General features: G+C 34.8%; 2 protein-coding genes across 2 annotated transcripts; both read right to left on the bottom strand.

Annotated features, from left to right (window-relative positions):
• Positions 1-22,170: 22,170 nt before the first annotated feature.
• Positions 22,171-69,448, bottom strand: LOC131043478 (cytochrome P450 81Q32). The gene is made up of 4 exons (XM_057976678.2): positions 69,279-69,448; positions 64,784-64,902; positions 23,231-24,220; positions 22,171-23,011 (listed from the first exon to the last, which is right to left on the bottom strand). The coding sequence occupies exons 3-4, from the start codon at positions 24,146-24,148 to the stop codon at positions 22,382-22,384; spliced, it is 1,548 nt and encodes a 515-aa protein (XP_057832661.2). The 5' UTR covers positions 24,149-24,220; positions 64,784-64,902; positions 69,279-69,448; the 3' UTR covers positions 22,171-22,381.
• Positions 36,588-51,488, bottom strand: LOC131043477 (cytochrome P450 750A1). The gene is made up of 4 exons (XM_057976677.2): positions 50,959-51,488; positions 38,634-38,700; positions 36,829-37,188; positions 36,588-36,611 (listed from the first exon to the last, which is right to left on the bottom strand). Exons 1-4 carry the CDS (start codon positions 51,486-51,488, stop codon positions 36,588-36,590), a joined length of 981 nt encoding a protein of 326 aa, XP_057832660.2.
• Positions 69,449-72,089: the final 2,641 nt, after the last annotated feature.

The following is a 72,089-nucleotide window of genomic DNA, read 5'->3' as shown; positions in this document are numbered from 1 at the left end:
AAATTTGTTGGAGGGTCCTCCCCACTAGAATTTATACTTTGCAAACTAATCTAGGGGTGTTGGCAATATGTGTTGTCATTAATGTCAACATGATGTTTGAAAATACATGTTTTGTCATTGAGGAGATGAATGTAATATATGTTGTGGTCATTAGTGAATTTCATGATGTGCGTTGGGCATATGTGAGAGAAGTTGTGCCAATTACGATTGTTCAGAGATATATAATACATTTTAGAAGTTTATCAAGTATATTCATGGTAGTATATCAGTTCAGATATAGGGTATCCATTGATACACGTGATTTATGATTTTATTATAATATGTAGTCACTTTGATTGGTATCTATATCTTTAAGTAGTTGGTTGATAGTTAAGACAAGTTTCATACTTGGTTGATTTGTCTAAGTATTGAATAGTATGCTTCCCTATGTTTGTGGAGAATTAATCCACCCTTCATCTTGCTACATTGCATGCTTTTGGTGTGCAGTTCAAGAGTTTAGCTAAGATGTTTATAAGGTTTCCTCCTAATAGTTTTCATGAAATTCACATTTGTATTAAAAAAAATGCAAGGGCCTATCCTTCGAATCAGAGCTTGTTAGTGTATTGTATCTCTATTGGCTCACTACAACGCTCTACATTTTTTCATAGTGATTGGTATAATTGTATAGTTTTGATGATCTTTTAAGGATGATATTTTGGATTAGTGATGTCAGTTCCAGAAACCAAATCAATAATACTCTCACAAAGCAATTTTGTAGTCATTCATCCTATGTCCAAATTGATTACAATAGAAGCAATGACCAACACAATATGAGTTAAATTTGAAAGGAGACTTTTTACCAAAAAATGGTGAATTTTTTAGTATGTCCATTTAACCTCTTGCATGCATATTTGAAACTATCCTTTTGAAAGGGGATTTCTTATTAGACTTTGAAGAATTTTTAGAAGTTTTGGTGTCCTTTGCTTGAACATTCAAATCCGCACCTTTTCTTTTATATTTGAATATGTCATGCAGTGATTTATCATCACAAGCATTGGAACTCTACCCAACTTCAAAACCTAGACCAGTACCATTATGAGATTTTCTTTGTTTGCTCAGTATGTCTTCTAATCTAGTGTTTTCATATTTTTCAAGTTTCTTTCCAAGCTTCACAATTTCAGCCTCCAATCTTTAATATTCTTCTGGTCCTTGGATGTCAAATCAAACTCTGTTACTTCCGCCATTTTCTTTTTCTCTTTCAATTGTAGCTTCAAATAAAAAATCAACTGTTCCATAGTTTTGGTTTTGTTAATCAAGCTTTCCATCTCTTTCAAGGCTAGGTCTTTTTGAATATTTGCCTTCTTCTTTAATCTCTTAATCTCCTTGAGTGCATAGAGCAATTCACCCTCAAGATCAATATCCACCATATCTGATTCACCACCCATTCCATATACAACATCTTGATCCACATTAGTACAAGTTTCGATTGCCATAAACAAAACCTCACCTTCCTCACTTGCACAATATTCAGAGTCACTATCAAAAACATCTACAAACAAACTCTTTATTTTTGGAGAAAAAGTTTCTTCGATTGTTAAATATTTTCTTTTTACCTTGTTTTATCATTGGTGTGTTCATCATCATTGGAATCACCATAAGCGAATTTTTCTGCAAAGTGTCCAATCCTTCCACAATTGAAACATTTGAAAGGAATTTTACCCAAAGTGTCCAATCCTTCCATAGTTGAAACATTTGAAAGGAATTTTACCCTTATACTTTCCTGAACCCTTCTTTAGTTTTCTTGCAAGATGAGATTATATGACTTCAAAATATGAAGGTACCTTACTGTATTTATCAGCTTTGAATGATGTCTCTCTACTTGAGGATTCTTCTTTGCATGTCCTCATTTCATATGTTGTAAGTGCTCCATGCAGATCATCTATGGAATACTTATCTATGTCTCTTGCTTTTTCTATGGCTGATATTGTAGAGTCAAATATGGTTGGCAAAGATCTTAACACCTTCTTTACAACAACCTTGTCTTCCATTTCTTCTCCAAGCCCACAAATAGCATTTACTGTTTCATCAATTCTAAGATAATCTATAACTTTTTCTTCTTCACTCGTCTTTAATTCCTCAAACTTTCCTCTAAGAGTTTAAATTTTGGCTTGCTTTACCCTATCATTTCCATGATAAATTCTATTTAATTTGTCCTATACTTCTTTGGAGGATTTACAATGCATAACTTTCACAAAAATATCTTTTGACAGTCCACATAGAATGGCATATTTTTCTCTTGCATCAGTTTCATATTGTCTTTTACCATCAATATCAGTAGGAATAATATCTGGAACATTGTAACTATTTATAACAGAACACTAGACATCTACAACTAGGAAGACCAAATAGGCTTGCATTCTCACTTTCCAAAAGGCACAATTATTTCCATCAAAAGAGGGGGCGTTAGCAACTGAGGACCCTTCTTGTGCAATAACAACCTAAATTCCACTATTAGGACCAACCTTGTCTATTAAACCTCTACAAGAAAACTATGCTCTGATACCACTTGTTGGAATACTAGGGTCACTGAGATGGGGGGATGAATCAATGATCAATAAAATAAAAACTCTTAACCAATAAAACTTTAATACAATGATATTAAAATTTGCAACAGATCATAGGACAATATTAATAACATTTAATAAAATGATCAAGAGATTCAAAACAGATATTTAGCACCATGACACCAATATTTGAGTGGAAAACCTCTAAGGGTGAAAAACCACTATGAACAAGTTTTATATTAGGCCTCACTTGCAAAAAATTCAAAGAACTTCAAAGAACTGACTCTAGGAACACCAACCCCTTAGAAGTTTTAGGAGCACCCACTTCAAGGAACACTGATCCCTTACCAAAAAAAAAAAAAATTTAGAACAATACAAATTTAGAGGGTTAGTCTTTTTCAATAGAAAGCAAATTGATACACCGCTTCTCTTCCAACGAGCCACCCTTCAAGAAATATTTCACAGTCACTCTTATGTTACAAAATTCCTCTTCAAGAATAATTCTTCAATCAATCCAATAACAATTGGATATGCAATGCCTGACTGTTACAAAAAAACTTTGGCACAAGTTATTATTATCAAAACCCTCACTGTCAAAACCCTCACTATCAAACCCTCACTGTATCGAAAAACAAACCAAAAATATCATGGATAATTTTAGATTGAACAAATTAATGCACTTCTGATTGTATTCACTGATTAAACATCTTCTTATTCTCTTTTAAATCCTTTGAGTTTCACCATCAATGTCTGCAACAATTTAGAAATCACTTTTTGTTTTATTTTAAAATTGTTATTGTTTCATTCTTCATATCATATGCACACACATCCACCATATTTCTTCCTTTTTTCAGCTTCTTCTATCTGCACCTATAATCTTCAAAACCATCTTATTTTGCTATTGGTATTATAAGGAACAATTACAAAACCTATCTACAAGAAAAGCACGAACTCATTAATTATTTTAAATTGTCTCTATAAAACAGATGCTTAAGCATTCGATTATAAAAATGGTCTTCATGTATTTTTTATAATAAATTATTGTTATTCGTTAAGAGACGAAACATCTACAATAACATTGATATAGTTTTGTCATTTATTTTGTTGTCAAGTATCTTTGTTCCTTCTATTGCTGATCTCAGTTTATCCTGTCGCCCATTCTATAGGAGATAAAATCTTCAATATATCTGTACAAAAACCTCAGTTTAAAAAATATGATGCACATGATAACTATCCATTTACCACTCTCAACACCTCAGTCTATAAGATTAGGGTCAAAAATTGATTGTGGATTCAAGTTCCTATCATGATAAGTGTAAAATATAACACTGTTATTGCAAATTTGAAACAACATGCATAGACTAGTCTGCATGCCTGTGTGCTTTACAAATAATTGAGCATTGGACCTGTCTCAATATGATAACCAATAGATGATAACCACAATACACTTCACTATCTAAAACACAACCACAACTTACACTGTCATGCCCAAACTTTTGGGCACAAGCGGAATAATTTTTTTTTTTAAATACATAACTTAGGACGGCTTACTTAATTAAAATAATGCAAATCTAGTTGGGACTTAACTATATTTTGTGTGAATCAAATAATTAATTTAATTTGGCGATAATTAATCTAAGTTATAAGCGAGCTAATACTTCCCCAAAATAATTTTCACTGATCTTCCATTAATAAATAATTACACTTTCTAGCAATTGATCTCAACTTAATATATAATTTCTAAAATCATTTGGCTAATAATCTCTTATAGTTCTTTATTTGCCTGGGGTCTAAATAAGTTGTCCTAGTTATTAAATTTGACAATCCTATTAAATAAAATCTCCATAAATTTAAAATGCCTTAAAATTTAGAGAGGGACCAATTCGTCCCTACATACCCCATCTTACTTCCCAAGGGTTTAGCCTTCCAAGGAGTTGAAAATCTTCTTATTAAAATTTTATATCTAATTTTAGTTCTAAGATTTATACTTCCAAGAGTCCAAAATCTTCTTATTGAAATACTTTTTAACCCATTTAATAAATAAAAGAACATTGCTAAATTTACAATTAACTATTGGGTTTCGAATAAATATGAAATTTAATCTCATATATATATATATATATATATATATATACATTTCCCATGAAAGAGGAATAGTTTTCCTTTCTTTAATCTATAAATATATTTTATTTTTTTTAAAAAGGAAATTCTAAAAGTTCACAAATAACCCTAACCTGTCCAACATACCCCCACACACACATCTTCTATTTTAAAAACTGAGCAAGCATGCCCTAACCCGAAATTAGGGTTAGGGAAAATATACTAACATCTATTACCCTTTTTTTTGTTGAGAGCTGTGTGTGTGAGAGAGGCTTTTTATTTTATTTTATTTTTGTGTGTGTGTGTGCAGGTGGAGGAGAGGGCGGCGGCCATGATTTTGAAACACGGTGGCGCACAGGGCCGAACCGGACTGTGCCATGGTGGAGGAAGGGAGACCGAGCAGAGGGTTTACCTTTCCTCACGGGGGAGGAAGGAGGCGGTGCGGGAGTGCCGCGGCTACGGACAGCGCCGCCCACCGTCTGCGGCACCCGCAGGCTACGGACAGCACCGCCCACATTCTGCGGTTCCTGCAGTCTGTGGACGTCACCGCCCACAGCTGCGGGTTTCGCAGCCTGTGGACGACGTCGCCCACAGCTGCGGGCTCGCGCAGACTGTGGGCGTCGTCGCCCAAGGCTGCGGTCCCCCCACATGCAATCCAAATTTTTTTTTTTTGTTAAGAGTAAAATGCATAAATTTTTTTTATTTATATTTACATATATATATATATATATATATATATATATAAAGGTAAGGCCATAAATATAGTTTTAATTTGAAATATACAGATTTCACAAATAATGAATGATATATATATATATATATATATACATATATATATATATATATACATATATATATATATACATATATATATATATATATATATATATATGTAAATATATATGTAAATATATATATATATATATATATATATATATTAATGAATGATATATATATAAAGGTAAGTCCATAAATATAGTTTTAATTTGAAATATACAGATTTCACAAATAATGAATGATATATATATATATATATATATATATATATATATATATATATATATATATATATATTTATATATATTTATATATATATATATATATATATATATTTATATATATGTAAATATATATATATATATATATTAATGAATGATATATATATATATATATATTTGAATGGATTGATAAATAAGCTTATTAGTTTTCTCCTCTTTCTTTTTTATGAACATGTTTTCAGAATGCCATTTAAAGGATATATATATATATATATATATATATATATATAGCTACATTTTTAAACTATAAGTCATTTAGGCCTTCTTTTGAGTTTGTTATTTTTATATTTCCCTAAAATGCATGCAAGGATTTCTTAATGTGATTTGCAGATTGAATAATGAGGAAAATATATATTCTTTTTATAGGCAAAATAAGCTAAGACTAAATGCTAATCTTTTTGAAAAGAAATAGACTACTATAATAAGTTTCATTTTCTGCATTAAATGGGAAAATAAATGACTGTTTTATTTATTTGCAGCAGCATTAATATAGCTAAATGAACATGTAGAAACAGAAATAAATTTTCATTTGCCAAATAAACATAAATGCAACAACATTTTTTTTTAAGATTTAAATACAAACTAATTCATTTCCTCTTCTTTTTTGCAAAATTAGCCAAGTAGGAGAAATATTTATATTTCTTTAGCAAGTGTAAATACAAAGTATATTTGAAATACAAATGGGTTTGAAAGTAAAAAAACCATCTTTTCCTTCCATGGTAATATGAATACATTATATGCACTTCTCTTTTTTTTTAAATAAATACAACAAAACACTTCTTTTTTTTTTTCAAGCTAATATTGAATACATATTTTTCTTCAAACTTTTCTGCAACACAAAAACAGCAACTAGGCTCTTTATTCTTTCTTTTCCCATCCCAAGTAACCTGCAATAAAACACAACTTTGACCATGGAGAGCTCACCTCCCAGCCTAGGCTTACTAGAAGCCACCCCCAAGCTTGGAGAACCAAGCACTAGACGGGTTACAAACAAGCAAACACCACAACAAATAAAGGAAAACATTCAACATACACCTTCCCATCCCAAGCTACACTTTCACCACACTTTGTAATGTTCATTCCACGGGTGGAAGTGGACCAAGTACCATTGGGGAGATTGCAAGCCAAATTTACAATTCAAGCCACGTCATGGCAATACAAAATACAACAAGAGATACATCCCCATACCTTATGCCCCCCAAAGGCTCAAAGGCCATATTTTCTCCCCTTATGACCCCCCAAATGCATACACAAGGCTATGCAACAAGGGTCACAAGGGACACCCTTGAGATCACTCTCCATAAGGAGAGCCTCTCACCCAAGGCTGTCATACTCCTTCCACCCCAAGACCATCCTACTCCCCCAAGAGTAGGAGATCTTGGACACTCCCAAAAAAAACAAGAACACATAAACAAAACATAGAAATGAAAACTACACATTCTTTTCTCCAACAACAATTTACATAAACACATCCTTTCCACAAGCATTTCTTTCCTTCAACAAAACAACATAAACAAACATAAACAACATAAATAAGAGGAAATAAAACCAACCTTATTCTGCCAATAGGTATGTTAAATTTAGTTGGGGTTGAGCTACCCAAATCCACACAAACTTTCCTCCAATCTTTTTTTCCAAAATCTATTCTACAACTAATTTTCAAAACAAAAGCATAATCTCCAACAATGGAGAGTGGGTGATTACTCACTAAATCTCCAATTCTTGCCTAAGAAGGCCTCTCACACACTTCCCAACCCCTTGGGTGAGGTGAGAGTTCCCATTGGTTGCTCTTCCCAAACTCTTACACATTACTAAAACTGGAAAGGGAAAAGGTGAGAGAAGATGGGGAAGAGAGTTTGACATCAAAAGGGAAGGTTGTCTATCCTAGGAGGAACTTTCTAAGTTGAATTTTCGCTCACCTTGGAAAAACCACTTTTTGAAGTGACTAAGCAGTCACATGGGAGAAGTCACATGTTTCAAAATACCCCTAACCCATAGGTATACCCTTTGGACCTTTGGAAAAGCCCTAAAACTGACCCTAGGAGTCCATTTAACCCCTTAGAAACCCAACTAAAGTTTACCTGCGGGTCAAACCTGAGTTGACCACTCCCAAGACTCCCTACCCAAGGCAAATTTGGGACCATACTCATGTTTTTGAATGGCTTTGGTAGAAACAAAACTCCCTCCAAGAGACAAGTCAAAATCAATGACGCTAATCAGCACATGTGTCAAGTGACACAATAAAAATACAATATAAAAATCACACATGAAATTTGTCTCTTGTAGGATTACACATATACATAAAAATTAATTTTAACACTCAAGCATCATACACTTCACAAATAAAATACATTACAAACGGGGTGTTGTCTCTCCAAATAGATAACCCCTGGCTTAACAAGCGTACATTGGTCTACGTTTGGTTCTCCATATAAATTCCATGGTCACATGGATAATTTTCCTGCGCATCTCAATTAACACATTAGTAATTCCAAATAATCACAATTATTCATAATTAAATACAGGGATTTCATTGCACATCAAACACTCATACATTTGGCAACAATAAATTCAATATCTCATTCATTCAAATCCGATTCCACATAAGCAATTAACATAATTCTCAAAATTGAACCATTCATAAAATAAGCATCATTTTTCTATCATCAAAATGAAGTCCTGCAATTCCAATTATGATATTCACCATTTCAAAATAATTCTATTCTAGCAACATATAAAGTTTCATAATCATCAAGCATAAAATAGAGCATCATCATATGTCAATGTGATCCAAATCATGGAATCATATAGTTTCTAAATCCATAAAGCATAAAATAAGCATCCAAAAAAGTCTCAATATGCAAATAACTGAAAATGTCAAACTGAGTCGGGGTAGGGCCTCACATACACCATCAAATATTATGATCAAGTTGTCATAAATGATTAATAAAATCAAAACTGAACCAAAATGAAGTGTTATGAGCATGTATTCACGTATTTTATTTACCAGCTTGTAATAACAACAACAAACCCATATTACCATGTCTTTAAACTTATCCTGTCACCTACATACCTTGTTTTTCACACACATTTATTGACATCAATGACAAACATGCCAAAGCTAACAAATTCCATCAATGAAGCAAATGTCTATCATCATGACAAAGTTTTTGAGATCAATCACAAGTCCATCAAAACATAGATAAACAAGATAGGTGAGGGCATTACATCCTCCTAATGAGAAAACATCGACGAAGCTAAACATAAATCTAACTTCAATAATTAACTAGGAACACAGAATCGACGTCACCATAGTAATCATAACAAACATATTATGTTCACTTATTATTAAAGAGAGTTTTAATATCAAGAATGAAATAAGAAGCACAAAGCACACAGTATCAAGAACACAAACAAGCCCATAAATATCTAACGCATTCAATAACAAAGGATGGATCAGGGAGGGGCATTACATTATTGCAAAAAGAGAGAGACGAAATTGAAAATATAGAAGATACTAAGGTTGTTGCCACACCAACTAAATATTATAATACATATTTGGTAAAATGCGTGGGTTTTTCTAATTTTAGCAACACATAGATCACAGGAGATCACATAATTTTTTTTTGATTCGATGCTTTTGAATAAAGAGATTCAAAACCTTTCAAAGGTGGAGAAAATAATGTAACCATGGATTAATTATCGGGTCCACTACCTAATTGCTTTGATTTTTCCTTGTTGACTTGTTCCTATTTTTGGCTGAAGTGGCTATCCATTTTGGACAGATTCTAATTTTGGGTTTATTCTTTCATCTTTGAGGAGTGGAGGAATAATTTTGGTGTCATTTTTCAGTTTTTAAGGAAAGCACGCTGTTCTAATTTTGGGATGACAAGGGGATGAGAAGAGTATAATATTTTCACTACAACACAAGAGACTTTATGACATCTATGTCTTGATCCTACACGAGTCTTGTAGAGATGTACTGATATTTAGTGAGGGCATTTATACCTTGACCCAATGGAGGACCTTGTGATAAAATGATACTAGATTCTTCCTTAATGCCTCCTCTCTTTAGTGTTCACATAAACCCCTAACTTGTCTCTCAGGTACTCAAATGGTTCTTTAGGAAAAGGTTACTTAAAATATCTGCAATCTTCTCTTTAGTGTTCACATAAACCAGTCTAACATCATTTTCTTCCACCTTCTTCTTCAAAAAGTTATACTTGATAGATATGTGCTTTGTCTTAGAGTAAAATACTGAATTATTTTATATATCAATAGCAGCAGAGTTATCACAGTGAATAACTATCGGTCCAATGCAATGCACTTTGATATCCTTCAGCATTTGCTTCATCCATATAACCTGTGTATAGTTAGTAGCAGCAACAACATATTCAACTTTAGTAGTAGATAAATAAGTACATGACTATTTCTTATTGATCCATGAAACCAACTTCTTTCCAAGAAAGAAAGCTCCACTGGAAGTAATTTTTTGGTAATCAACATCTCCAGCCCAATCAACATCTATATATGCACATAAAGTAAAGTCGTCGTCCTCTGGGTACCACAAACCATATTCTGATGTACCTTACAAGTATCTAAAAATACTTTTCACTGCACTCTCATGATTTTCTCTATGATCACTCTGAAATCTAGATGCAATACAAACAACATTCATTATGTCAGGCCTAGTCTGAGTCAAATAAAGTAGACCTCCAATCATAGATTTGTATCTTGTAGGATGTATCGGTTCAGAAACATCTTTCCTTGTCAATTTCTCACTTGTAATCATAGGAGTACTTATCGGCTTAGAATCTCCCATACCAAATTTCTTCATTAATTCTCTAGCATACTTAGTTTGATAGATGAAAATACCTTTATTAGTCTGAGTAATCTGCAAACCTAAGAAAAATTTCATTTCCCCAATCATAGACATTTCAAATTCATTCTCCATATTTTTAGAAAATTTTGTGCACAACTTATCTTCACCTCCAAAAATAATGTCATCAACGAATACTTCAATAATCAGTATGTCATCATCAGTGATCTTATAATATAAATTACTATCAGCATTACCCTTAGTAAAAGCAAGCTTCAAAAGATATTTATCCAACCTTGCATACCAATCTCTAGGTGCCTGTTTCAATCCATATAAAGATTTTATTAACCTACAAACCATGTTTGTATCACTTGATAGTGAAAAACCATCAAGTTGCTCAATATAAACTTCCTCATCAAGATCCCCATTCAAAAATTCACACTTAACATCCATCTGATAAACCTTGTAGTTTTTTATGGAAAACATAAGCAAGAAATATTCTTACAGCTTCAATCCTAGCTACAGGTGCAAAAGTCTCACCATAATCAATTCCTTCCTTCTGAGAATATCCTTTACAAACTAATCTAGCATTATTCCTTACAACTTGACCATCCTCATCCAACTTATTCCTAAGCACCCATTTAGTTCCAATAGCATTCTTATTTTTAGGTTGGGGAACCAAAGTCCATGTGTTATTCTTCTCAATCTGATCTAATTCTTCTTTCATAGGTTTCAACCAATATTCATCTTTACATTCCTCAAAGACTGATACTGGTTCAACTTGAGAAATTAAACATACCTCATTATTTTCCAGTCTTCTTCTTATCATTACTCCATTGTTCTTATCTCCAATGATCTGATCTTCTGAATGATTCTCACATACCTTGGAGTCTTCTGACTCTCTGTTCCTCTTCTCAGTTCTTCAGTTACTATAGAATTTTATGATACTGCCAGAGTAACTGGTTCAACACTTTGTTATGGGAAAGATGCTATCGGTCCAGATATAATCATTTCCACTGTTGGTTTCTTCTCATAAACTCTGATTTGACCTTTATTCATCTCATCCACCTCGACATTATCACTCTCCACAATTCTATGAAATGTCTTGTTATAACATCTATATGCCTTTCTTACATTAGAATAACCAATAAATATGCCTTCATCACATCTAGGATCAAAATTTCCAATGATATCATCTCTCCTGATATAACATTTACTACAAAAGATTCTAAATTACTTAACTGTAGGTGTATTACCAAACCATAATTCATAAGGTGTCTTACCAGTTTCTCCTTTGATATGTACTTTATTGAATGTATAAACCATTGTGTTCACTGCTTCTCTCCAGTAGATATGAGGTAGATTAACTTCCATCATCATTGTTCTAGCAACATCTAAGATAGTTCTATTTTTTATTTCCACAACTCCATCCTGCTGAGGTGTTCGGGGAGTAGAAAATTGTCTCCTTCTACCATTCTACTCACAAAATTTATTAAGCTCACCGGATATGAATTCTCCACCATGACCTGACCTCAAATATTTAATCATCAATCCTGTCTCAATTTCCACTTTACCCTTAAAGTTTTAAACTTTTCAAATGCTTCAGATTTATCCCTTAGAAAAGTAACCCACATCATTCTATAATAATCATCAATGATTAGCATGAAATATCTATCACCTTGAAAATTTTTAACTCTAGCAAGGCCACACAAATCAATATGAATAAGATCAAGAACATCATTAGATTTATCTTGTATACTCCTAAAAGAGGTTTTGACCTGTTTACCCATTTGACATTCATTACGTAATCATTTATAGGGCTTCAAAATCTTCGGTATATCTCTAATTGCCTTAGTTGAACTGATCTTCACAATGCTATCAAAATTCAAATGACACAGCCTTTTATGCCATAACCAATTCTCATCAATTTGTGCAATCAAACATGTCTTCTCATCAGAACTAAAATGAAATATATAACCTTTTGTCTGTGTACCGATTTCAATCTCCAAACCAGATTTGTTAATGATTTTGCATTTTCCATCCTTGAACTGTAATTGAAATCCATTATCTACCAATTGTCCTACACTCAAAAGATTATTCCTTAAACCTTCAACATAATAAACATTAGCAGTATTGTTCTTACCATCCAGTGATATAGTTCCTTTTCCTTTGATCATACATGCTTTGTCATCTCCAAATCTAACTAAACCACCATCAAATTCTTGCAAAGATAGAAACTTCCCTTTATCTCTAGTCATATGATGTGAAAAACCACTATCAATTACCCATTCATCCTTGTCTTCAATTTTAGTAGCAAGTGCCTTCTCTTTAGGTACATTCTCTTCCAGTGTCGGAAAATCTTCCTTGATAGCTAGGTACACCCATTCCTTCCCGTTGTCGGAACCACTAGTGGAATCTTCTGTCAGTTCATCATTAGAATCAGTAATGCCTTCCTTATCCACTATGTACCATGATTCGTCTCTATTTTTCCTGTACTTATACTTGTTCTAATATCCAGGGTTAGGCTTAAATGGTCTTATAACTCTTTCTTCAAATCTTGAATTTCTTTCAGGACATCTAGATGCAAAATGACCAATCTTATTACATGCAAAACATTTAAAAGGTGCTTTTCCATCATACTTACTTCCTACCGGTCCTTTAGGTACTCTTCTAGCAAATAGTTCTTCAATTTTCTCAAACTCGTCATCTTCTCTCTTTATATCATCCAATTCCTTTGCATATAAAGCTTTCCAATCTTGCTTACTGGTTGCCGATGCAGATGCACAAAAAGCTCGTTCAGTCTTCACAGCTCTAGAAGGTCCAAATTCTTCAAGCTAAAAAGAAGACAATTGCCCAACCAGGGTATCTCTGTTGATAGATGTATTAGCCATTGTTCTTAACTCATTAATAGAAATAACCTTCATCTTGTAAGTCGATGGTAGGGTTCTCAAAACTTTAGAAACAATTTCATCTTCACTTATAGTTCCACCACAACATTGAATTCCCATAACAATCTCATTTACCCTTTCTATGAATGCAATGATCCTTTCATCTTCTTCCATCTTCAGGTTTTCATATCTCACCCGGTAACCATCAATTTTAGCAATCTTTACTATAGGGTCACCTTAATTAAGAGTCTACAACTTATCCCATATAACCTTTCTAGATGATTTGTCCATCAATCCGATTATTTTTTGATTAGAAAGTGCACATAAGAGGGCTTCTCTTTCTCTACAATCATTCTCAAGCTCCTTATCCAGGTTTGCCAGGAGAGGATTGGTAGATGCCTGATTACGAGGTGTATTACCATTCTGTGTGATCTCCCAAATCTTCTTGCCGAGACATCTCAGATGAGTCTCCATCCAAATCTCAGATATCTCCGGATGAACTTGAATTGTTAGTCGCCATAGGATCTTCCTCAAGTGGTTAAGCTTTCTACAAAGAGGACCAAATCTTTGATACCAATTTTTAGACAATTCAAATAACTAGAAGACAATTGAGAGGGGGGGTGAATCAGTTGTCACAGATTACCAGAACATTTAGAAATTAAAACATTAATACCAAAGCCCCAAACATTAATACTAGAATTCTTAAACCAAATATCGGAATAATAGTTAACCCAATTAAGCATAAAAAATAATCAGAGAATAAATACCATCCACTTGACACCACCTAGTAATGGGAAAAGCCATGGTGGGAAGCCTACCCAAAATCAAATAATACTTTTGCATTAAGTATATGAATTACAATTGAGGGGCTTGCACTTGCAAGAAGGCCAACAACCTACAAAGCACCACTCATCACAAAAGGAGTCTCACTGACTACATAGAAATCCAGACTACAATCCAAAAGAAGGAATGAACTGCAAAGATAGCATCTCTTATGCCTGAGTACAATTCCGGTTAAGCTCAATACCAGAGGACTAAATCCTCTTACATAAACCCAATTCGATCTCCAATGATTGACCAAATCCTCTTCTTGAATGATATTACATTATTCACATATTACATACACATATTCCATTCCTATATCCCGATTATATACCATGATGATCTACAATGAGATCTTACATCATATATATACAAACCCTCGACCATAAACAATCAGGTCGGCCACCAGACAATAAACCAATTACATAATTACAAAACATGTTGTCCTTAGACTAACCAAATAATATCTAACACGTAAGACATCTCGGAAACACATCGAGAGGTCCAATCCACAAGTTACATTAAGTCGATCCATAACCTAGATCAACCAGGACCCAATATAGGTCCAAACGCTAAAGAATCGATCTCCATCCGCCAAGTCTTGAACATGATCACCATCAACATCCTGAATCTCCACCAAAAGATGCACCAAAACAACTTATGCATATCATCATAGATCTTCTTCAAAATTTCTGTTGGTGAAACCCTCGTCGCAACCATGAGCCAAGCTTCTAAGCAAGAAGGATAGCATTCGATCACCTGACCAAAACCAACTAACTCAATATGAACATGAGTATCATGAATAAGCCAATTCCATAACCAAAACATACCAGAGTATACCGGATCATGCCAAATCCAAACCAACCAGAAACCACTCAACCTACTGGGACCAGAACGGTGCGGGTAAAGCATCCAAAATAGCTAGTGTTGACATCAATGACAAAACATCAATGCAACACATAATCAATTCCTCCAAATGGCCAACACATAGAAATCTGAACTCTGATGTCCTCCTTATAACTGTAGAATTCCTCTCTAACTCCTATCACATGAAATGACGCCCCACTATCTATATACCAAACACCTTGTGAGGTTGAGCTAGTTAGACAAGCTATGAGAGAAAACTCATCCTCCATTCTACTAGAAAGTTCATCTACACTTGGTGAAGCTGTCATCTGCTTCTTACCTTTCTTTTTCGTTTTTCTTCCTTTGTGGGCAATCACTAACATAGTGGCCAAAATCGTGACAACCATAACATTTGATCTTAGACAGGTCATGTTTCTTCTTCTCATCTTTTTGACTTGATCCTTTGTTAGACCCCTTCTTCGATTTCCCTTTTCTTGCTAGGGCCACGTTTTCCTATTCCACCTCATTTTTCTAACTTTTACTACTAGTTCCACTGACAAGACTTAGTCTAAGATGCTCCTTAGTGAAATCACTCCAAAGTCAATCCCAACTCGGTAAGGTGTCTCATCCATGGGGATAGTAATTCCTGCTGCCCCACATATGCTTTTTCCGTATAACCGATCAGAGAAGGGATTGCCTTAGAATAGTAGGGGCTCGAATTCTTACAATTCTATAATATCGGAGAGACATCGCCCTGGATAATAACTTGAACAAAAACATCCTACTACTTAGTAAGCCCATATAGGGCTATGCGTACTAGCTCATCATCATTTGGTTTATCTCCAACAAATGCTAACTCATCCTCGACAAGTCTAAGTCTGGTGAGGTAACTTGTAACATCTTCTCCCTTATTCATCTGGGTAATCCTCAACTTCTCCCTGAGAATCAGCTTCTGGTTAGTGGTAGCATTCTGGTACAGATTAAGAATGGCGCCCCCCATTTTCTTCATTGTATCTAACTCTATGATGTGCACAATTATATGATCCTTAACATCATCAAGGATTAGTCTCCTCACCTTGGCTTCGTCCTTCTTGTATGCTGAGAGCTGTGTTGCATCTGAAGGTATAGGTATAACACTGGTCACATATTTCTTGATACCATTCTCTTCCAGCAATAAAGAAATTTTGGCTTTCTAGACACCAAAATTTGAGGCTCTATCCAATCTATCCTAATCTCTTAAACCTGTTGAGGCCATCTCAAAAAGAGTAAAACCCAAAATAATTCAGAAGAGGCTAAACTGGGTTTTATAAACCCTCAATTTTATCTTCTTGTGCCTACACTGAGTTTTTCTTGCCCTCATATTAGCTCTAATACCATGTGAAAAATCTATTGCAATTACTAATTATCAATCTCCTATCTAAATAGATTATTTGACTGCTGAAAAGTTAATTCACAACTAATACTGAAAATAACACAACTACAATTTCACAAATAAAAAACATAGGAACTAAAAAGAAAATCCGCACAACAATAAACACGATATTTTTGGATAAATTGTCTCTAGAAAAACCCTAAAGGGAAAACCAGTTCACAAGGAGAGAAATTATATTAAACTTCAGCAAATCAAGAGATACATATACTGCTTGCCTCTTACTGGTAGAGCTCCGACAATATTTTGTCTTCGGAAATTCTTCCCTGAATTTCTACTGCTGCAATTCCTCTACTGATGTATCCTATGCTCTCACTGCACCTTTGCTATTACTGCAAATATGTTTGCTATCACAACAAATCTGTTTACAAAAACTGTGTTTTCCAAATATCCTTTGATTCCCTTTTATAACCTTCTCATTGTGCAACCAATGGCCACGATTAATCTTAATCAATGGCTAAGATTATTCTAGACTGTAATTAACAACTTTCCAAAAGTCTATAATTAACGACTTTCTAGAAATTTCTAATTAACAACTTTCTGAAAATTCTAATTAAGAACTTTCTAGAAGTCCCTAGGGAAATCAAATTATTTCTAAATCTAGATATAGAAACAAGTGTCCGAGCTACCCAATCTAACAAATACCCCTATCAAGAGCAATGGATTTTTTTTAATGTATGCATATATTAAAAAATTGGAGGATATAAAAGATGCTTTCTTTTTGGTTCTATGGCTTGCTAATCTCTTTTCTCTACTGGTTGGTTTCTTTTAACTATCTTGTTTTTCTTCCATCTATATCATAATTAGCTCTAGGTGCAGGGCTCTACATCTATATTTAATAACACTCTATATTTGAAAGCAAGAAATATAATACACAAACTTCATGTGACATTGCCATTAGGTTGTCATGTGCGTTAGGTTGCATAGTTAGGTTGGTTATGCAGACATTCATCTTTGAACAAATAAATTCAATAGACTTATACAACTACAACAGTGCAAAGGGGAAAGAAATAAGTAACACATTGCACGGGAAAAATGCATAGAATTCTTATATTCATAAAGAGCTATGCACAATGAATCTATCTTCTATTTCCTGGCTACTAAATCATAGCATAGCCCAATTTAATATCCTACTTCTAACGGCAGTCACCGTCTCTTAACTTGACCCAAACTCTCTATTTTCGACAACAACAAAGACGAAGACTCTCTTTCACTATATTTGACTCCTCCACCACTCTCCTCCTTCCAACTTTAGAATCAAGTTCCTCCTGCGCCTTCCACATTACATGGGGATGTCGCAATAACAAAGACAATGCCCACTCTAGGGTTACTAAAGATGTATCAGAGCCTAACATAACATACATAATAACTCCTACCAACATAACATTCTATAAGAGGATGTCGCATTGTGGCAGCTCCTACCAACATAACAGACATAATAGAAGATGATATGTCTGTGAATACTTCCATTGTTTAAACTTCTTTGTTTTCTCAATATTATGTTGCGTATAACTTTATATATTGAATATTGGGCTGGAATTTCTGCCCTACCTCGCAGAAAAGTCAACAATCAGTATTCAAGATGAAAGCTATCAAGAATTCGTCACCAGGCAGTATCGTATTCAAATTAGAATTTTGAGGCCATACGCGTGGCATAGAATACTAATTCAGCATGGTCGACAAAGTAGCAAGTTGATTTTAATTTGCTTTACATTTTGCATCCTATGACATAGGCCGATGACTTCATTTTGCTCAAAACGAAAATTATTGCCTATGAAATGGTTTTTCTTTGTTTCTCTTTTAAAAAAGAGATTCTAGATTGTAAACATTTTGGGCTGTTTTTCTCATATGATCATTTTCAACACAATCAATTTTCTTCACTAGTTGAGGTTTCATTAAATCTCCACTAGTCTATTCACATTATATTTTTCTATTTTTTATTTATTATATCAAATCAAAACATCTTTATGTGAATTATAGTTAAATTAATCAAAATTCTAGAAGTTCTTTCTAATTAATTCGTTATACCAAAACAAAGTAGTTCCACGTGTATTAGGTTTAAATTGGTCAAAAATCTAGAAGCTCTTTTAATTAGATTCACTATACCAATTCAAAACATCTTCACGTGGACTATGTTTAAATTGGTTAACAATCTAGAAGCCCCTTCTAGCTAGATTGAATTGTTTTTTTTTGGGGGGGGGAGGGGGCAGGAAGGGGCGAACTGAGGCAAGACTAGTCCCCTTGGGAGAGAATCCAGAGCCCGCAACCATTCCTCCCTCTTAAATTTGAATAGGAGTCGAACCCGAGACCGATGGGGAGAAAACCCACTGCCCAAGCCAACTCACCTAGCCATACAGGCTCTTCTAATTAGATTCATTACACCAGATCAAAACATCTCCATATTGACTAGATTTAAATTGGCTAAAAATCTAGAAGCATCCTTCAATTAAATATTCAAATTTAATACTATGAATAGGAATGGGTAATGAATTTAAGGGTCTATCTTGTATAAGTTGTTGGTTAAAAACATGAGTTTTGGCTTTAGACTCATATTCATAACTTTTTGTCCTATTTCTTTTCCTTTTTCTTTACTCTTTTTTTTTTTTGGCATGGACCTGGACATCAAAACTTTTAAGAGTTTCTCTGCACCACAATATCTTTATGTAAACCTTTAGACAAATTATTTTAAATTCTTTTGAAGATTTTGATTCTTAGGTACCTTCTCACACAACTTTTCTCCCCTAAAAATTGAATCCTTCATTCTTAGTGTGAATTTCTCCCTCAATATCACTATCCTGTAGAATAATCTCTAGGCTAATTCTAATCTCCAAAAAAATTTGGTCAACTTGCAAACTTAAGATAAGGTTTTCAATCAAGTATGAAAGGAACAAATTCAATGTGACATGTGTTACAAGTTTGAGAGCATTTTTTTTATCTAGGTCCAACAAATGTCAATTGTAAAGGTTTATTATGATCCAATGGACAACTCTTTTGGCCTAGTTAGTAGGTTGTTTCATTGGTGTTGAAGCTTTTTACAGTCTATGTTTTGTTTAGTGAAGTCTCCCCTATAATATTTTTTTGGTCCTCCACTAGTATTACAAGGATGCCACAATGGAGCTGAAAATAATGGAAATTGTAATCATCTTCAAGAATAATGGTCCTCCATTAGTCTTAACTTTTTAAATATTAGTACCATCATTCCATTTAAGTTGTTTCAGGGTCTCTTTGTCCTATATATAGTCTTTGTGCATTTGAATTGCTCTACTTGCCTCCCTAAGAGTAGTTTAAGCCCTCTAGTTGGAAGGAGGAAGATCAAATTCAAAGCTCATAGAGGCCATGATTTTATTTTTCCTTCACATAGGATGTCCATAAAGCTCTCAATCCTTATAGAGGACCAATTCTTAGCAAAACAACCTTGATGTAATGCTAAGGGTTTTCCTTTATTTTCCAAGTTCCACAATATTGACATATATGCATGATGTTTATTGTGATCATCCAATATGCCTTTGTTAAAAACATTGCTTTTCACTAAATCTCAATCCTTCCAAATTATTCTAAAACTACAAGACCCTAGAGGAACAAATGGGAAATTGCTGATTGGAATGTCACAAAATGGAATCATTTCTTAAGACCTATCTTGTTTGGGGATAGTAAGATGCATATTGTTCCTTACCAGGACTTTCCATGTCTCATTTCCATCCAAATATTTAAGGATCCACTTGACAACAAGAGCTATTTCATGTAGCCTCAAATCTTTCAAATCTAATCCCCTTAAATCTTTATCTAGACAAAACCACTACCATTTGACAAAGTGATTCTTCCTAATTAAATCTTTATCTAGACAAAACCACTACCATTTGACAATGTGATTCTTCCTAATTCTTTTTCCATGTGTCTCTTAAAAGTTCCTATTTTTTTGTTTTGAATCTCATTGATTTTAAAGCTATTGAAAAGCTAAAGAAAATAATTTAATATAATGTGTAGGTGTATAAAATTTTCTAGGAAACCTAGATTCTTCTTACCAAGGATACGAATTGGCTATTTCAATCATCTAGTTTACTCTTAATCTTGCTTTTGATCCATAGATGCATGTCTCTCACACAAGTATTGAGTGAAAAAAAGATACCTAGATATCTAACTTGCTTGGAGGTTCCTCCCCACTAGAATTTATACTTTGCAAACTAATGTAGGGGTGTTGGCAATATGTGTTGTCATTGATGTCAACATGATGTTTGACAATATGTGTTGTCATTGAGGAGATGAATGTACTATATGTTGTGGTCATTAGTGAATTTGATAATGTGTGTTGGGCATATGTGAGAGTAGTTGTGCCAATTAAGATTGTGCAAAGATATATAATATATTTCAGAATTTTATCAAGTATATTCATGGTAGTATATCAATCCGGATACATGGTATGCATTGATACACATGATTTATGGTTTTATTATAAGATGTAGTCACTTTGATTGGTATCTATATGTTCAACTAGTTGGTTGATTGTTGAGATCAGTTTCATACTTGACTGATTTGTCTATGTATTGAAGAGTATGTTTCCCTTTGTTTGTGGAGAAGTAATTTTGTCTGCATATTGCCACATTGCATGCTTTGGGTGTTTAGTTCAAGAGTTAAGCTAAAATGTATGTAAGGTTTCTTCCTAATAGTTTTCATGAAATTCACATTTGTATGAAAAAATTTACAAGGGCCTATCCTTCGGATCAGAGCTTGTTAGTATATTGTATCTCTATTGGCTCTCTAAAACGCTCTACATTCTTTCATAATGTTTTATATAAATGTATCGTTTTGGTGATCTTTTAAGGATGATATTTTGGATTAGTGATATGAGCTCTAGAAACCAAATCGACATTTCCTTCTCAAATCAATTTTGTAGTCGTTCATCCTATGTCCAAATTGATAACAATAGAAGCAATGACCAACACAATATGAGTTAAATTTAAAAAAAGACTTTTTACCAACAAATGGTGAAGTTTTCGAGCATGTTTATTTGACCTCTTGCATGCATATTTGAATCTGACCTGTTGAAAGAGGATTTTTTATTTCGGACTATGAAAAAAGCAGCAGCAACACACTTAACCTTCTTGAAATATCTTCTTGTTTTACTCAACTCCTCAAGAGCACTTATGAGCTCACCTTCCAGGTCCACTTCAGCTTGAATGTCTTCATCTTCATTATCTTCATCAACCGGTTCATCTAGTGCCGTAAAGAGATTTGTTTTTCTTTCATCCTCACAGCAATCATTTTCTGAGGCACTTTCTTCATCTTCATCTGAGGCACTTAGCTCGGAACAAATAAATTCAATAGACTTGTACAACTACAATAGTGCAAAGGGGAAAGCAATAAGTAACAACTACAATAGTGCAAAGGGGAAAGCAATAAGTAACACATTGCACGGGGAAAATGCATAGAATTCTTATATATATAAAGAGCTATGCACAATGAATTTATCTTGTTTTTCCTGTCTACTAAATCATAACATAGCCCAATTTAATATCCTACTTCTAACCGGAGTCACCGTCTCTTAACTTGACCCAAACTCTCTGTTTTCGACGAGTACGTAATTGCTGTTTCATAAGAGACTGAGTTGATACCAATCATCACTAAACTTAGTAATTAGTCATGCCTGCTTATTTGGAGAAGTTCGTTTGCCTCATTCTCATTTAAAAATAAATAGAAATTGAACCTCTTTATTCAAAGTTTATTTACATGAACAAACTTTAATAAATTAAAATATTAAAAATCTAAACAACCTAACTATTACAATTTTTTAAAGACGGGAGATTGCTTATTTTATCTTAAGATGCTACTGCATCAAACATCTTAAAAAAGAGTTCCACAATTTAAAGCCAGACCTATTTCTAATATAGATGATGAGAGAGCCGAGGCTTGAGCATAACCTCCAAAGGCACTGCCCTTGGCATTACCAAACTAACCCCTTCATTCATGTCAAGAACTCTTCCATCTGGAACAAACCAATCAAAGCTCTGCAACAAACTTGCAAGAGTTGTTTGCACCATACTCATTGCCAAAGAAGTACCAGGACATCCTCTTCTCCCTGCTCCAAATGGGATCATGTCAAAGTCATTCTCTGTAATTTGGACGTTGCTTATCTCTCTCTCCTTCCCCATAAAACGTTCTGGTTTAAAATCCAATGGTTTGTTCCACACGTTGGGGTCCCTATGAATTTCCCATGCATTTACCATCAGTATTGTTTCCGCAGGAATATGGTAGCCTCCCACTGTGCAAGCCTCTTTAGATTTGTGTGGCAACAACAAAGGCGCTGCTGGATAAAGACGAAGAGTCTCTTTCACTATTGCTTGCAGGTATGTTAGTTGGGGTATATCTGACTCCTCGACCAATCTCCTCCTTCCAACTTTAGAATCAAGTTCCTCCTGCGCCTTCCACATTACATGGGGATGTCGCAATAACAAAGACAATGCCCACTCTAGGGTAACTGAAGATGTATCAGAGCCTGCACTAAACATAATCTGGCAAGAAAAAGAGGTACAATACAATCAAAACTTGCAAAAAGCTATTTTGGTTGCATTATATGGATCATTCAAATGGGGGATGGATGGCTGTTCAGCGGTCAAGATGTACCATGGTATTCATGTCTGAATACTAACTGGATAAAATTGTAAATAAAAAATGTCACGTAAAAAATTGTAAACGAAAATGTGGAAAACTGGCAAAGTAAAAACACTTACAATAGCAGTTGATTTAATAAAAGCATCTTTATCAAGAATTGCTTCACCATTCTTCTCTGCCTGTGAGATCAGCACATCAATGAAGTCGTCCATCTCTTCCTCGTCTTTTAATCCTTTCTCCCTATGCTTCTCCACAATTCTCTGCATATACAAGTCTAGATTCTTATGTACATTCTTCATAGCCTTCTCATATCCTTGCAAATCAAACCACTTCAACCAGGGAATATAATCCCCAATATTAATTACTCCATTAAGCACAAAGAATTCTTCGATCAGGTGGATAATCAAATCCACCGAAATTCCCGATTCCTCTCCGAAGTACTTCTCATCTATAATCATAGTCATCAGAATATTAAAAGTCAATCTTGCCAAAACGCTTCTCATGTTAACAATACTCTGCAATTGTGCCTGCTGAAACAAAGAATTGACTGCTTGATATATTTCTTGCCTTCTCTTGGTTCCGAAATCTTGGATTCTTTTCGGAGTCAGAATCTCAAGTACACAGATTTTTCTAGCATTTCGCCAATAGCGGCCATAAGGAGCCCAACCCATTATATAATTATTGTAACCCAAATACTGACCTTGTGCAAGAGAAGGGCGAGATGCAAAAGACTTGTCATTCACCGTCAAACATTCTTTGGCTAAAGCTGAAGAACTTATCACTAAAACTGGGCGGCTACCGAATTTGAGATGCAGAATAGGTCCATACTCTTGTGAGAGGGAACTTAGAATCTGGTGAAGTGGCCTGGTTTTATCTATGAGAAGATGAAAGTGGCCAATTATAGGAAGAGCTCTGGGGCCTGGAGGGAGATGGATCCTATGGCGTTTCAGTAGAATTGTTGCCACAAGTAGCATTGTGGCAGCTCCTACCAACATAACAGACATAGTAGAAGATGATATGTCTCTGAATACTTCCATTGTTCAAACTTCTTTGTTTTCTTAATATTATGTTGCGTATGACTCTATATATTGAATCTTGGGCTGGAATTCCTACCTTGCAGAAAAGTCAACAATCAGTATTCAAGATGAAAGCTATCAAGAATTCGTCACCAGGCAGTATCGTATTCAAATTAGAATTTTGAGGCCATACGCGTGGCATAGAATACTAATTCAGCATGGTTGACAAAGTAGCAAGTTGATTTTAATTTGCTTTACATTTTGCGTCCTATGACATAGGCCGATGACTTCATTTTGCTCAAAACGAAAATTATTGCCTATGAAATGGTTTTTCTTTGTTTCTCACTAAAAAGATTCTAGATTGTAAACATTTTGCGCTGTTTTTCTCATATGATCATTTTTAACACAATCAATTTTCTTTACTAGTTGAGGTTTCATTAAATTTCCATTAGTGTATTCACATTAGATTTTTCAATTTTTTATTTATTATATCAAATTAAAACATCTTTATGTAAATTACGGTTAAATTAATCAAAATTCTAGAAGTTCTTTCTAATTAAATCTGTTATACTAAAACAAAGCAGTTCCAAGTGTATTTTGTTTAAATTTGTCACTTTATGTGAATTATGGTTAAATTAATCAAAATTCTAGAAGTTCATTCTAATTAAATCTGTTATACCAATTCAAAACATCTTCATGTGGACTATGTTTAAATTGGTGAACAATCTAGAAGCCCCTTCTAGTTAGATCCATTACAATGTATCAAAACATCTCGATGTTGACTAGATTTAAATTGGCTAAAAATCTAGAAGCAACCTTGAATAAAATATTCAAATTTAATACTATGAATAGGATTGGGTAATTAATTTAAGGGTCTATCTTGTATAAGGTGTTGGTCAAAAACATGATTTTTGGATTTACACTTATAATCATAACTTTTGCTCTTATTTATTTTCCTTTTTGTTTACTTTTTTATTTTTTATTTTTGGTATGGACTTGGACATCAACACTTTTAAGACTTTCTCTTCACCACAATATCTTTATGTAAACCTTTAGACAAATTATTTTAAATTCTTTTGGAGATTTTAATCCTTGGCTACCTTCTCACACAACTTTTCTCCCCTAAAAATTGAATCCTTCATTCTTAGTGTGAATTTCTCCCTCAACATCACTATCATATAGCATAATCTCTAGGCTAATTCTAATCTCCAATACATTTTGGTCAACTTGCAAACTTAAGATAAGATTTTGAATCAAGTATGCAAGGAACATATTCAATGCGACATGTGTTACAAGTTTGAGAGCATTTTTTTATCTAGGTGCAACAAATTACAATTGTAAAGGTTCATCATGATCCAATGGACAACTCTTTTGGTCTAGTTAATAGATTGTTGTATTGGTGTTGAAGCGTTTTACTCTCTATGTTTTGTTTGATGAAGTCTTTCCTATAATATTTGTTTGGTCCTCCATTAATATTACAAGGATGCCACAATGGAGCTGAAAATAATGGAAATTGTAATGATCTTCAAGAATTCCTTAGTTTTCTCATGAATCTGTTTACTTCATTTCAACAACCAAGTTCCTTAGCTCTGTGTTTTCTTATGCTTACAATTTCATTCGTTATTTTTGTTAATTCTACTTATAATTTGTTGACAAGTAGAATCTATTGTCGTGTTCACCAACTTGTTTGGTGTTTGATATCGAATTTTTTCTTCTTATTCTTGTTTTTTTATCTTTTTTTGTTTTTATTTATTCTCAAATATTTATTTGAATTAAAAAATAGTTTAGAAGGAACCAAGGAGAATGAGTTCACAAGTTTTGTAGTAGAGGGAAGTCTTTACAGTAGAAATTTTGAAGGAGTCTTCAAGAGAGAATTTTTCTTCTTCCATGCATGCAATATGGTGGGAAAACATTGTCTATATGAATTAAATTACATGTTATATCAAAGTATATATTGTAACTTGTTTTAGTTTTATTTTTATTAAATATAATTGTTGTGTTTAATATATTTTTATTTATAAATTAATAGGATTATCTATACCTAAAATTTGTTATTTTTTTCATTTATAAATATAATCACATCACTTTAATTCTTTCTTCATACACTTTCATAACTCAATTCATGTATTAAGCCAAGTTTAATCTTCCTATTTGTCAATAGCTATTAATATAGTTGATAGATTTCTCCTCCCTTTTCCCTTTTTCCTCTCAATTTATTTAATTTTTTCCCTTCCTTAATATGTTGGTTACGGTAGGAGCTACTTAGTTTAATCCCCTCAAATTGAGCTTCCTTAACCTTGTGATATATTTTGCCTTAGGAATTTTTAATATTAAATATAGTTTAAACACCATTTAGGTACATCAAAAACTACAAAAATTGGATCATCTCATCGAAGACCACATGAACCTATCATATATACTAACATATACTAACATATTTGTCATTAACCAACTATAAGATGTTGCTAATATGTAAATAATTAAAGAAACAAATAAAAAATGGTTAAATAAAAAATGGTTATAGTATGAACATAAATATGTAAATGTTACATAGACATACATACATTTTTTCTTATCCACATATGAGCTACTAATCTACTATCTAAAAGTTTATACCCTCACTATACAATTTCAAGTTTCTCCAACCAATTGAAGGCTCTATGGTTGACAAGTTCTCATTAGATATAACTGCCTAAACAATAGAATCTTCGCCATCATGGACATGGTACTATATTACATCATGTGTTCTAGTGGCTTTCTTTCATTTATCAGGGGCTGCATTTTTATTGTATCTCTTTAGGGGCTGCATTTTTATTGTATCTCTTTTGGAAGTCCATGAGTCCATTTAGGAATGGTGTGTTATCAAAATGGTTGTAAAGTTATGTATGTCCATATCTAATTTAATTCTTGTTGACTTGTGCAGTACCATGACTTAGTAAATTCATAAATTTGAATCTAGATATCTTCATTCTCACTTTAACCTACAATGCAACATTGTAAGATGAGTCTTTTGCAAGAATCAGTAAGAGACTTCCTAGTACCCTGAAGTAATTCTTATTCCTTCTTGTCAAAATATGCCACAAAATTTTAGTAGAAAATATTAGCCAAAAAAGATTGCTCTCTTTTTCCAACCCATTTACAAATCCAAATAATATTTATTTCTAGTTAAGAGTTCTCCCCAACCCAAAATATTGTAACAAAAAATATTCCATACTTCTTTTGCATAGAAATAGTAAAAAAAGAGACGTCTTATACTTTTAGATTGTCTACAAAAGCTAGACATTTTAAGATCAAAATGATTTATTTTATATGACAACTTTTTTTTAGAATCAACAACCATTTAAAACATATTATTTTGGTACAACAATATTAGACCAAAGATATTTGAAGAAATTTTGTCATTGCTTATCATTTATAGATAAGCCCCATTTTAGATTGAGGTATTCAGACATAGAAGTCATATTACATAATGTTTTATATACCATTATAGTGTTAAATTTTTAAATATTAGTACCATTATTCCATTTAAGTTGTTTCAAGGTCTCTTGTCCTATATACAATCTTTGTGTATTTGAATTACTCTCATGCTTCTCTAAGCATAGAGTAAGACCTCTAGTTGGAAGGAGGAAGATCAAATTCAAAGCTCATAGAGGCCATGACATAGGATGTCTATAAAGGTCTTGATCCCTATAGAGGACTAATTCTTAGCAAAACAACCTTGCAGTAATGCTAAGGGTTTTCCTTTATGTTCCAAGTTCCACCATGTTGACATATATGTAAGATGTTTATTGTGATCATCCAATATGCCTTTGTTAAAAATGTTGTTTTTCATTAAATCCCAAGCCTTCCAAATTCTTCTTAAAATTCTTCTTAAACTAGTGGACCGTAGAGGAACAATTGAGAAATTTTTGATTGGCAAGTCACAAATGTAATCATTTCTTAAGACATAACCTGTTTGGGGATAGTAAGATGCATATTGTTCCTTATCATGACTTTCCATGGCTCATTGCCATCCAAATATTTAAGGACCCACTTGACAACAAGAGCTATTTCATGTAGCCTCAAATCTTTCAAATCTAATCCTCCCAAATCTTTATCTAGACAACACCACTACCATTTGACAAAGTGATTCTTCCTATTCCTTTTTCCATGATATCTTAAAAGGTTCCTTTTTTTTTTTTCTCATTGATTTCATAGCTATTGAAAAGAACAAGAAAATAATTTAATATAAAGTGTAGGTGGACAATATTTTTTAGGAAACCTAGATTCTTCCTACCAAGGATGAGAATTGCCTATTTAAATCATCTAGTTTACTCTTAATGTTTCTTTTGATCCATAAATGCATTTCTCTCAGACAAGTATTGAGTGAAAAAGGGATACCTAGATATCTAAATTTGTTGGAGGGTCCTCCCCACTAGAATTTATACTTTGCAAACTAATCTAGGGGTGTTGGCAATATGTGTTGTCATTAATGTCAACATGATATTTGAAAATACATGTTTTGTCATTGAGGAGATGAATGTAATATATGTTGTGGTCATTAGTGATTTTAATGATGTGTGTTGGGTATATGTGAGAGAAGTTGTGCCAATTAAGATTGTTCAGAGATATATAATACATTTCAAAAGTTTATCAAGTATATTCATGGTAGTATATCAGTTCAGATATAGGGTATCCATTGATACACGTGATTTATGATTTTATTATAATATGTAGTCACTTTGATTGGTATCCATATCTTTAAGTAGGGTATCCATTGATACACGTGATTTATGATTTTATTATAATATGTAGTCACTTTGATTGGTATCCATATCTTTAAGTAGTTGGTTGATAGTTAAGACAAGTTTCATACTTGGTTGATTTGTCTAAGTATTGAATAGTATGCTTCCCTATGTTTGTGGAGAATTAATCTGCCCTTCATCTTGCTACATTGCATGCTTTTGGTGTGCAGTTCAAGAGTTAAGCTATGATGTTTATAAGGTTTCCTCCTAATAGTTTTCATGAAATTCACATTTGTATTAAAAAAAATACAAGGGTCTATCCTTCGGATCAGAGCTTGTTAGCGTATTGTATCTCTATTGGCTCACTACAACGCACTACATTTTTTCATAGTGATTGGTATAATTGTATAGTTTTGATGATCTTTTAAGGATGATATTTTGGATTAGTGATGTCAGTTCCAGAAACCAAATCAATAATACTCTCACAAAGAAATTTTGTAGTCATTCATCCTATGTCCAAATTGATTACAATAGAAGCAATGACCAACACAATATGAGTTAAATTTGAAAGGAGACTTTTTACCAAAAAATGGTGAATTTTTTAGCATGTCCATTTAACCTCTTGCATGCATATTTGAATCTATCCTTTTGAAAGAGGATTTCTTATTAGACTTTGAAGAATTTTCACAAAGAAATTTTGTAGTCGTTCATCCTATGTCCAAATTGATTACAATAGAAGCAATGACCAACACAATATGAGTTAAATTTGAAAGGAGACTTTTTACCAAAAAATTCTTAAATTTGAAAGGAGACTTTTTACCAAAAAATGGTGAATTTTTTAGCATGTCCATTTAACCTCTTGCATGCATATTTGAATCTATCCTTTTGAAAGAGTATTTCTTATTAGACTTTGAAGAATTTTTAGAAGTTTTGGTGTCCTTTGCTTGAACATTCAAATCCACACCTTTGCTTTTATATATTTGAATATGTCATGCAGTGATTAATTATCACAAGCATTGGAACTCTGACCAACTTCAAAACCCAGACTAGTACCATTATGAGATTCTCTCTGTTTGCTCAATATGTCTTCTAATCTAGTGTTTTCATATTTTTTAAGTTTCTTTCCAAGCTTCACAATTTCAGCCTCCAATCTTTTATATTCTTCAGGTCCTTGGATGTCAAATCAAACTTTGTTACTTCCGCCATTTTCTTTTTCTCTTTCAATTGTAGCTTCAAATAAAAAATCAACTGTTCCATAGTTTTGGTTTTGTTAATCAAGCTTTCCATCTCTTTCAAGGCTAGGTTTTTTTGAATATTTGCCTCCTTCTTTAATCTCTTAATCTCCTTGAGTGCATAGAACAATTCACCCTCAAGATCAATATCCACCATATCCGATTCACTACCCATTCCATATACAACATCTTGATCCACATTAGTACAAGTTTTGATTGCCATAAAAAAAACCTCAACTTCCTCACTTGCACAATCTTCAGAGTCACTATCAGAAACATCTACAAACAAACTCTTTATTTTTGGATAAAAGTTTCTTCTATTGTTAGATATTTTCTTTTTACCTTGTTTTATCATTGGTGTGTTCATCATCATTGAAATCAGCATAAGGGAATTTGGCTACAAAGTGTCCAATCCTTCCACAGTTGAAACATTTGAAAGGAATTTTACCCAAAGTGTCGAATCCTTCCACAGTTGAAACATTTGAAAGGAATTTTACGCTTATACTTTCCTGAACCCTTCATTAGTTTTCTTACACGATGAGATTATATGACTTCAAAATATAAAGGTACCTTACTATATTTATCAGCTTTGAATGATGTCTCTCTACTTGAGGATTCTTCTTTGCAAGTCCTCATTTCATATGTTGTAAGTGCTCCATGTAGATCATCTATGGAATACTTATCTATGTCTCTTTCTTCTTCTATGGCTGATATTGTAGAGTGAAATATGGTTGGCAAAGATCTTAAGACCTTCTTTACAACAACCTTGTCTTCCATTTCTTCTCCAAGCCCACAAATAGCATTTACTGTTTCATCAATTCTAAGAAGATAATCTATAACTTTTTCTTCTTCACTCATCTTTAATTCCTCAAACTTTCCTCTTAAGAGTTTAAATTTTGGCTTGCTTTACCCTATAATTTCCATGATAAATTCTATTTAATTTGTCCTATACTTCTTTGGAGGATTTACAATGCATAACTTTCACAAAAATATCTTTTGACAGTCCACATAGAATGGCATATTTTTTCTCTTGCATCAGTTTCATATTGTCTTTTACCATCAATATCAGTAGGAATAATATCTGGAACATTGTAACTATTTATAGCAGAACACTAGACATCTACAACTAGGAAGACCAAATAGGCTTGCATTCTCACTTTCCAAAAGGCATAATCATTTCCATCAAAAGAGGGGGCTTTAGCAACTGAGGACCCTTCTTGTGCAATAACAACCTATTCTCACTTTCCAAAAGGCATAATCATTTCCATCAAAAGAGGGGGCTTTAGCAACTGAGGACCCTTCTTGTGCAATAACAACCTGGATTCCACTGTTAGGACCAACCTTGGCTATTAAACCTCTACAAGAAAACTATGCTCCGATACCACTTGTTGGAATACTAGGGTCATTGAGATGGGGGTGAATCAATGATCGATAAAATAAACACTCTTAACCAATAAAACTTTAATACAATGATATGAAAATTTGCAACAGATCATAGGACAATATTAATAACATTTAATAAAACGATCAAGAGATTCAAAACAAATATTTAGCACCATGACACCAATATTTGAGTGGAAAACCTCTAACGGTGAAAAACCACTATGAACAAGTTTTATATTAGGCCTCACTTGCAAAAAATTCAAAGAACTGACTCTAGGAAAACCAACCCCTTAGAAGTTTTAGGAGCACCCACTTCAAGGAACACTAATCCCTTAGAAAAAAATAAAAACTTAGAACAATAAAAATTTAGAGGGTTAGTCTATTTCAATAGAAAGCAAATTGATACATAGTCACTCTTCTATTACAAACTTCCTCTTCAAGAATAATTCTTCAGTGAATCCAATAACAATTGGATATACAATGCCTAACTGTTACAGAAAAACTTTGGCACACTATTATTATCAAAACCCTCACTGCCAAAACCCTCACTGTCAAACCCTCACTGTATCAAAAAACAAACCAAAAATATCATGGATAATTTTAGATTGAACAAATTAATGCACTTCTGATTGTATTCATTGATTAAACATCTTCTTATTCTCTTTTAACTCCTTTGAGTTTCACCATCAATGTCTGCAACAATTTAGAAATCACTTTTTGTTTTATTTTAAAATTGTTATTGTTTCATTCTTCATATCATATGCACACACATCCACCGTATTTCTTCCTTTTTTCAGCTTCTTCTATCTGCACCTATAATCTTCAAAACCTTGTTATTTTGCTATCGGTATTATAAGGAACAATTACAAAACCTATCTACAAGAAAAGAACGAACTCATTAAATATTTTAAATTGTCTCTGTAAAACAGATGCTTAAGCATTCGATTATAAAAATGGTCTTAATGTATTTTTTATAATAAATTATTGTTATTCGTTAAGAGACGAAACATCTACAATAACATTGATATAGTTTTGTCATTTATTTTGCTGTCAAGTATCTTTGTTCCTTCTATTGCTGATCTCAGTTTATCCTGTCGCCCATTCTATAGGAGATAAAATCTTCAATATATCTGTACAAAAACCTCAGTTTGAAAAATATGATGCACATGATAACTATCCATTTACCACTCTCAACACCTCAGTCTATAAGATCGGGGTCAAAAATTGATTGTGGATTCAAGTTTCTATCATGATAAGTGTAAAATATAACACTGTTATTGCAGATTCGAAACAACATGCATAGACCAGTCTGCATTCCTGTGTGCTTTACAAATAATTGAGCATTGGACCTGTCTCAATATGATAACCAATAGATGATAACCACAATACACTTCACTATCTAAAACGCAACCACAACTTACACCATCGGATATTATGATCAAGTTGTCATAAATGATTAATAAAATCAAAACTGAACCAAAATGAAGTGTTATGAGCATGTATTCATGTATTTTCTTTACCAGCTTGTAATAACAATAACATACCCATATTACCATGTCTTTAAACTTATCCTATCACCTACATACCTTGTTTTTCACACACACTTATTGACATCAATGACAAACATGCCAAAGCTAACAAATTCCATCAATGAAGCAAATGTCTATCATCATGACAAAGTTTTTGAGATCAATCACAAGTCCATCAAAATATAGATAAACAAGATAGGTGAGGGCATTACATCCTCCTAATGAGAAAACATCGACGAAGCTAAACATAAATCTAACTTCAATAATTAACTAAGAACACAGAATCGACATCACCATAATAATCATAACAAACATATTATGTTCACTTATTATTAAAGAGAATTTTAATATCAAGAATGAAATAAGAAGCATGCAGTATCAAGAACACAAACAAGGCCATAAATATCTAATGCATTCAATAACAAAGGATGGATCAGAGAGGGGCATTACATTATTGCAAAAAGAGAAAGAAGAAATTGAAAATATAGAAGATACTAAGGTTGTTGCCACACCAACTAAATATTATAATACATATTTGGTAAAATGAGTGGGTTTTTCTAATTTTAGCAACACATAGATCACAGGAGATCACATAATTTTTTTTTGATTCGATGCTTTTGAATGAAGAGATCCAAAACCTTTCAAAGGTGGAGAAAATAATGTAACCATGGATTAATTATCGGGTCCACTACCTAATTGCTTTGATTTTTCCTTGTTGACTTGTTCCTTTTTTTTGGCTGAAGTGGCTATCCATTTTGGACAGATTCTAATTTTGGGTTTATTCTTTCATCTTTGAGGAGTGGAGGAATAATTTTGGTGTCATTTTTCAGTTTTTAAGGAGAGCACGCTATTCTAATTTTGGGATGACAAGGGGATGAGAAGAGTATAATATTTTCACTACAACACGAGACTTGATGACATCTATGTCTTGATCCTACACATGAGTTTTGTAGAGATGTACTGATATTTAGTGAGGGCATTTATACCTTGACCCAATGGAGGACCTTGTGATAAAATGATACCAGGTTCTTCCTTAATGCCTCCTCTAAATAATTAGGTCTATAAAAAAATTATTGTAAAAGCTAAATTTTGAATCTCATATAAAAGTTGATAGATTTTAGCAAGGAAAATCGGTAAGTTATTATTTGGAACAAAATTCCGCTAAGATAATCACTCTCTTCATTATTACCATCTTTTTCTACCCTCACTTCACTCTTTTTATCACTTCACTATTACCCATTTCTTGTTGCTCTCATTTTCCCTATTATATCAAGTCACTTTCCTCTTTTTAACCTCTTTAATTAATGCTAGCCTCCAAAACATAACTCAATTATTTAGTTTGGAAATTGATTCAGATAACCTCTATTTCTTCCAGTTTAATAACTCTATTAGTGATAAAAATTCACATTGCACAAAAAAAAAAAAATAGAATGGAAATACAATGACTTGATGATTAATACCAAATAATATCAACAAATTATAGTCTCTCTATTCATATATTTGCAAGCTAAAACTCACTTTGATAAAAATTCAATCCTCCATCTATAGTTCGTTGTCAATCTCCAATAGTTAGCTATTTGGTCATCTAGAAACCACTTAGTGTGATGGTTCGTGATAAACCAAAACCACTTCAAAATCATATTGGTTAGGGGCAAGCTGGAAAATCTCAAAGCGATTATGATGAGGGGAAGCCAATAAAAATGAAGTAGTACATTAAAGCCCAATTATATTAAATTTAAAATTGAAGATGAGGCAAGCCAAAGGACGTGAAGACCAAAATAACAAATTAGTTGGTGTAGAAAATAATTTCAGGATAACTTAGAAAAAATGTAGAGGTGTTCAATTTTAAATTTTGTTATACCTTAAGGCGGGATGTTAGAATAAGTCGCCCAAACTTTCTACACTAAAGTTCCTATCACAGACAGAAGAACAACTAACTCATAGTAATAAAATTTTACACTTGTTTCTGTTCCCAATAAAACATGGGAGTTTCTAACTACCACTATTATAAGAAAATCCTCGCACAATTTCTCAATGAAATTAACAATACAGTTTTAATTTTTGATTCACTCGAGCATCGAAAATTGAGAGGAACTAGGTAAACTAATAAATAATGATTATATGGAAAACTAATATATATTTATAATACATAAAACCATAAATATGTATATATACATATACATATATACACACACATACATACATACATAAAAAAAAATAATAATAAAATATATAAAAGTGTATAGTTAGATATATTTGATAGTATGTTACTTCATGATTGATCAATCTCAAATATCAAAATAGTAGTAATAAAGGTAAATATCAAATGTCAATTGATAGTTCAGAATATCAATATTATATCACATGTCATATAATATATATGACAACAGCCCTTCAAAATGCCAAAATTTAAATATTATGTCATAGACAATATAATAAATATCAATTACCCTTCAAAATGCCAAAATGAAAAAAGGGAGTGTGAAGATCCTTTTAAGGACATTTTAGGGTTTTTTAGGTACTTGTGGGTATGCCTATGCTTGGGTACTTTTGGATTTTGAGGTTAAATGCTCTATTTTAGAGGCGTAGATGAACATCTGTCTCTTAGAATAGAATATTATTAACACCAACTTGTTTTTTTATGGCAGTGAACACCCACTTGTCTTTTATGAATAAATGTCTGATTTATCATTTTAAAAAATAATATTTTACATACACAAAACATAATTAGATATAAAATCACACTCCTAAACTATATACGAAACTAATACCCCTATCAACATCAGTATATTGTCTTTTAGACTTTTATGTATGCATATATTGTAAAATTAGGGGATATAGAAGACACTTCTTTTGGGTTCGATAGCCTACTTCTTTATTGGTCCTGATCTCTTTTCTCTGACACTTTCTTTTGGGTTCTATGGCCTACTTCTTTATTGGTGCTGATCTCTTCTCTCTGCCAGCTGGTTTCTCTTAACTATCTTCTTTCTTTAGGTGCAGGGTTCTGTATCAGTAGTTAATGACCCTCTATATTTAAAGGCAAGAAATATGATACACATAACTTCAAATAACATTCTTGCAACTAGGCTATCATATGTAGGTGATGCAGACACTCAGCTCAATACAAATCAATTCAATAGACTTATACAACTACAACAGTGCAAGGAGTAACACACTGCACATAGGAAAAATACATAGAATCCATATAGATAAAGGGATTACAGAAAGTCTCTGTATGTAGTTGAGATGCACAATAATTCCATCCTCTATATCCTGTCTACTAAATCATAACATATCCTACCTAACCAGAGTCACCGTCTCCTAACTTGACCCAAACTCTCTATTTTTGCCAAGTACGTAATTGCTGTTTCGTAAGAGGCTGAATTGTTACAAATCATTACTAAACTTAGCAAGTAGTCATGCCTCTTTATTCTGAGAAGTTAGTTTGTCTCATGTTCTTCTTTTTAAAAGTCCTGAACCTCATGCTCTTCTTTTTAAAAGTCTTGAACCTCCTGATTTAAAGTTTATTTATATAGAAAATATTAACAACCTAACTATTAATTTTTTGGGGGTTGATGCTGCTCATTTTATCTTAAGATGCTACCGCATCAAACATCTAAAAAAGAGTCCCACAATTTAAAGCCAGACCTATTTCTAATATAGATGATGAGAGAGCCGAGGCTTGAGCATAACCTCCAAAGGGCCTGCCCTTGGCATTACCAAACTAACCCCTTCATTCATGTCAAGAACTCTTCCAACTGGAACAAACCAATCAAAGCTCTGCAACAAACTTGCAAGAGTTGTTTGCACCATACGCATTGCCAAAGAAGTACCATACGTTCTGGTTTAAAATCCAATGGTTTATTCCACACTTTTGGGTCCCTATGAATTTCCCACGCATTTACCATCATTATTGTTTCCGCAGGAATATGGTAGCCTCCCACTGTGCAAGCCTCTTCAGATTTCTGTGGCAACAACAAAGGAGCTGCTGGATAAAAACACAGAGTCTCTTTCACTATTGCTTGCAGGTATGTTAGTTGGGGTATATCTGACTCCTCCACCACTCTCCTCCATCCAACTTTAGAATCAAGTTCCTCCTGCGCCTTCCTCATTACATGGGGATGTCGCAATAACAATGACAATGCCCACTCTAGGGTAACTGAAGATGTATCAGAGCCTGCTCTAAACATAATCTGGCAAGAAAATGAGTTACAATACTATCAAAACTTGCAAAAAGCTATTTTAGTTGCATTATAATGATCATTCAAGTGGGGATGGCTGTTCATGAATCAAGATGTATAATGGCTTTCATGTCTGAATATTACATAACTGGATGTTTTTCTGTTTTTTTTTTTATAAAAGTGGATGAGACCACTAAAATTATATTGATTATATATATTTTTACATGTGTCTGGTTCAAAGAGCACTGAAGGGAAAGAACCAGTAAGAAAACCCTTCAGTATTGCTCAAGAAAACATAAGCCTATCTACCCATTACAAAAAGCCCATAGGCATACCAAAACCCCCAGATACATTGCCATCCGCATTAGATATAAAGGAAGCTGTAAGAAGCAGTCTAACAAGGAGCATCTGAAGATGGAGTCAAGAATGTCCACCAAAAATCAGAGCCATCACCCCAAAATCCACCCTGTCTAAACACCACAAGAATCCAAAGGTTTGAAGAAAACAAAACTCAGAGCCATGAGAGAACCAAGAATAAGAGATCCACATTAACTACTCTTTCCAATTCCTCAGAAAAAGCCACCATCCACCGAATTTGGCAAGAATTCTCCATAGAAAACAGAACATGATGTTAGAGTGAAAAGCAAGACAAAGATCGAATGATAGCCATAAGTGCCCACCAACAATAAATATAACTGAGAACATGATCACCATGTCATAATTATCGCATCATGAAAGAAACCTGCTAATATGAAGATGATCAAACAATGATAAAGCCAACGAATAGCATAATATCCCCAATCATTAGAACAACTACCTGAATCACCAATAGATCATGATGCCAAATGAAGAGAAGAGGAAAAAACAAGTGATTAAGGTACGGAAGCCTGATGGGAAGGCAACCAGCAACCAGCCGCAACAAAAAAAGATTACCAAAAACAGAGGATCAAACAGATATTATGCAAGTACCCCTGTCGTACAAGTACTGATTAATATGTAATGGTTGCCATAAGCCAAAGAGATCCCAAACTTACAAAAGAAATTCAAAACAGCCCGCCAACCAAGATAACCAAAGACAACCACTCAACCAATAAAGAAAAATCCACCATCCAAACCAAAAATACCCCTCCTACCTCTAGACTTTGTGCGAAGAAACTACCAAATATGACTACAACAGGAATGCTGCCATAAGGCAGGACAACATCCCCCCTATAGCCATATAGGGAAGTAACCATCACATAAAGCAAGGAGACATGAGAAGGTACATCTCAGACCAGTAGAAGAAAACCCAACCAATTTCTAACATAAGATATCAATAGCACAAAATTGTCATGAAGGCCAACACCTTTACTACATATACTAACGAAGCATAGATAGTGAAGTAGGATTTCAAGAAGGAGGACCACCTATAAAAAAAACATCTTCATGCAAGATGTAGGAATGTCCGAGGGAGAGACCTCCAGGAAATCGACATCCTCAACAACAGCCTTATTTACTAAAAAATCTGCAATGACGTTGATCTCCCTAAAACAATGCGAAATAGAAAAAGTGGAAAAGCATTTTAACTGCTGAAGAATGTGGTCTAAGAAATATTGAAGATGCCAAGATAGACATTTCTTGGCTACAACCACTTGAAACACGACAATGGAATCACCTTCAATAACAATGTCTTTAATGTTTAATGAAAGAGCGATATCAAGCCCAAAAGATAAAGCCTGAAACTCAGCCGTGTTATTGGTACCATGTCCAATTTGTTTACCCACAGCTTTGATGACTTTTGAAGAATGATAAAAAATAAGTACTCCAATACCAGACTTTCCCGGATTCCCCTTTGAGGCTCCATCAAACTAAAGTTTGAATGAAGGGAATGGAGGGGGAGTCCATCTGGCCAATTTTTGTTTAGCCAAAGAAGATAGACCTCCTGATACAGCCCCATGGGAAGGCATCTAACGAAGAGCGGTCCATTTCTAAGTAACCTGATTATCCCAATGAGAGAAAGAACTGAGATGATCTAAGTTTTTATGAATGAACAAAAGAACCACCTCACTGATGGAGGTTTGAATTTTACCAATTACTTCAGAGAAAGTGGCCTTTTTATGATTAAAAATTCTAGAATTTCTTTCAAGCCAAATATTCCAAATTACGAGTGATGGGGCCACAACCCAAAGGGATGAATAGAACGATGAAGAAAACAATAAGGGCCAGGCCATGAAATGCGAAAGAAGATTGGGACCTATCGCAGAAGACCAACCAAGCATGCCAAATAACCAATACCAGCACTCAGAAGCAAATGGACAAAACAAGAAAAGATGATCCATGGATTCCATACAATGACCACAAAAAACACAAGGAAATATAGTCGTAATCCCAAGTCTGTCCAAGCGCATTCCGGTGAAAACCTTATCTTAGACTGCCAACCAAGCAAACGACCCTGCTTTAGGAAGACAAGCTGGATGCCAAAAAAGTTTAGTAGGCTAGCAAGGGGATGGAGAAGTCTGAACTAAAGAATTATAACCATCTTTAATTGAATAAGAACTAGTAGCACTCTTAATCCTATTGGCATATGCACACTCCAATGAGACATTGTATGTGATTGAAGGTTTTGTCATTGATGGCAACCTTGCAATCCTATGGCACCGGCAAAGGCATTATACTGGCATCAGCAGATCACACTCTACACTAGCACTCAGGACACCGGCACCGGCACAGAAGAAAGGAAGTATACCGGCACAGAGGCTGACATGATTTTGTTATATTATATTTTGTTTAATTGTAAAAATGTGTAAGCCAACTTGGCAAATTGTAAAATGACTCTTATATATAAAAGAGATCATTGTAGACATTTTGTAGGACAGAAGATTTATAGGAAAATATTAGGCAGACCTATTGTGCGAAATATAGGTCAAGAGGTATATGTAAAGAACAAAGCAGGAGCTGGTACTGAATCTGGCATTGAAGATGCTATTGTAAAGTAGTACAAGATATTGGATTTGTATAATCCTTTTTGTAAGTCAGTGAGACTTCCCATTGAGCAGTGAGCTCTAGGCAATTGGTCTTTCTGCATGTGCAGGCCCCTATTGTAAGTAATATTCTCTTATTGGCCTGTGAGTGAATATTGTGGGTCACAAATCCCACTGAGGTTTTTCCCAAACCGGGTTTCCTCGTTAACATCTTGTGTTATGGTGTGCTTTTCATGTGGATGTTCTTGATTCTATTTATTGCATTATTTCTTGCATATCGATACACTGTTATATTATGTTCTGCATGTTTTAAGTCAAGAAATACTAATTACCGGTTAGATACTGATTCACCCCCCCCTCCTCTCAGTATCTGTGGGATCCCTAACAATTGGTATCAGAGCCTGGTCCTCTATTTTCAAAAGCCTAACAGCTTGAGGAAGATCTTGACACCCGTAAAGATGGAAAATCTGATGAAGCAACTAGAAGGAGCTCTTAGAGACTATGATGCAGAAAAGTTAAAAAATATCAAATTAGAAGATGATTTAAGAGCAACTCAGGACATTATTCAAGCACTTCAAGAAAATTTTACTGTTGCAAGAAATAAAAGAAGAGAACTTTGTGAAAAATTGTGAAATGAGAATGATGAAAAGGAATCACTTAATGATATGATAAGCAAGTTAAAACAAGAGATCATGACAACAAAAAATGAAATGCAGGATATGACTATGAGATTTTGCAAAGAGATTGAGGATAGGAAGAAGAATGAAGAAGAATTGACCAGAAGACTAAGTGATGCAGCAAATGAGAACACAAAACTTAGCTATGAAAATGACATGTTGAAGACAGATCTGATGCATACTCAGAATGACTCAAATGAACTGATGAGACAAAAAGAAGTCTTAGAAAGAGAACTAGAAACTGCAAATCAACACAAAGAAAAATTCAAGAAAAACTCAGAGGAACTTGGCACCTTGCTAAAAAATCAAAAACCTAAAGGTGACACTTCTGGAATTGGCTTTGAAGTTGGTGAAAGCTCCGGTATTGCAAATACTCAGGATCACAACAAACTGGTAAGACAACCTAATGCTTATAAATTCAATGGTAAATGCTTTAAGTGTAATAAGTATGGTCATAGAGCAAATGAATGTAGATCTAGAAATTATCAGAATATCAACACACCCACCGGTCAATGTTCTAAATACAACAAAATTGGTCACAATTCTGAAAATTGCAGAATGAATGTGAGATGTTATGTTTGTGGAAGATTTGGGCATTTATCTAATCAATGTAGAACACAAACCGGCATAGGTTATGGGAAAGCTATTCAGAAGAATAATATAACTTGTTATGCATGTAACAAAATTGGGCATAGTGCTAAATTCTATAGAAGTAAAGGAACACCGGTAGACAACAAAAGTTCTAACTTGAAAGGTAAAGAAAAAGTTGAAGAGGTTAAGCAATAATTCTCAAAACAATGGATTAGAAAAGCCGATCTAAATATTGGGAATACTCCTTCACCAGTAGAACAAACCAATGCTTCATCGGCAGAACAGAGTGATGCTTCACCGGAAGGACAGAGCAGTGCTCCACCGGCAAGAAGTTCTTCATCTAATTGAAGCAAATTTCCTTGAGGGTTTGGCAATCTATTGATACATATGCTATTATTCCCTCGGTTAGAGATAAGAAGTTGGAAATTACTTATTACCGGTAAACAAAGTTAAGTGAATACTTAACCGACATGCAATTAATATGGTAGATGGCGAAAAGACATTATAAAATTAAGGTTTTAGCTCCATTTCATTTCACCGAGATTTCAAATTTTCGAAGAGCGCAAAGATTCCGAGCTAAGGCATTTCGAGCAAGAAGCAAGAACACTCCAAACAATCATCCATCCAAAGCAGTAAAAGGTATTTAATCATGGCAACCACCTCTGCAATTGAATATATAGCAAACCCTACTGTTGTTGAGGTAATAAAAAGACCTAGGCCCGTATTTTAGTTAGTTCCCGAGATAGCAAAGAAGGATGATACCTTAGGTGCTTTTTCTCAAATTCCTAAGGGAGTTGTATATGCTGAAGACCCCAGAATGTACATCCACTGCAACATTGAGGAATTAGGAGATGAGGAAATTAAAACCATGTATAAAACTGTGATATGTGATAATACTGGAAATGTAAAGGATGAACACAAGATCATTGAGACCCTAGGATTTACAGAGATCCTTAGCATTCCTGAATTTCCGAAGGATGTGATTAGGATAGTCTTAAGCAGGGTACATGGAGATTTTTTCTAGCTAGATGCAATTCACAAAATCACCAAGGAAACTGTGAAAGCTGTCATAGGGTTACCGACCACCGGTAAAGGACCAGATAAACCAAGAAAGTTTCAAATGACCTAGTTATAAACCTAATTGGTGCAACATTCGACAAGAGGTCTCTAAGAGTTAATGATGTAACAGATATCAATGTGAGATTCATCAGTATGATATTAGGGTATAAAGCTACTCATGCTAATAGACTTAATTCAGTTTCAAGTTTATGCATTAAGAATGCTTATGATATGGTCACAAACAATGCAAAAATTGACATATGCGAGTGGTTAAAGGATGAATTAATTGACAACCTTGGAAAGATCAATAAGGACAAGAAAGGAACTTTCAGATTTGGAAATCTGTTAGTATGCCTAATGCTACATATAACAAAACAGGTTCCTGGTATAGGTTACAAAGAACTTGGATATGACATATCGGTAGGCAAACAATTAACAGAACTATTCAAAAACATGGGTGAGAACAAGGAAAGCAATATTAATGACTTCTTTCAAGCATTAAAGACCAAAATGAAGAAAAGAGTAAGGTTATCACAGAAGATTGTAGACAAATACAAAGATGAAATATGCTTTGTCATCAAGAAAGATGAAATCTAGATGGAAGTGGTCATCCCAAGGACAGTTTGGGTAACCGAGATGGGCTATGAAACAGATGATCACATAGTTGAAACATATGCTAAAGCACTTCTAGAAGCCCCAGAGAACCTAAGGAAGAAGTATTTGGCAGTGCAGAAAATATTGAAAGACAAATTCAATCAAAGAAAAGGGTGAAAAAGGTTGAGGCAGTTGTAAGGAAAGGGTCCACACAAGCAAAATCCATCAAATAAGATGTATTGAAGAAAACCGACATAACAAAGGATGAGTTAGCAACTCCACAACCTGAAACTCACCTATCACCGATAGGTACTTCTTCAGGAAGTGACATGCCTGCAAGTTTCAAAAGAGTTGTAAGAAAAAGAGATCCCTCACTGGCAACCACACCCTCACCCAGGAGGACAAGGCAAAAACAACAAGCAGTGAGATCTCTGGTAAGAAAGGCCACACCAAAGAAGAAACTAACACCCAAGAAGAAGAAAAGGACAAACAAAGACTTGGCCCCTCTTGATATACTGTTGAATGAACTCAGAGAGGAAGGTAAACTGAAGAATATAGAGAAAATTTATGACACTCTAACAGCTGATAAAAAAGAGCAAGTTGAAAACAGTGTTATATTGCACATGGATATGTACAAGAAAGTTTTGATGGAAGTAGTCAATGAAATACCAGATGAATTCTTCAAAAGACTAGAGGCAAGAAGACAAGTAGTGATAGAATTGGATAAGAAAATAAAAATTGAAAAGCTACTTTCTGTATATCCGGTAAACTCTCCACAAGAAATTGATGATCTGATTGCAAAGGCCAATTGGTCAGTATTCTCTACTGCACACCGACATATTGTACTAATGGCAAGAAGAGTAGATGAGGTAACAAAAGAAATAGAAAATGGATGGGATATATTCCTGGTTGAGAAAGAAAAGCAGGAAGAATACAGGAACCCCAAGCTTATCAAAGTCTATCAGAAAGACAAAGATAAGGGTAAAGGAAAGGTTAGTGGACCTCCTAGTATCAAAATAAAAGATAACTTATCCCCACCACCTCTGATTACTCCATCGGTAACAACTACTGAAGATCAACCGGCAGCCGAGAGTATGGATGTAGAGGATAATAATCCTAATCCTGAAGTCCTATATATTGTGAATGTTGATACTCAGAAGATCAACATAGTAGTAGACAAAGATACAACTGAAAAGACAGATATGGCTAGTGAGCCTCGGTGACTGAGGAAACTGATAAACCAGTAGAAGATAAAGAGCTAAAGGTAAAGACTGAGAAACAAACTGAGGAAATGAAACATACAGAGAAACAAACAGAGCTAAAGGCTCCAGAACAACAACAACCGGAACAAGTACATAAGGAAACAGTGCCACCGACAACTAGTGAAGTTGGAAAACCATTGCTTAAAGAAATGCAGACACAAACTGACCTACCAGAGGTCAATACAAGCTTGGTTACTTCCACTAGTACTCAGATTGTTGATTCATCATCAAGCTTCAAATCAACCAATGTGACTAAGGTACTACTTGATTCTATCAAGAAAATAACTGACTGCAGCTCACAAGCTTAAAAAGCAATTGATGATACCATACCAATTTTGAAGGTAATTGATCCTAACTGTAATATAGATAACAAAGATTCTTTAGGACAATTGGATACACTATGTAAATATATCTCAGAAAATATTGAGAAAATAAAAGAAGAGTCAGTAAAGGATAAAGTAGAAGTTGAAAAACAGAAATTCTTTGATGAGCAAATAAAGAAGTGTAATAGAGATTTTGACACACTTCTACCGAAATTATGTAATTTGTTGAAAGAGTACAAAAATTTGTACAAAGATACCTGTAAAACAGACTTTTTGAATGTAGATATTGACAAGAAAATTTGCAAGGTACAGAATGAGATCAATAAACTTGTAGATAGTTTTGTCAACTCACCTAATACACTATCAGTTTTTGAAGAAAAGATAACAAATTTTGAGGAAGAACTACTCAAATTGGAAAGAGAGAAAGAAAGAATAATAAGGCAAAAAATTTGAGATCTAAACTAAGTCCAAGATTGGACTATCTAGCATCTCTACGGAAGGAAATTTCTGAAGCACTAATACAAAGCAACAAAACACCGGCAGAGCATTTGCAGTATCTCACCAGTACAGTGAAGAGAACAAAAACATCAATAAAGGATAGCAAAAAGTTTATGGATAGTATAAACTTGATTTTGGGAGATCTTTTTCAAATTATAACTACCCAACTACAAGGTTGAAACCACAAACTCTGCTGACATCTTGACAACCTTTGTCATTGATGCCAAAGGGGGAGTAGTGGGATGAGAAAATTCAAATCACAGGACAGGAATCATATGCTCAGTGGGAGCTCTCAAACTTTTGGTACCTCACATTCTTGGTAACATTTTTGGACTACACATTTTTGGATACTTTTTGAAATTTCTCATGAGTGTTGCCATCAATGCCAAAGGGGGAGATTGTTCGCATATGCACACTCCAATGAGACATTGTATGTGATTGAAGGTTTTGTCATTGATGGCAACCTTGCAATCCTATGGCACCGGCAAAGGCATTATACCGGCATTAGCAAATCACACTCTACATCGGCACTCAGGACATTGGCACCGACAGAGAAGAAAGGAAGTATACCGGCACAGAGGCCGACATGATTTTGTTATATTATATTTTGTTTAATTGTAAAAATGTGTAAGCTGACTTGGCAAATTGTAAAATGACTCTTATATATAAAAGAGATCATTGTAGACATTTTGTAGGACAGAAGATTTATAGGAAAATATTAGGCAGACCTATTGTGCGAAATATAGGTCAAGAGATATATGTAAAGAACAGAGCAGGAATCGGTACTAAATCTGACATTGAAGATGCTATTGTAAAGCAGTACAAGATATTGGATTTGTATAATCCTTTTTGTAAGTCAGTGAGACTTCCCATTGAGCAGTGAGCTCTAGGCAATTGGCCTTCCTGCATGTGCAGGCCCCTCTTGTAAGTAATATTCTCTTATTGGCCAGTGAGTGAATATTGTGGGTTTTCCCACACCGGGTTTCCTCATTAACATCTTGTGTTATGGTGTGCTTTTCATGTGGATGTTCTTGATTCTGTTTATTGCATTATTTCTTGCATACCAGTACACTGTTATATTATGTTCTACATGTTTTAAGTCAAGAAATACTAATTACCGGTTAGATACTGATTCACCCCCCCCCCCCCTCTCAGTATCTGTGGGATCCCTAACAAATCCAAACCAAGGAGTCCTCTTTATTTTGGAAAACAAGGGGTCTTTTGTGAAGTTCTTCTGCAAAAGCTAGAATAAGATTAATATCAACCGACAAGGGAGGGATAATCTTCCATTTCGCAATCTCACAAGGACCAAAGGAGACAATGTCAAAATAATCAGCAACAAAAGGCCCCCAAAATTCTAATAGAATACTAGACAAGGGGGACCAATCTCGAATAGCTGAAAGGGCAGAGTGCCCATTCCAGACTTCATCCCAAAACAGGACTTTCTTCTCATTATTGACAACCCAGGATAGATGTGGTAAAATAACCATCCTACATGAAACCAAAAAATTCCAAAAAGTCGAACCTTTTGGAAGAGATGAAGCAGTAAAAATCCTCTCTCTGGAAGCACCCCTTAAATACTTAGCAAACATGATGGCAGCCCATTTACTGAGGGTCAATATATAACTTCCAAACCAATGTTGCCCCCAAAGCCTTATTCTGAGAAGCTAAATTACGAATGCCCGCACCCCCAGCTCTTTGGGATGACAAATTTTGTCCCAAGCCAAGAGAGGAATCCTCAGCTTATCACCCAAGTTATCATTCCAAAGAAAGGTCCTAAGGGAGACCCTAATGTTCTTAATAACTTGGGGGGGAGCCTACAAAACGGACATCAAATATGTGGGGATGGCATTCAAAACTGACTTAATTAAAATAATTTTACCAGCCATAGTCAGCCACTTATGATTCCAGGAAGAGATTCGAGAGGATATTGAATGAACAATTTTGTTGCAAAAGGAAGCCTTATCCGACCCTAAAAAAAAAGGAATGCCCCGGTATACACATGGGAGGGTCCCAACTTGAAAACTCCAAAAGCGGACGAGTCTATTTTTAACAAAAAAGACTTTGGATTTATGATTATTAATACTTTGTCCAGAAAAAGATGCATAATCATAGATAATTTTCTTAATAACCTGAGCCTCCCTTAGAGAGGCTGCCCTGAATAGAAGCGTATCATCCGCAAACTAAGTTGCCGGTTCGGGTTCGGGTTCGGGTTCGAAGAACCCGGTACGCTGGTACGGCAAAATTTTGAAAAGGGGTTTGGGTTCGTTTGGGTTCGTTAGTACAAAAACATGTAAATTTTATATATATATATATATATATTTTGATATTTGTGAAGCCTATAAGCATGAATTAAAATATGCATGTCACATAGCATCATATGAACAACAAAACAAACATAAACTTGTAATCATAGCATCATGATCATACCATAATTGATAATAGCATCATATACATCAAGTTTAATATCAAAATGACAAAATATTCAAGTATCATTGTTTCAACTTTCAACAATATAAACTTAAAGTTTAATCATCAAATGGATCATCTAATTCTTCGTCGTCCTCCTCCTCCTCCTCCTCATCCTCATTGACATTGACATTACATGAGCCAATGCCACTTGCACTTGCACTATAAGTTGGCTCAATTTCTGAGTCATCAAGTGTCAATGCAAGAAGCTGAGAAGCAGGAGCATCCAAATCAATATGCTCTGGCTCTATATCCCACATCTTTGTTTCCCCTTGTGTGTAGTCAAGTTGTTTGTGTGAAAGAAGACGTAGGTTGGAATGCACATATACTAAATTCTCCGCTCTTTTTGATAGCAGCCTATTGCGCTTTATTGAGTGGATGAAAGAGTATGTGCTCCAATTTCTTTCTGAAGCAGATGAACTAGCAACCTACGAAGACAAAGTAAACAATTAAAGTTATACATTAATAAAAATAAAATTACTAGCAACCTATGAAGACAAAGTAAACTATAAATAAACTAAAACTTGTAAATTAAACTTACTTGTGATAAAACTTTTATAGCGAGGGGTTGTAGGTGTTGGAAGCATGTGCCATGGAAGTACCACCAGCTATGAACATCTTTCTTGGATCTATGACGAAGTGCATCAACACTTAGACCAATCCCATTTGCGAATTTTATGAACTCATTTGTAACAACATCTCGCAAATCATCATCGGGATATAGTCTAAGAAATGCTGCCTTATACCCATCAGATACTTCTAGATCTCTCCATGGTGGAATCCTTCCTGGTTTATCAAGAAACTGATTGCTATAGTACTTAGGTGTCAAGGCATAGGCAAGAAGGTGCAAAGGAGTGGTCATCTTATTCCACCTCTCTACAATAATTAATTCCAGTTCTTTGAAGAATTTCTCCTGAGGATCATTCTCTTTTTCATTTATAGTGAACTTTATTTTTTCAAGCATTGAATCAATGCCATCATAAATCTCACCTATGCAAGGCCTATCCATGTCTGTATAGCGAATCATGCTCATGATGGGCTCAGTGATACTTAGGAGATATGTAACAAGATCCCACCATTTCTCATCCAATATTCTATCCCTAATTTTTCCTGCCCTCTTAGTGCTACTTTGCTTCCATACAGTCCAATTGGTGCTGATCACCATATTGCATAGTGCCACTCTAACTTTCACAAGTCGTCTTAAGACGATTGTGTTTGATGCAAAATGGGTCTCAGCAACCTATAACACAAATTAATGCCAAATGATTAAAAAATAAAGCCAAACTTTAAAGAAGAATACACAATATAGCTTACACAATGATATTATTAACATTGAAAATTCAAAAAAATCAAAAAATGTAAAATTAAATTACTATTTCACTTACCTTCAATAGCTCCAAATTCGAATAGGTTCTAAAAATCCCTTGAGACATGTGGTGGTTTGTGATGAACATCTGGATGTCCTCAGCCTCTGCATACACATCTCTGATCCATTTTATTTTTTGCCCAATCCTTTGTAGCATAAGATTGAGTGAATGTACCGCACAAGGTGTCCAAAAGATGTGATCATAGCGTTGCTCAACCAACAAACCAGCAGCTCTACAATTTTTTGCATTGTCCGTTATGACTTGGACAACATTGCGGGGTCCCACAGACTCAATGGCAGAGATGAGAATTTCTGCAATAAATTCGCCATCTTTTATTTGGCCCTCACAATCCACAGCGCTCAAAAACATTGCCCCTTTAGGAGACACCGCTATAACATTGATCAAGGGACGGTTTTTAGCATCTTTCCACCCATCTGAAACAATTGTTACACCTGTCTCAACCCATGAATCCCTTATGGGTTTCAATGCATCTTCAACCCTCTTCACCTCTTTCTCCAATAATGTTCCACGTACCTTCTCATAACTAGGGCCCTTATACCCTCTTGGTGCCTCATTAACACTTTTTATCATTTGCTTCCAATAAGGGGAGCGAACAACATTGAATGACAACCCATTTGCATAAATGCACCTTACTATATCTTGATCAGCATTGTCTCTACTCTCATTTTGGTGCGGTTTCTAAAGGCCCCTTTGTTCTTTTACGTGTCAAGGGTGGTTCACTTTGAGGTTCATTTGTGGCAAAGAAGGGGTGGTCTTCTACTACAATACTGGGATTAGAAGGGCCTTGCATTCCCCTTGTTTTCTTTGATGCAGTTTGGTTCAATCTACGGGCTTCCTCTCTTCTGCCGCCTCATGCTCCCTAATATATTTCATCACTATCTCATTTGGTATAGGTTTACCATTTTTTCCAGGGCATTTTTTGATGCCTCTTCCTTTTATTCCACACAAATGGCCTACCACTCGATAATATGAACTATTACGTTCAATATCACATCCATGGCATTTCCAACGGAATCCCCCACCTCCCGGAAGTTGTTTTATAATGTCCACATATTTCCATAAGGGAGAATTTGGATCATTTCTTTGTTTTGCAATTATTTGTTCATTGCCAATGGAGGAAGATGTAGATGCCATTCTAGTTCCTATGGCAAGAAATAAAATAAACATATTCAAAAACAAAAACTAAATAATGAAAAAAAAATCAAGTTTCATGTTTGACAATTTGTGGAACAAAAATAGTTGGAAAAAAATGTTTAAAAACCTACCTCTTGCAGCCAATGGAAGCTTGAAAATGTATGGAAATGATGCTGCAACACTTGTTGAAGCTTCTAAAATCAGTCTTCAACTCCTCCTCTTTGATCTTGGAAGCCAAATTTTGTTCAACCTCTCTTCAACCTGCTCTCATAAAAAATTTGTTTGCAACACAAATGAGGTGAAATGTGTCAATAAGATGTTTTAGAAGTGTTTTTTAGGTTATAATTTTCACTTTTTAAAAGGCGGAATTGAAAAAAAATTAAAATTTGGTTTGTTTTTTAACTTTTTGGGCCGCCCAGCCGCCCGGGTTCGACTGGGTCCGCCCGGGTTCGACTGGGTTCGACCCGGGTCGAACCCACCCTGGGTTTTTCGAACCCTGGTCGAACCCAGGTTGAACCGGACCCGTACCACGGACCCGGTCGAACCCGGACCCATACCAGGGCGTCCCAAGGGCGAACCCAATAACTTAGTCCGCAAACAAGCAATGAGATTGCGGAGAAGGGAGGCCATCTATTCTAATACCTGACCATAAACCAGATGTTGTAGCACTAGAGATGGCCTTACTTAATGCTTCCGCCAAAAGGATAAATAGAAAAGGAGACAAAGGATCCCCTTGCCTAAGTCCCTGAGAGGAAGCAAAAAACCCCGACGGGGAACCATTAACCAAAACTGAAAAGCGAGTAGAAGATATACAAGAAAACACCCACTTGACCCAACAGCTCGAAAAGCCCAGATGATATAAAACAACCCTAAGAGCTTGCCAATTGACCCGATCATAAGCCTTCAACATGTCTAGCTTAAGTATCATAGCCAAAACCTTTTGTTGAGAAATAGAGTGCAGAACTTCATGAGCTACATTCACACCTTCAGATGTTTCTCGACCAGGAACAAATCCTCCCTGTTCTAGGGAGACAATCCGAGGGAGGAGCCTAGATAGCCTAACTGAAATTGCCTTAGTAAAGATTTTATATAAAGTAGTACACAAGGCAATCAAATGAAAATCTGAGAACGAAGTAGGATTATCCACCTTCGGAATGATAGCAATTAGAGTAGTATTAAGCTCTCTAAGGATAGACCTATTTCTTCTAGATTCCTCCAAGGCTAGCAATACGTCATTCCCTATAAACTCCCAACACTTTTGAAAGAGTAGTGCCGTAAACCCATCCAGACCTGGGGCCTTCTCTGGATGCATGGAGAAGACTATCTCTTTCAGTTCAGCTAGAGTAAAGGGAGCCATAAGCTTCTTATTATCTTCTTGAGAAACTAAAGAGGGGATCGATTACACAATCTCATTATCTAATGCAACTGGATCCGCTGTAAGAAGTGACTTAAAGAACCTAATAGCTTCAAAAGCAATCTCTTCGTCATCTACCAAGATGTTTCCATTAGAGTCAGTAATGCAGGAAATTCGATTACGCTGCCTCTTGAGCTTGGTCAAGGAATGGAAAAACTTAGTATTTCTATCCCCATCGGAAAGCCAAAGATCTCTAGACTTCTGCCTCCAATAAGATTCTTCCCTAGCTAAAGTCTCAGAAAGTTGAAAGTTCAACAACTTCAACCTATCATTCAAAAGAGAGGACATTCCTAAAGCCATAATGGTCTTATTAATTTGTTCAATTTCTTCCTGAATCCTAGCCTTTTCCCCGAAAATGTTCTTGAAATGCAATACATTCCACACCTTAATCTTATGTTTTAAGAAACCCATCTTCTTAACAAGATGAAACATCCAAGATCTAGGAAAGAATGGAGCAGAACACTACCATTGCTTTAATGAAGGTAAGAAAGATTGATCCCGAAACCACATTGCCTCAAACTTAAAAGGTAACTTCCGAGGGCTTGATCCCGAAACCACATTGCCTCAAACTTAAAAGGTAACTTCCGAGGAGCCCTGTCCTCAAAAATAGTAAACTGAATCGGAAGATGATTAGAGCCAGTAAAGGGGAGAACTAAGGAAACAAAGTCCTGTCCCGAACTGAACCAGTTTTCTAAAACCAGAAAATGATCCAATCTCTCAGCAATTTGGCAAAAGTCCCTACACATGTTGGTCCATGTAAATGTCCCATTAAGCGGTTTACAATCAACCAAATTTAAAGATTGAATGAAGAAGCAAAAATCTGACATAGAATGCTTGTTAGGGATGATTCCCCCAGCCTTTTCATTCAAACTAGTAATTGCATTAAAATCCCCCCCAAAAATTAGAAAAACATTATGCAGCGAGGCAACAAGGGAAGCCAAAAATTCCCAAAGGTTTCTTTTTTCTAAAACCCCAGATGGCCCATAAACATTAAAGAGCCAAAATTTGAAGTTAGATATCCTACTTTTGACCAGACCAAGCATCCAATTGGATGAAGAAGCAATTAATGAGAAATTAACACTAGAATCTTTCCAAAGAAACGCAAGACCGCTAGAAGCACTTGAAGAGGGAGAAGCACAAAAATTCCATGCTTTCTAGGAAGAGAATAACCTATCAGCCGAAGAGAGATTTAACTTAGTTTCTTGAATCATGAACACATCACACTTCATTAAGTCCAATTGTGACTTAATCAAGCATCGCTTGTTAGGGGCATTTATGCCCCTAACATTCTAGGATAAAATCCTCATTGGCCCTGAGGGGAGGCATCTGCTCCCTTCGAGATTTCCAAAGGGACAGGAGAAACCTTACTTGCCAAAAAGGTCTTGTGAAGACTACGCTTAGTCGCCAAGCCTCTTGTGACTAGTGGACTAAAGGGTTTTTTGGATCTCTTCTTTCTGGAAGTTTCCAAAGATGAAAGAAGAGTTGACTGAATTCCCACATCAATTTCAAGATTAGTTTTAACAGATTTGGGTTTACGACCTCTTTTCCGAGGAGTTGACAATGTGGGAGAAAGAGGGTTTGTACTACAGGAAGACCATAAATGCCCAAAGAAGTGTCTGGAGGAAAACTATTCTCTAGAGTCAAAGCCACCTGACCCTCTACGTTATCTAGAAGAATGTGATCCGAAGATGGCCCATGATCTGATGTCACTACGACTTTATCCAGATTAAGAACATCAAAGAAGTTTGTAGTGGGAAAGGCAGCCAAGTCATTTTCCAGACTACCCAAATCAACTGAGATTGAAGAAATCACTTTATTGGCAAGATCAGAATTGAGAGACCCCTTATTTGTATTAGCAATATCTTGCACCTAAGCAATAAGCTGCTCATCTGGGATAACATCAACATCCCCAAGATGTTCTGAGGTATTCAGCCCTACAGGAAATTGTATCTCAAACCCTAAAGCTTTCCCAAGCTCAGCAGAAGACTTTCCCGTAGGTAAAGCATCATTAACAACATTAGAATTATTCAAAAGAGAACCCTTCACACACCCAGTCCTCGGAGGAGGAACAGAACACAGAGAAGCTTGTGCCAAGGCTTCAGGCATGAACATAGTCTTTTTGGGGGGGTAAATTAGCAACAGATATACCTAAACGGTTCTTACTCCAAACAAACAACTCCGCATCCCTATCAAAAGAGGAATCAATAACACCTGAGCCAAATTGTATGGTTTTCATGTGAAAAAACAGAGGAGAATCCATAGTCACCGAAGAACAGCCAAAATTCCCAAAATCTTTTAACAAATTTTGACGCCAAAGACCAAAAAGAGACCGAATATTACTAAACTTCGGTGGAGAAAGTTTAGGTGAAATCAAAACACAAATTTTTACCACCACTACCCCATCCTCAAATTCCGAATGAGACAACAGAAACTTGCCAAAAGAATCTCCGATCTTAGTTAAAATGTCAGATTCAACAAATTCTGATGGAAACAAAGGAAGTTTAAACCAGGTGGGGACCTGTTTTGGACCAACCCTAGAGGAAGCGAGAAAGGGCTTCCAAGTTTCTACAAAGATCAGAATTTTTCCAAGCCAAAAAAAAGGAACACACAATGCCTATCTCTAGCAGATGTAGAATCAAAAATAAAAATGAACGAACTTGCAGAGAGAACATGGAAATATAAAGTGCCATACCAATGTGCATGTATTTTATAATGGAGCTTAGATAGAGGAAGAGAGTCACCCCAAACCTAGATAACAATGCCAAAGCTCGAAGATCATGTGCCTTCTTTCCTAAAGTAACATTTGAGGCATCAATTAACGGAACCGGGGGCGAAGCAGGTTGTGAGGGCAAAACAACATTCAGATCTTGACCTTCTGAGCTCTTTTTTAATGGCTGTGAATTAGCAGAGTCTCTCGGCAGGCCAAGCCGAGCCTTATTATCAAAAACCCTAGCATGATGAAACTGCTTTTGGCCATTCTTCTACCAATTTCTCAAATTTTAACCCCGATTTCCATTTTGCTGAAAAAACCCTTTGAAATACACAGAGGAAGGAAACTCAGATGTCACTCAAAAAATTGTAAACCAAAAATATGAAAAACTGGCAAAGTAAAAACACTTACAATAGCAGTTGATTTAATAAAAGCATATTTATCAGGAATCGCTTCACCATTTTTCTCTGCCTGTGAGATCAGCACATCAATGAAGTCGTCCATCTCTTCCCCGTCTTTTATTCCTTTCTCCCTATGTTTCTCAACAATTCTTTGCATATACAAGTCTAAATTCTTGTGTAACTTCTTCATAGCCTTCACATACCCTTGCAAATCAAACCACTTCAACCAGGGAATATAATCCCCAATATCAATTACTCCATTAAGCACAAAGAATTCTTCGATCAGGTGGATAATTAAATCCACTGAAATTCCTGATTCCTCTCCGAAGTACTTCTCATCTATAATCATAGTCATCATAATATTAAAAGTGAATCTGGAGAAAACGCTTCTCATGTTAACAATACTCTGCAACTGTGTCTGGTGAAACAAAGAATTTATTCCTTTATAAATTTCTTGCCTTCTCTTGGTTCCAAAATCTTGGATTCTTTTCGGAGTCAGAATCTCAAGTACACAGATTTTTCTAGCATTTCGCCAATAACGGCCATAAGGAGCCAAACCCATTATATAATCATTGTAACCCAAATACCGACCTTGTGCAAGAGAAGGGCGAGATGCAAAAGTCTTGTCATTCACCGTCAAACATTCTTTGGCTAAAGCTGACGAACTTATCACTAAAACCGGGCGGCTACCAAATTTGAGATGCATAATAGGTCCATACTGTTTTGAGAGTGAGCTTAGAATCTGGGGAGGTGGTCTGTTTTTATCTATGAGAAGATGAAAGTGGCCAATTACAGGAAGAGCTCTGGGGCCTGGAGGGAGATGGATCCTATGGCGTTTCAGTAGAATTGTTGCCACAAGAAGCATTGTGGCAGCTCCTACCAACATAACAGACATCATACAAGATGATATGTCTGTGAATACTTCCATTGCTTAAACTTTGTTTTCTAAATATCTTGTTGTGTATAACTCTATAGTGAATCTTGGGCTAAATTTTCTGCATTACCTCGCAGAAAAATCAACAGCCTGAGGCATGAGATAGCTACGTGTATTCAAGATAAAAACTATCAAAGGTTCATCACTAGTCATTATTGTATTCAAGATATCCAGGCTTGTAATTTGATGGTCCATAGGACTGTATTTTCAGATAGTATATTATAACTTTTAGACTGTGCTGTATAATTCAATTGGAACCAAAAAAAAAACCAATTGGTGGCAGGAAAAAGGGAAGGTGGAAATCCTGATGTTGACGAAAGCTTCAGTAAATCACTTAAAAACTAGTTTTTAATTTGTTTTCAACGGTCATACGTGTGGCATAGAATACTAGTGAAGTTGATTTTAATTTGTTTTACGTTTTGCGCCCTATGACATAGGGCGATGACTTCATTTACTCAAAACGACCAACATTGCCAATGAAATGGTGTTCCTTTGTTTCTCCATTAAACAAAAGATTCTAGATTGTAAACATTTTGCAATGTTTTTCTCATACGATCATTTTTAACACACCAAATTTTCTTGTGATCATTTTCAACATAACCAATTTTCTTATAGGTTCCATTTTTTAAATCTATTTTTCATGTAATTGCATTTATTATACCAAATCAAAATATCTTCATATGGATTAGGGTAAAATTAGTCCAAAATCTAGAAGCTCTTTTTAGTTAGATTCATTATACCAATTCAAAACATCTTCATATGGACTAAGTTTAAATCGGTTGAAGATGTAGAAGCCCTTTCTAGTTAGATTCATTATACCAAATTAAAAAAAATTCATGTGGACTAGATTTAAATTGGTTAAAAATCTAGAAACAACAATGAATAAAAAATTCAAATTTAATACTATGAAAATGAATGTGTCATGAATGTAAGGGTCTATCTTGTGTAAGGAGTTAGTTAAAGATATAAATTTTTGGCTCTGAACTCATGTTCATAACTTTTCGTCCTATATCTTTTCCATTGCATTTATTTATTTATTTCAACACTGTGAAGACTTGCTTTGCATCATGATATCATTGTGTAGACCTTTAGCCAAATTATTTTAAATCCATTTGGAGGTTTCGATGCTTGGCTACCTTCTTACGCAACTTATTTTTTTCTAGAAAATTGAAGCCTTCATTCTCAATGAGAATTTCTCTCTCCATGTCACTATCATATAGCATAATCTCTAGGTTAATTCTTATCTCCAAAATATTTTGGTCAACATGCAAACTCAATTCTAAGCTTTGAAGCAACTATGCAAGGCACATATTCAGTTCAATAGGTCACAAGTTTGAGAGCAATTCTAATTTGTGTCCAACTAAGGTTAACAATAGAGGTTCATCATGATTTGATGGACAACTCCTTTTGTGATCATTGGGTTTCTACATTAGATTTGAATATTTTTACTTACTAAGTTTTTTTATGAAGAATCTCCTATAATATTTGTTTGGTACTTCATTAGTACTAAAAGATGCTACAATGGAGCTAGACATAATGGAAGTTATCATGACCTTCAATAATACTTATGTTTTCTCATGAATCTATTTACTTCATTTTGAGAGTAATGATCCCTGGCTCTGTGTTTTCTTATGGCTATAGATTTTTATTAAGGGAAAACAAGTTTTGAAGGGACCTGAAACCCTATACAAAACAGGTTTTGGAAGGACCTGAAACCCGAGCGTTAAGATAAACCTAAAAGTCCACCCAACGATACAATACATTAGTGAGACACGGAAAAACCATACAAAAGATGGGGGATAATGCAAGGACCCCCAACAAGAAACAATGGGATACAAAAACCAAAGACCAACAAGCAACCTCAACCCAACCAGGATGGATCAGGAATTTGATCTACACTTGTGGGAGCGAAGGGTCATATCAAAAGAGGATTAAGACAATTTAAATTTCATACTTTTAACAGTAATCCATCCCTACTCAACCCTAGCAGCAGTCGTTTGTCAAGAAGATGGATCCAGAATAGAGGACCTCTCACCACTAGGAGTAACAAAGGCATCATCCTAAGAGGTAGGGACAACAGAAATATGAGAATCAGAAGGACCAGACAAAGATCCAGCAACAATCTAGGAAGCGGGAAGGTCAGCCACCATTGAAGAGCATCTAACATCCTTCAACCGATCAACCAGGATGCCGCCACCACAAGAAGCATCCAGACACACCTGAGGCGAAGCAACAACTAAACTTCCATTTAGAAGGGCCACAACAGGGGCAGCAGCCAGAGGCGCATTACCATCACCATCATTGGCCTGAGGAACCTAAGCAACCACTTGGGAGAAGCTTTTCTTTCAAACAAAGTAATGTTCAAAAGAGGCACCCTTCCACCAAGAAACAAATCTATTTTTATTTTTATCTAACTCACAGTGTGTAGCGACATGCCTAGTCTGGAAGAAATTTCGGTATCCAAAGGGGATGCCCTCATACTCGAGCGGTTGGACCCATGATCCCAAAGAAGAGTCAATCTTAATCTCAGCTGGGAGCCCTTTAGAAACATCAGTATCAACCAAAATCTGAGCATAAGTAGAATTATACATATAGTAAGAATCCTTATCAATCATTAGGAAGTATCCTAAAGACTACCCCACTTCCTTTAGCAGAGAGTCTATCCATAGATGAAGGGGAAGGTTAGGGAGCCTAACCCAAATAGGAATCTTGTTAAATGTATCAGTAGATGGGTTAAAATTCGAGAACTAGGGTTTAACCATCAAAACAAATTCATCCTCCTACCTGAAAGGATTGTTACATAAAATTTTCGATCTATCTTCCACCTATTCAAATTTAGCAATGAAAAAACTCTTGGCTAAAGAATAAATGTTAACAGTACCCTTTAAAATCAGTTCCTAGTTTTGGGAAATCCAAGTGTGCAGCAGAGGAAGGCTTGACCAAAAGCTCTGAAACCTGCAAATGAGTCCATGAGACTCAAAATGAAAGGAGTTATGGATGATCTCCTTTTCAGTGTCAGCAAACACCATGAAAGCCAAGGGATTTCACATAGGAACAACCGTAGACACCAAGCCATGGGCAGCCCAAACCGCAGGAGAGGACGTCGAAACCCCAATGGCAGAAAATGTAACACTGCCGTTCGTAGCATCACCGGTAGGAGCCCCTTTGGCATCCACCTTCATCCCACCAATCCCAATAGACAGAGGAATGACACCCGCAGAAGAGCTCATCGCCCCCACGGTCACAGTCGTAGCCAGGAATAAACTCTTTGAGCAGGAATGTGAAGATGAAAACCCTTTCAAAAACCCACCAGTCTGAGATTCTTCAAACCCATAATTGGGGTCATTAGGCAGAGAAAGAGAAATAGCGGTCGACCCGGAAACTGCACCAAGGGAAGTGACAATAGAACTATTGACCAAGTCATTGACAACTTGCACTTGAAGGGAAATGGAGGGTGAAAGAGTTGTTGAAAGAGGAGTCATTTGAGCAGGAGCAGGAGCATTCAAATGAAAAATGATGTATACCTATGGATATAGTTGTATTCATCACTTCTGTGTATTTTCTTATAATTTGTTGATGTAAAATGCATTGTATTTTTCCTATTCAACAAATTGTAACTTTTTTTTTTTTTTTTTTTCTAAAATACAATTTTTGAGCTTAATATATTTGTGGTTATGAATTTATGGGTTATTATCTATACCTTGAAATTGTTATTTCTTTATTATAAATATAATTATATTGCTTTAATTCTTTCAACATACTCTTTCATTACTCAATGAGCATGTATTGAGCCAAGTTTAATCTTCCTATTTATTATGGCTATTATTATAGTTGATAGATTTCTTCTTCATTTCACTTTCTCCTCTCTTTTCCATTTTGCCTTTCCATTTGATTTTTCCTTTCTTAATATGTTGGTTAAGATAGAATCTAGTTAGTTTAATCCCCTCAATTTGAGCTTCCTTGTTCTTCTGGAATCTTCTACCTTATGAATTCCAAATAGTTATGTTGTTTAATAGCATCTCATCTTCCATTGAGTAATTCTTGTGAATCTAAGACTAACAACAATGGAGACCTTGGGGAGATTATGGAATCCCCTTTCACAAGAGGAATCAACTCTTTAACTTCTAATTGTTAGTTGTGCAATTTCATCAATCAGTAAAGAGCATGATATTAGGGGTATACCAAAACCAAATATCATAATAAAAATAGATGACGAGGGAAATGGACTCTTGCTGGTCTATGATATGGTATGAAACCACTAAAAGGATAGAAGGTTGATCTCACAATAGTGTGTTTCATATTTTGACTTAAGATGGACATTCAAAATCAGGAGTCTTTAGCATTTTTTAATTTGTGTCATTTTTATTATATTAGAACTCATTCACCGAAAGGAGTTATTACAATATAAGAACAACTACTCTTACAACCTTAAAAAAAATTCCACATAATATCCAAAATATATACGAAACATACTTATAGCCCAACAAATTTTGAGATTAATAAAAATGCATACTAATGCATATAGTTTGATGGGGCTTCCAAGGGAAATCCGGGAAGGTCTGGTATTGGAGGGGTCATTTTTTATCATTCTTCTAAGATCATCAAAGCTGTGGGAAAATTTACTGGTCAGGGTACTAATAATGTTGTTGAGTTCCAAGCTTTATCCTTTGGGCTTGATTTCACTATATCTTTGAATATTAAAGACATTGTTATCGAAGGTGACTCAATGTTGGTCTTTCAGGCGGTTGTTGCCAAAAACTGTCTCTCTTGGTATTTACAGTATTTCTTAGATCACATTCTTATGCAATTGAAGTTCTTTTTCACTTTCTCTATCTCTCATTGTTTTAGGGAGATCAATGTTATTGCGGATTTTTTGGCTAATAAGGCTATTGCTGAGGGTGCTGATTTCTTGGAGGTTCTTCCTTCGGACATACCAGCCTCTTGCATTAAGCTTCTTTCTTAGCATGATTTCTTGTTTAAAGCCTCCCTCATTTTCCATGCTAGATGTTGTTTTCTTCCATAAGTATCTGCAGTGAGGGTGTTGCTCTTCTTGACAATATCTTTGTTGTTGATATTTCTAGTTATAATTTCCTCATAGAGCCTGGAGATTGTTGTGGCTTCTCCTGTCGGGGTGCTCTCCTTTTTTCTGGTGTCGTCTTCTCTCTTCTCCTTGCTGGGTGTGGTTTTCCTTCCCTATATGGCTATAGGGAGGATGTTGTCCTACCTTATGGCAACATCTTTGTTGTCGCTATATCCGATAGTATCTCCTCACTGAGCACGGAGGGTGACGGGACAACTTTGGGTTCACTAGTACTTTTTTTCGTTTCTATGTGTTCTTTGAGCTTTTTTCACTGATTGGTGTTTGGGGGGCCTCTGTATACCAAATGCATGTTCTGATTGGTTGTTTGTTTTTTCACCTCTGATTACCTTGTTGGTGGGTGTCTCAGACTCTTTTTGATGACGTATCTTTGTTTCTTGTGCGGATTGGTATGGGGTCTACTCTAGTCATAAACTACTCATTGTGTGATAGTCATCATTTACATTTGGCATAGTTATTTCCGTTCGATCCTCTGCATTATTTGGTAATCATCATCCTTTGTGGTCTGGGCTTGGTGGCTTTCTGGTGGGGGTTTTGTATCATGATTAGCTGAGTTGTCTCTTTCATTCTCTAATCATCTGGCATCGTGTTTGCTTTTATCTTTGGGGAGTTGCATGTTTCATGATTGGGGGTGTTATGTGGCAAGAGTGTGTTTCATCATCTGTTGAGCAGTTTCTCATTCACTGCCTTTTCTTGCATTGGTGGGCTACTCATGATCTGGTTATCTCTTCCTCTTTTATATTCACGGTGGCTTGCAGTCATGGTATCCATTCTTTCTATGCATTTTACTTTACTAACACAAAATGCTCTGTTTGTTGTGGATGTTTCTTGTCAAAATTGGTGGTTGGTGGGATTTGGAAAGAACAGTTTGCATGGTGTTGCAGATGGTTTCTTATTCTGTTGTTATTTCTTTGGCTGTTGCTTTGGATTACCTTATGGATCGGTCTTGTTCTGCTTCCTCAGGGTCTTCATCATCCCTCTCTGCTTCTTATCTGGATTGGCATATGTTTTCTCACCATTTTTGTGTTGGCAGGGTCACTTATTCTAGGATGTCTTCTGGTCTGAGTTTTGTTCTATTTAGAGCCCTAGACTCATGTGTTGTGTAGACATTATGGCTATGGGTTGATGACACTGATTATGGTTGGATAGCACTGGCTCTATTTTGAGATGTTCTCCTCTATGATGGATATTACAACTTCCTTTATATCCAATGCGGTTGGCTATGTATCTAGGGTTTTTTTTTGGGTGCCTATGGGCTTTTGTAATGGGTAGATAAGCTTATGTTTTCTTGAGCAATACTGAACAGAAATTTCACTTTCTTCGAGATGTTCTTAAAGTGAAGGACACTACATGTGCAGTTAGTCTTTAATTTAATGAGGTTCCCAGAGTTTTCCCTCTTTCATCTTTTTTTTTCCTTTCATTAGACTTGTCTCCTTAGCTAGACTTAGGACGTATTAACGTTAATTAATTATGAAAAACTCTTGATTGCATGCTTCACCTTCAGTCTTCTCCGTGACTTGCGAACTCTTGATTGCATGCTTCGTTTTTTATAAGCTAATTAAAGAGAAACAGCAAGTTAATCTTTTTCTCTCCGCATCTTCTCCACATTTCCGATTTCTGTGGTTGTTAATCTATGTAATTCACGCTTTTTACATTTATTTAATGATAGATTTTAATTTCATTGCAGCGTTGTTATTTTTCTTCTGTAGTTTCTTCAAGTTATGTTTTGTTCCTTCTTTCCTACCAGTACTCCGTTTGCAGGTTCAGCTGAAATTTCACAAGACTAGCTTCAAAATCCTATCAAAAGTTTCAAAAGAAAAAAACACAATACATTCAATAATCCGCGGTATTAAACTGAAGAAGATTTCTTATTTGTGATTTCATTTTGACTAACATGATGCTTATTGTGCAGTCAAAATATTTAAGTTCAACTGTTTACTTCTTATATAGATGATGGAAAGATGAGGTTTAATCATAACCTCCAAGGGCACTGCCCTTGGCATTGTCAAATCGACCCCTTCATTCATGTCAATGACTCTTCCATCTGCAACAAACTTGCGAGACTAGTTTGCACCATACGCATTGGCATCCTCTTCTCCATGCCCCAAATGGAATCATCTTAAAGTCATTCTCTATAATTTGGATGTTGCCTATCTCTCTCATTCATAAAGCGTTCTGTTTAAACATCCAATGGCTTATTTCATACATATGATCAGTCTTAAATTACACACACTAAGCAACAGATTAAGTTTAGAGAATGTTAGTCAATTCTTAGTGTATAACACATTTAAATCTAGAAATGTATTCTTAGTGTGACCACACACCTTAATCAACATTTTAAGCTCAGAAAATATCAATAAGTCTGAATGTTTAACACTTTTAAGCCTATAAATATAAGCTTAATGTATGATTTAAACTGTTCTTACTCATTACCATCAGCATTGTTCCTACAGGAATATGATAGACTCCCAATGTGCAAGTCTCTATAGATTTGTGTGGCATCAGCGAAGGTCCTAGCGGATAAAGACATAAAGTATATCATGTATAGTCTTATAGAACCTTCAGAGGAAACCAGTAGCCATATCGACATGTATTCAAGATAAAGCCCATTTCTAGATTTTTTTCATAATATTATTAATATTATATCCATGCCTCAAATTATGCATAAGGGTTATTTGAAGGAAAACATTTTTTAACTGGCATTCGTTGGAGAATGAAATCTTATTCGTTGGAGATAGGCAACATCCAAATTATAGAGAATGACTCTTCCATCTGCAACAAACTTGCGAGACTAGTTTGCACCATACACATTGGCATCCTCTTCTCCATGCCCCAAATGGAATCATCTTAAAGTCATTCTCTATAATTTGGATGTTGCCTATCTCTCTCATTCATAAAGCGTTCTGTTTAAACATCCAATGGCTTATTTTATACACACGATCAGTCTTAAGTCGCACACACTAAGCAACAGATTAAGTTTAGAGAATGTTAGTCAATTCTTAGTGTATAAGATATTTAAATCTAGAAATGTATTCTTAGTGTGACCACACACCTTAATCAACATCTTAAGCTTAAAAAATATCTATAAGTCTGAATGTTTAACACTTTTAGGCCTATAAATATAAGCTTCGTGTATGATTTAAACTGTTCCCACTCATTACCATCAGCATTGTTCCTACAGGAATATGGTAGACTCCCAATGTGCAAGTCTCTATAGATTTGTGTGGCATCAGCGAAGGTCCTAGCGGATAAAGACATAAAGTATATCATGTATAGTCTTATAAAGCCTTCAGAGGAAACCAGTAGCCATATCGACATGTATTCAAGATAAAGCCCATTTCTAGATTTTTTTCATAATATTATTAATATTATATCCATGCCTGAAATTATGCATAAGGGTTATTTGAAGGAAAACATTTTTTAACTGGCATTCGTTGGAGAATGAAATCTTATCCTGTCATCTCCTTGCAGAGTGCATTTCAGTGCAAAATTTTGAATGGGTTTACGTGCTATACTTAATGCAACTTCAACATTATGAACAAGAGCTGCAGAGCAGCGAAGTTCCTGCCAAAAGAGTGGCAGGACAATTTTGTTTTTGTTTGAATGTTATAGTTGCCAGTGGCTTCATAGATGTATGCAAAACATAGATAGGGCTTCAATATTCATGAAAACATGCATAGAAAAAATTTGCTAAACGTTGAGTTTTGTTATAGAAATAAAATGGATTACAAGATTTCAATGATTTACAAACTTGAGAATAAACAATTTGTTTTCTAACAATATAATATCTAACTTAACTAATTGATAAATTCTGCAACATCCACATGAGCCTAAATATCAGTCCCATCGAATATGCATTAAAGAACATTTGACAAAACATCCAGATACACAACAAAATTAAATTAGTATCAAATTAAATTTCATGTTGCTTATGATATGTATAAGTTTACCGCATTGATAGAATTTCAGTAGCATTTCTGTCAACTATTCTGTATGTAAAGACATTACTAGGAGACTGACCACCAAACACTAGTTTAAAAATTAGAAACTCACAGACCTAATTGAGATCCAGGCAAACAAAGATGGATAACTAACCTGATATAAAATATGCATCCAGTTGGAGTCTCCTACCCCTGGAATGTGTTTCAACTTTCAATATTATGCCATATTTTTTAAATTCCCTCAACAATAGGTTTGTATCACTTGGACTGAAGCTGTCAAAGACAACAAACAAGAATTATAGTATGACCCAAATGATTATTTGAATAAAAATATCATCAAAATGAATCTGACTACAAACATCCATCTCATTAGACCAATTTTTCATAATGTCACGGTCCTTTCAAATTTCACTACCGAGCAAAGGTTCCTGTCAGATTTCAGATCGATAAAAATGAAGGGGAATAAATAATATCCCCTTAAAACAAAAACCTTACATGCATATAGATTCATATGATAATAATTGCATGACTTAGATCCTCCGTAGATCAATTTCACCTGTACCAAGGCCTGTATTACAATTTTAAATAAACACTGTACACCTGGTGATAAAATAAAGGAAAGACCTTTCACACTGAAAGTGGATCTTGTAGTCACAACCTCTCCGGTAGTTAACAATTTTATAAGGCTTCTATTCCAAACAATGAATTATAGATGCTATAAAACTTAGGAATATGATTATCGGTAGAGATGGAGTTGAAAATTTTTTATATGCAAGTTTCTTTTGCAACATGGGTTATAAGCTCACAGCCTCTCGAGTTGTTAAGAATACTTTCTTCATTTGAAAACAATAATTCAAATGAAATTTATTGCACAAGGTGGTCATTGTCATTGTTGTATGCTGGTTGAGGCCATTAAGATCACCACTATTTCTTAAATGGTGTATCATATATGCTTTTTTTACGACACCGGGAGAAACAGTGGGTTTGGATGCAAGGTCATCGGTAAGTATCCTCTCCATTTTGTTCTTATTATCGTTGCCTATTTTACCTCACTTATGCTTTATTCACGCTTTAAGTGAATACCAGCAGAAAGGTTCCTTCAAGGATTGTGTAAAAAGTTTTTGCTTATTGAGAGAACGTAGCCAGTATGTATATTAACCAGTAAAATTTGCATTATCAATTTGATGATCTGAATGCATCACAGTTGGCACAGATTCTTAAAATGATTCCTCTAATTTGCTTAATCAGATGTGTTTAGGAGTTTCAATTTATAATATGCAAGTGATTTGGGCAAAATTTTATCAGGATTCAGAAGTCATTAAGGCGTTAGCTAACACAAACTGCTGGTGACTTGTTAATGTAAACAGATCCAAACTTTTAATGGGTATTAAGAAAAACTGAATGAAATCTTTTGCAATAGTTTCTGACAAAGAAATCTAGGAGTCTTTTTAATAATTTTTCAGTTGAAGATATAGGCTTAAGGTAATTACCCGTATTATTCTAACAGGAGCTTCAAGAAGAAGTAGATGAGCTGTTGAACAAGACAGGAAAGGAAATGGTGACAACCATGCACTCAATAGGACTGTCCCCTAGAATTGTGAATATTTCTGCACAGCTTAAAGTTGGTTTCGACCCTATACAAAATGGTTCATTAGCAAAGGTAAGGAAAAGGGAGCATGTGAAACAAAATCACGATTCACTTAAACAGGGCTATTTTTCAAGGTCAATTGATAATGATTCGAATCATCTAAAACAAGATTGTAATATGAGGCTCGCAGAAATTATTGATATCACTGAGAAGGATGGAAGTCTAGTGAACACAGTAGCTGTTGAGCACCTGGCACATCTTATGTAACAGAATAGGAAAGAAAATATGAAGAAAGGAAGAGATATAGTTTTGCATCACACAACGCTTGTAGGAGTGATTGCTACCACAGACCAAGAGGATTGCCTTGGTCAATTAGTCCATTCAGGAGGCCTATCCGTTTTGGATGAGTGGCTTCAAGAAGCACACAAAGGGAAATCTTGGGGTGATGGTAGTCCCAAAGAAGGGGAGAAAGCCCATGAAGATCTGCTCTCAATGTTATTACAGATTGTTGCCTGTAGACCTTGAGGCTCTCAAAACATGTAATGTTGGAAAATCAGTGAACCACTTGCACAATCGTAAGAATATGAATATTCATAAAAAGGCTAAGTGTTTAGTTGATACATGGAAGAGACGCGTTGATGAGGAATAAAAGAATAGTGATAAAAAGTTTGCGTCATCACAAGGCATTTCGCTGTGATAAAAGCATGACCCAAGGGATGTTGTCTTGAAACAAGGAATTAAAGGTACCGAGTCTCATGAAATCACTTCAAAAGGCTTGGCATCATTTGCATCTAGTTTAAAAAGTAGTTTCAAGTAGGCTAGCCCAAGGTGATGTGGGAAAGAGGTCCTCTATTTCTCTTCACTCTGACAAGGTATTAGTATCACCCTCCACAACAAATAGTTTAAAGAATCCCCACTATATGATGCCAGATTCTGGAACTACTGATTTGCTAATAAAAACAACTAAGGGAGACAAAAGAAGTAATTCTAATCAGTCACATAATTAGAGTCAAAGTTGTCCAAGCGGTCATGCAATAGCTTTTGGTTCAGTTTGGAAAGAAGATGCCCAAAGTTCTAGAGTGGGTTCAATAGGTGCTAAGGTTTCAAAGTCTGCTTCACTACATAAGACGGAAAGTAAAGGGTTTATTGGTTCTATTCAATCAGGGAACAACAAAGTTTATGTGGCAAAACCACTGTTATTGAGCACAAATACAACAGGCTAGAAAGACACACATGCAGTATCTGAAAAAGAAATAGATAACACTCTGGGGGATGGTAGCTAGAGGTTGATAGTAAGACTTCGGTAGCTAGAGGTTGATAGTAAGACTTCCTAACTTATTGTGCAATCCTGTACAAAGTTTAAATCATGGACCGAATGCAGATAAAATAAGTCTAGTGAATCAATGCTCCCCTCTTGATAAGAATGGGAGACATTTTCATCTTAGCAATCACGTTTCAGAGGCTAATAATGGGTCCTTGCAGGGCAATAGAACCAGACCCTTGAGTGCCAATAACATTGAGGATAGCAGCTGCAACAGTAAGGATGGTAAAGAATCTTTTAAAATGACTAAATCGTCTCAAAATTTATCATCGAAACTAGGTGAAAAAGAAGAGCAAAAAGAAAAGGTTGTTACAGCCAAAAAATTAAATTTGCATGAATCCACTGGTATTGTAGAATAGTGTTGAAGATAGCTCAGACCTTTCTAAAGCGACATTGGTTAGCATTGATGAGTGTGGGATGAATTTACTGGCTAGTGTCATTCCCAATGAACTGTCAAAATTTGAAGACGGTGATGTGGCTGAATTGGGAACAAAGTTGATGACAGGAGAGGATTATTTTGGACAACATACAAAATCAAATTGTCATTTGAAAATCGTATCAGCTAAGCTTGATGATGTAATTTGTCAAAATTATTTGGATTTGAAGAAAGATATTAATCACTTCGATTCCGTGGATGAATGCCAAAAAGTGGAATTCATATCTCAAGAACAAGGTTCTCTTAATTCCTCCAATAGAGCTTTGGACCTTGAATTCGTTACCGAAGTAGGTGAGGGTGAAAATGAATCTACAAATGATACAGTTCAAGAAATTTATGAACATGAAAATGCTAGAGTAAAATGGAAGATTGTATGCTTTCAATTTAAGGTGTAAAACAATCTAGAGAAGTGTTATACCTTTCATGACTAGAATAAATAGTTCTAAGCCCATGGCTAGATCATTGCTCACAGGTGATGTTAGGGATAGCATGAAAGATACAATTGTCGGTTCGGAGGATAGAATTTATCTTAGTAGCATATTAAATATCAAATGACCCATATGGTGATTTGGTGCCAATATTACAAGTGTTTCCTTAGGGCATCATCTAGCTTTAAAGCTCAAACGAGCTGATTGTCTATACCACCCAATACTGAGCTCTACTCAAGATTAGCTGGGTAAGGGTTCTAATGTAATCCAACAGTGAGCTTCATAGCATAAGTAACACAGCCAACACATGATAGATAGGGAACTGGGGCCCAATATTCATGCTGTTAAAATATTCATGCTATGAATGTTGGATATAACTATGGGTTATAAGCCCTTACAAAGAAACCGTGTGATGTGGAAGGCCTTTCAGAAAAGGTGCTCGAATCTGGGTTCGCACTGAGCGGAATTTGTGTCATAACCTGTTGTCTCCACCTCAATACATCATACAACCAGGTTTTGGAATAGCCAATATCTCTTCAAAGCCAAACTAGTTTAGAGCGCTACATTTTCAGAGACAAAAAAGCAAATAAATTTTATGCCAATGGAATACATTAAATAATCTCAAGCCTTACCCATATGCAAAAAATATTCAGCTTCCTCAAATAGAACCAAGTAGAAGTAATATTTACCTAGATAATGTATTACCCTACAGAATGCATACAAAATTTGGAAGCATAGACAACGGATATGGATTGTTTTCCCAGATGCCTGTCCCAGAAAAACAGAAAAACAGAAAAAGAAGCATGTTCTCGACTATTTCCCATCCCATACTCACAGAAACACAGAAAAACAGAAAACAGAAAAATAATAGGGAACCTTTCTTTCTATGCTCTTCGTGATGATCTCCGCTCCCTTCTAGAGCATAACTTTGAGTGTTTATTATGGATGTAGTAAACGTATTCTACAGTAAACCTACTCTTTAGAATGCATGCAAAATGTGGAAGTACAAACAAGACACGTGGACATTTGCACCCAAATGTCTCAAAGAAGTGTGTCCTCTTGGACCGCCATTAATGTAGGATTAAAATCGAAAATATGAAAAATCGCACAACAGTCTGACAATAGATTTGGAAACTTAGGCTGCTGTAGCCTCGTGAAACTCCAAATTATCTCTGCCGCCAATCAAAGGTGGCCAAAATACCATGCAACAAAATTTCTACTAAGAAATGAGCAACTTTTCGATAAGACATAGCAAAAAAAAGACTGTACAAAAGTTTCAGGCAACTTGATTGGCTGGAATAGAAAACATTAATCACGGTTTAATTTCTATGCCCATTATTTGATGGGATGAGAGCAGTTGAACCATCTTTCATGTTAATTTGATTAAAATTTTCACTAATTTCTTTATATTTGGAAATGAATTATCATGTGTGAAAGACACGTAAACAATACACATTGATTACATTTTTAAATAATAATAAACTGGCAATTGGGTTTAATGGACATATTTAATATTTGTAATTATAGTAAAATTTATTACAGAAGGTATAAACAGAAAAATTTAAAGAAAAGGTTCTAGCTTTGTTTTAAATGTTGGATAATAGAGGAGGGTTGTGTAATTATTAGGTTTTTTGTGCAATCTTCTTATATTAAGGAGATTTATTTGAGCACGATAGTCAAATCCATATGAAATCTTGATGGAATCAGACTTAATACACAAATTAAGAACATCTCTACTAAACATCAACCTCATCTTGTTACACTTGCAATTCACTTGACAAAATCATTTCCCAAAATATTACAAGCCTAGTCTTCCAAAGATAGTAACTAAAGGAAAAAAAATTGGGGATACTCTTTTGTTCATTGCATAGTTTAGTTTAGAGTCTTTAATTGATAAAAACAATGTGGTAAATATATTTTCATAAGAACATGAAGGATGCTCATGTAAGGTTATGATGTCAACCACAAGTTAGATATTTGAAACAATGTTTCCATACAACTCTCTAAATGCTAACTGTGTTTGGTGACAAAAATAACAAGTACAAAAAAATATGACTTGCTCAAAAATTAACACGTTGTATTAGAAAACAACTAGAAAACACCTATCATAACTACATAACAAACATATGTTAAAATAAAATATCTTTGATTGCACAAGATTACCCTTAAGCCATAAATGCTCTTGAATCAACTACTCATTAGTTGATAGGAATGAAATGACATTTCGGATCATACTTTACATCATATATACCTCATTTAAAGTGGGAAACCAAGAGGTTTGCTATGCATAAAATTTAAAATATATTTTTCTTGTAGCTAATTACATGGAAATAAGGTAGTGACATCAAATTTCAAGATGTTTTAGTTTATTAAAATTAATTATGATATAGCTATATAATCAAATATAAATATAATATATATAGATATGAAAATTAAGTGTCATATATTTAAAATTAAATTAAAATTGCACACAATCTAGATAAAATAAATAAATTCGTAACTAAATATTCAAAGTTGTGTCTATTATGCATGTAGTAAATAAATTACTTGTAAAATAAAATAAAATAAATCTTAAAATGTTTATAGTTCAAAGTAAAAACAAAAACAAAACTAAAAGTAAAAAAATAAATATACAATTTAATAGAATAAAACATTTTTTAAACAATTAAAATTTATATATCTCTATCTGTAATAAATAATTTTTTTTAAAGTAATATAAAAGAAGTCTCAAGTAAAAAAATAACTAGAGATGATATCTCCCAATATATTTTTCCTTATGAATTTTAAATTTTATTTTTGAAAAAACCACCATTCATTATAATTATTACACATGACACCATAATTTTAGATCAAATCAACATAAATAATAATAACTTGAAAAATAATTATGTTTGTGTGTATACACACATGTATGTGTTTAAACAAACACACACACATACACATGTGTGTGTTTGTTTACACATATAAATAAATAGTAGATATATTAGAAAAAAACTAGTTTCAAAGGACTCTCATAAATCAATATGAAATTTTATAAGTAAATAATGTGTAATGTCTCACCAAGGAACTCCCAAGGAAACAAGTTAATAAAACTTAAAATATTAATTTTAAAACATTCCAAATAAACTTAACAACTTCAACACCAAATATAAGACACGACATTTTTCATTTGGATGACAATGTGCACACAAGTGTCACAAGGTAGACTACAACATAAAGGAACATATACACAAGACTTCACCATTGCATAAGCAAGGTGACAAGAATTGAAGACTAATAATAGAACCATTAACCATTATCTAACAATAGAAGAGAGAGAGGATGAATCCTCAATAATGATTGGAACAACCACAATTCCATCCTCTAACAAAATGGCCCTAAGACGATATGATATAATCATCAACCTCCAATACACATTCAAATAGGCTATCCATCTTGATCTTGAACACTCTTGACACATGTATGAATCCATGAGCTCAATTAAAACCTCATGACATCTTATTACAACTCAAAGATGCATGACTAGAAGATTGAAGTCCCTAAATTCCAACAAATCATAGAGGAAAGCCTAGGATGCCTTAAGAATGATCATCAAGGGTTTTCAATCCTTACAAAACTTCACAAGAAGCTACAAGATTTCTGTTGACAAACTAGTCTTTCTACTTATCCCTATGTGTGATGATTGAC

The sequence above is a fragment of the Cryptomeria japonica genome, chromosome 11 (assembly GCF_030272615.1).
Source record: "Cryptomeria japonica chromosome 11, Sugi_1.0, whole genome shotgun sequence".
Classification (NCBI taxonomy): Eukaryota; Viridiplantae; Streptophyta; class Pinopsida; order Cupressales; family Cupressaceae; genus Cryptomeria; species Cryptomeria japonica.
Note: the sequence above shows the minus strand (reverse complement) of the source record. Positions and strands in the feature narration are given on the sequence as shown.

What these genes read in the sequence shown, in the direction of transcription:
- LOC131043478 (XM_057976678.2), bottom strand. Translation starts at nt 24,148, where the DNA reads ATGGAAGTATTCAGAGACATATCATCTTCTACTATGTCTGTTATGTTG. An exon ending in TTATTAAATCAACTGCTATT is followed by an intron (nt 23,012 to 23,230) that starts GTAAGTGTTTTT and finishes TTTTCTTGCCAG; the next exon opens with ATTATGTTTAGTGCAGGCTC.
- LOC131043477 (XM_057976677.2), bottom strand. Translation starts at nt 51,488, where the DNA reads ATGGCTCCCTTTACTCTAGCTGAACTGAAAGAGATAGTCTTCTCCATG. An exon ending in TTTTCGAGCTGTTGGGTCAA is followed by an intron (nt 38,701 to 50,958) that starts GTGGGTGTTTTC and finishes GCATTGTTTTAG; the next exon opens with GGAGATCAACGTCATTGCAG. An exon ending in ATTTTAAACCAGAACGTATG is followed by an intron (nt 36,612 to 36,828) that starts GTACTTCTTTGG and finishes ACTCTTTTTTAG; the next exon opens with ATGTTTGATGCGGTAGCATC.